The 62,399-nt window shown below is 40.4% G+C and overlaps 9 protein-coding genes and 1 long non-coding RNA gene across 10 annotated transcripts; 5 read left to right on the top strand and 5 right to left on the bottom strand.

The window, feature by feature from the left end:
• Window positions 1–2,966: 2,966 nt before the first annotated feature.
• On the top strand, window positions 2,967–5,016 carry LOC135714588 (zinc finger protein 761-like). The gene is made up of 2 exons (XM_065237973.1): window positions 2,967–3,184; window positions 3,268–5,016. Exons 1-2 carry the CDS (start codon window positions 3,062–3,064, stop codon window positions 4,885–4,887), a joined length of 1,743 nt encoding a protein of 580 aa, XP_065094045.1. The 5' UTR covers window positions 2,967–3,061; the 3' UTR covers window positions 4,888–5,016.
• Window positions 5,017–7,551: 2,535 nt separating this feature from the next.
• Window positions 7,552–9,081, top strand: LOC135714587 (uncharacterized). The gene is made up of 2 exons (XM_065237972.1): window positions 7,552–7,821; window positions 7,988–9,081. Exons 1-2 carry the CDS (start codon window positions 7,699–7,701, stop codon window positions 9,065–9,067), a joined length of 1,203 nt encoding a protein of 400 aa, XP_065094044.1. The 5' UTR covers window positions 7,552–7,698; the 3' UTR covers window positions 9,068–9,081.
• Window positions 9,082–13,464: 4,383 nt separating this feature from the next.
• Window positions 13,465–14,235, bottom strand: LOC135714569 (uncharacterized). The gene has a single exon (XM_065237954.1). It carries the CDS (start codon window positions 14,233–14,235, stop codon window positions 13,465–13,467), a length of 771 nt encoding a protein of 256 aa, XP_065094026.1.
• A 1,259-nt stretch (window positions 14,236–15,494) lies between these two features.
• LOC135714578 (zinc finger protein 62-like) lies at window positions 15,495–17,961 on the top strand. The gene is made up of 4 exons (XM_065237963.1): window positions 15,495–15,824; window positions 15,893–16,876; window positions 16,937–17,044; window positions 17,107–17,961. Exons 1-4 carry the CDS (start codon window positions 15,702–15,704, stop codon window positions 17,839–17,841), a joined length of 1,950 nt encoding a protein of 649 aa, XP_065094035.1. The 5' UTR covers window positions 15,495–15,701; the 3' UTR covers window positions 17,842–17,961.
• Window positions 17,962–18,041: 80 nt separating this feature from the next.
• Window positions 18,042–19,942, bottom strand: SerRS (Seryl-tRNA synthetase). The gene is made up of 2 exons (XM_065237964.1): window positions 18,449–19,942; window positions 18,042–18,382 (listed from the first exon to the last, which is right to left on the bottom strand). Exons 1-2 carry the CDS (start codon window positions 19,802–19,804, stop codon window positions 18,236–18,238), a joined length of 1,503 nt encoding a protein of 500 aa, XP_065094036.1. The 5' UTR covers window positions 19,805–19,942; the 3' UTR covers window positions 18,042–18,235.
• Window positions 19,943–22,592: 2,650 nt separating this feature from the next.
• On the bottom strand, window positions 22,593–25,487 carry Prp40 (pre-mRNA processing factor 40). The gene is made up of 3 exons (XM_065237970.1): window positions 23,365–25,487; window positions 23,050–23,304; window positions 22,593–22,984 (listed from the first exon to the last, which is right to left on the bottom strand). The coding sequence occupies exons 1-3, from the start codon at window positions 25,390–25,392 to the stop codon at window positions 22,781–22,783; spliced, it is 2,487 nt and encodes an 828-aa protein (XP_065094042.1). The 5' UTR covers window positions 25,393–25,487; the 3' UTR covers window positions 22,593–22,780.
• A 3,067-nt stretch (window positions 25,488–28,554) lies between these two features.
• Window positions 28,555–31,238, top strand: LOC135714580 (zinc finger protein 236-like). The gene is made up of 2 exons (XM_065237965.1): window positions 28,555–28,768; window positions 28,833–31,238. The coding sequence occupies exons 1-2, from the start codon at window positions 28,646–28,648 to the stop codon at window positions 31,236–31,238; spliced, it is 2,529 nt and encodes an 842-aa protein (XP_065094037.1). The 5' UTR covers window positions 28,555–28,645.
• LOC135714582 (zinc finger protein 616-like) lies at window positions 31,189–33,482 on the bottom strand. The gene is made up of 3 exons (XM_065237966.1): window positions 33,257–33,482; window positions 32,506–33,193; window positions 31,189–32,438 (listed from the first exon to the last, which is right to left on the bottom strand). Exons 1-3 carry the CDS (start codon window positions 33,377–33,379, stop codon window positions 31,288–31,290), a joined length of 1,962 nt encoding a protein of 653 aa, XP_065094038.1. The 5' UTR covers window positions 33,380–33,482; the 3' UTR covers window positions 31,189–31,287.
• A 4,303-nt stretch (window positions 33,483–37,785) lies between these two features.
• On the bottom strand, window positions 37,786–39,475 carry LOC135714586 (uncharacterized). The gene is made up of 3 exons (XR_010518849.1): window positions 39,294–39,475; window positions 38,516–39,221; window positions 37,786–38,458 (listed from the first exon to the last, which is right to left on the bottom strand). It is a non-coding gene; the product is annotated as an uncharacterized LOC135714586 (long non-coding RNA).
• A 9,914-nt stretch (window positions 39,476–49,389) lies between these two features.
• LOC135714585 (zinc finger protein Xfin-like) lies at window positions 49,390–51,890 on the top strand. The gene is made up of 3 exons (XM_065237971.1): window positions 49,390–49,629; window positions 49,693–50,281; window positions 50,343–51,890. Exons 1-3 carry the CDS (start codon window positions 49,498–49,500, stop codon window positions 51,275–51,277), a joined length of 1,656 nt encoding a protein of 551 aa, XP_065094043.1. The 5' UTR covers window positions 49,390–49,497; the 3' UTR covers window positions 51,278–51,890.
• The last annotated feature ends 10,509 nt before the right edge of the window (window positions 51,891–62,399 follow it).

Below are 62,399 nucleotides of genomic sequence, written 5' to 3'. Positions count from 1 at the left end.
AACTGAAATGGTTATGGAACTTTACATGAACGTTTAATGATAAAGTTTCAACCTTATGTATTATGGTTTTTTGGAAATGGACCTTACAAATAATGGGTTGTTAAGAACCATTACCATTCCAAATTCTTGTTTTCTCCATACATTTTCAGAAAGAGAACTATATAAGAACGTTTTTACTTATGATTTGAGAAACATTAATGGTAATGGTTATGGTAGTCAGTAAGGTCCATTAATGGTTTTGTATTATCGCTCAACTTTACGTGGAATATATCGTGAATTGGTAATCAGTAAATTACAGGCAACCAATTCGCGATATATTCCACATAAAGTTGATCGATGTTACAAAACCATTCGTGGACCTTACTGACTACCATAACCATTACCATTAAAGTTCTCAAACCATAAGTTAAAAGGTTCTAATATAGTTCTCTTTCCGAAAATGTATGGAGAAAACAAGAATTTGGAACGGTAATGGTTCTTAACAACCCATTATTTGTAAGGTCCAGTTCCAAAAAACCATAATACATAAGGTTGAAACTTTATCATTAAACGTTCATGTAAAGTTCCATAACCATTTCAGTTGAAGTTCAGCAGGGATTATAAACAATTTTTAACCATTTTAGGTAAGGTCAATTTATGGTTCGCGTTTATGCGGGAGAGAATGCAAACTTAGTTTAAAAATGGTTTATGCGTGCCGTAGTATAAAATCGAAATATACCTACAATGCATAGATACGGTTTATTCGAGAGAATGTATTTTTCGCTTCTTTATTTTACTTATGGTAAATATTATTGTTTTCATATTAAAATTAAAATTGTAAAGCTTTTTAAATTAGTTTATTTTTTTATGAATATTATTCAAAAAATACTTACAATCTCGATGTTTATTAGGATGAACTCATGCTCACGCAGTCTAGCTGCCCTGCAGATCACAGGCGCAGAAGAAATCCGCCTGGACGAAGCTCTTCACCAGCACGAAGCTCCGAAGGAAATCCAGATGTTCTTTTTCCTGTCATTTTAGTAAACACTGATCGAATTCCACTCCGTTATTCGGACTTAGTATAATCAACAATCAATACGAAACTAACGATTTTAAATTGGCTCACCACTTTAGTAGCCTATTGGTCCCAAGCAAACGATTAACGTAAACTAATCTAGTTGAAATTCTATTACTACACTATGTTTGTTTTGATTCGCTATGAAAGTTTGACAGATAACATCAGGGGTGTGTGGATTCAGGGGTGCAGGGGTGAGTGAAATAGCTTGGGACTGCTTGGGACCGTTGTTCTGGTACTGAGTGAGCCAAAAATAATAATGATTTTCTTCGGGACCCAGTGGTCTTAGAGTTACCTCTATGGTTAAATTGTGTACACCGGAACGATTTTAAATGGTTGATTTCGTATATTTCCATCACATTTTATTAAAAATAGTAGCAAAAAACAATAATGAGGCACGCTTATTTCTTCGTGACTTCAACATGGTGACGCAGATATCGGGGAAATCTTCAGACTTTTGCTGCCAGCTTCCCCTCTTGAACCAACCATTCCGTGACGTAGGCGTGCCAGTTTTGGAACTTTTCCAGTACTCCATATCGCGGAAACATCGACGAAAACTTGCTTCGCATCCTAGGCTAACTCCATCAGAGACACTTCAAATTCGGCCACTTTCGACGTGTCCGGCGACCTTGCCGTTCCATTGCCCGCTGAACTCGATCCAGATCGTGCCACCGTTGGAAGCCCTCTGTAATGTAGATCAAAAGTTACTAAATAATGAAATGTACCTTGTTAGATATACTTACTATTGCATCGGCCATCTCTTTGGCCTGATCCCCCTGATCCCACACATCCTGTCCAACTGTACCGGACAACACTTGTAACAGCTGAATCTGCTGCTCACTAGCTCCTCCAACTTTATCATGGAAGAATATAGGAAACGGAATAGGAAGAAAACTTGGTTTTCGTTCCAGCACTCTATCGCGAAGAAAGCAGTAATTCCTTCCCACTGCTGGCGATGATGACGACTTCTTTTGGGAGTTTAAGGAAAGTTATAAATTACTAATTACTAATTATTACTAAGGAAAGTTATAAATTACTATCAAATTGTCTATTATAATGATACTATAAACAAAGTATCTACCTGTGAAAAAGTTAATCATTGTTAGCCAGCGGCGTTTTCGGAAAATAATTGTTTCCAAGTTTTTTTTCAGCCACTAGAGAATACAATTTAGACACTTTTGTTGAAAGATTGTTTTCTCTGGAAATGTCTAAATTGTATACACTTTTTTGCTATAAAATTCAACCACTCTGACAGCCCGAACAAGCTCTCAAAAGTGGTTGAAAAATAGTCATTAATGCATAGACTCATTTTTCCGTATACTACTCTTAGAGTTACCTCTATGCCTCTATGCTACTAATTGGGTTGTTTAGGGGTATTGAGGTAAATACATATTCGTTATCTGCATTAAAAATGGAACTGAAATCCAAAATGTCATCAATTTTGTTACACTAAAACTATTTTAAATAAGTTTAACTACATTAGCAAAAATCACCATCTTAGCGCCCGTTGGTGGGACTTTGTATGGGAGCGAGCTGTCAACGAATAGATTTAGTGTCAACGATCAAAATTTTAAATCTTGATTTAAAAATCTAGATGAATGTCACGGGATCGAAATAAACATCGTTGTGCTCAGAAAACGAAGCTCTATCAGATGATGTAGAAAAATCGGTATATTTTTCGAAGTTAAACAACCCAATTAACAATACAAATACCCTCTTGTGCCATACCTGTCCAAATTTAATTGATTAATGGGTACTTACAAGTTACAGTGCAAGGACAGAAATAAAAATTAACCCGCAACATAAACAAGCAGTACTAGATTATTTACGATGAGACGTGAGAAGTAAATACATTGTCATTGTACGTCACTCTCGCCTTATTCAATCCTAAGAGGATTCAATCCAAAACCATGATCATTAAAAATTTCTCAAAATATTAGAAATCCTCTGAGGATTCGTATTAAAAACCACATTAAATAGGTGCACAAAAACATACAAACATTCAAAATGGAAAAGTATTGCCGAACTTGTTTCAGACACAATGAATTCAAGAAGTTTGATATTGACACCGTATCACAAATCAGCGACATACGAATCGACGGACTGATCATGTATTGCCTACAGGTGCAGGTATGTTACGATTTCAAATCCGAATATAGACGTCTCTATAAGTCTATTGATCATATTATAATGTTGGAACCTTTTCTTATCAGATTAGTCCTCACGATCGGTTACCTCAGCAGATCTGTGGAGCATGTCTATCTGTACTTAATTCAATGTTTCTATTTCGGAAGCAATTCTACGAAGCCGACACAGAATTCCGAAAACTGCTAGAATATGCGCAACCCACACAACTGGAAGAAACTGCTACAAGCTTGGAACTAGAACTTAACCTACTGGATGCAATAATTCCTAATCAAGACTTTTCAATTGAAACTTTTGAACCGGAACCGGAAGACACAATTGATTCCATTCCTGACGACCAACCACCGGCACCACTGGAAACGCAGGAAATAAAAATCGAAGAAAATTGCATCGAGCAAGAACCAGAAGAACAATCCGTTGTAGTGAAGAAGAAACACTCGAAGATGTTTGAATGCGAACAATGCAAACATAGAGCGTCATTCAAAGGTAACCTTAAGCGGCACCAAAAATGTTGGAACCACACCGGAATCACGGTCATAGACATTGAGGAAGAAGCAGACGAACAATCCGTTGTAGTGAAATACCGTACGAAGATATATGAATGTGAACAATGTAATCATAGAGCATCATTCAAAGACAACCTTTTGCGGCATCAACAATCTTGGAACCACACCGGAATCAGGACCATAGAACCAAAGGATAAGACTCCGCAGAAGGCAATCAGAAAGCTGCATTGTTGCGGAGAGTGTAAATTTCAAACATTTGTCCAAGCCAACTTTTTACGTCATCAGAGGAGGTGGAAACACACGAATTACAACACGCAGGACATCGAGGTGAATCAGGTTCTAGAAAAATGTCCTAACTGTCCCCATTGTGGTGCACTGCGTGCCAATCTGCCACAACATATCGCAAAGTGGTGCCCAGTGTTGCATGTAGAAAGGAAAAAGCCACGGAACTATGTCAAAAAATATACATCTTGGATTTTGAGAAACGAGAAACGAATAATTGAACCAGAAGCGCCTCAGATTACGATTAAGATGGAAACCGAAGAAAACATTCCTATGACCGCTGTAGGTCAGGAAACGGAAGAATCGTCAAATTCCATTATTTCACTGGAAACGCAGGAAAACTCAATCGTAGAAGAAACAGTCAAAGCTAAAACTACAACACGACCCATTGTTGTCAAGCGATACCACTCAAAGGTTTTTGAATGCGGACAGTGTGACTATAGGGCATCATTTAAAGGTAACCTTGTGCGTCACCATAAATCCTTCAAGCACGCCGGAATTAGGGTAATGATTCCAAACGACAGAGCTCCTCAGAAACAAATCAAGAAACTGCTACAATGCGAGGAGTGCAGCTATCATTCGTTAATGCCGTTACACTTTGAACGCCACCAGAGTACCTGGAAACATAAGCAATGCAGCACGCGGGACATAGAGGTGGAACTTGTTCTGGAGAAATGTCCCAAATGTCCCTATTGTGGTGCCCAGCGTGCCAATCTGCAACAACATATCGCACAATGGTGTCCGAAATATCGTGGACGCAGGAAGAACAAACATTGTGTTAAAAAATCAACTAGCCCACCACGTCCGAGAGTTCCGAATGCAGCAGCAGCTTCGATGCAGGCCAATTATGTCAAGGTTGAAACCGAGGAAAACTTTGATGCAGATCCCTTTTATCCATGATTATTAAAATAGGTTATATTTAATAGGTTTAAAACACGTATGAGCGCATCTGAAAATTTGGAATTATAAACTTACAAACATTTGCTTTTGGCTAATATTCTACCAATGAATCAGAGTTAATAAATAAAGCAAAATTATTGATATTTTTAATCAAAAGGGAATTTGGCCATACATTCTCAAGCCGATTTTCCACCAGCTTATACGACTGAAAGCTGCTCGCGACAAACAGACATAACTCTCGCAAGTTGTAGTAAATTTAAATGTATCTTAATTGGTAGTGCCGCCACCTGTGGCGCGCATAGTCAATTCCTTTGCGTATGACATTCACACTACCGCCATCTGTTGAGCTTACTGTTCGTCACAGCCCTAAAAAATACCATACAATAACGATAATCCAAACGATAGAACTATTCCTCAAATGCTTTGGATGATACCCCGAACACGTTGGTAAGCAAAATAACCACAGCAATTGTATTCTTCGCTGCACACAATGTCAAATATTCACGTTTTTTTTTTACAAAACTCAGGTAATCACGAGGGTAACGCATGACATTTGATCTTCAACAATATCGCGAATGAAAAAAGAGACCTGGACCTACTGCGTCATGATTACCTGAGTTTTGTCAAAAATTGTAAATATTTACACTGTGTGCAGCGAAGAATAAGGGAGTGTACTCAACAGATGGCGATGTTTTACAGTGAGGAATATTCAATGTGTTAAATTTTGTCTGTTTGTCTATGATCAAGCCATCAATGACACGCACATACCTTCTGCATATTGATTTATAGATTTATGGTGGTTAGTTCCAACTCGGATTAACTTTTAATCCCGTCCCTGTCTGAATGATCTGCAAAATGTTTGCTTAGAATCATGTTGATTAACTCTGATATCGGCGTCAAAGCAGCCGGACAATCTTGCTCGGGATTTAATCCGAGGAAAATACCAGTTGGAGCTTACCGCCACCGACAAACCGACATGAAAGACCATAGCAAAGCACACTACTGACATCTGACTCCGTGTTCACTTCACTCTTGAGGGAAGAGGGGGTCCTAGAAAATGTGACAGTACGTGTCATGTAGAAAAATGGATTTCTGTTTCAGGGCCTACTGTATTTTGTTATTGATTCAAACATATTGTATCACTATTTCAAAAACATATTTTGGTTTGAATGGTTTTTAGAATCAACAAACAGAATATTTACTCTACAACTGGTTTCCCGCATAGAAAAATACCATTTCTAGAACAGTTCAAACTTCACTGACACCTTACTAGCTATGTTAACTTTTCACAAAATAGTTTTGTTATGGTTTATGGAATGTAATAAACATTAAAGAAACACTACTTTCAACTGTTACAGTTTCTGGTATGTTTCAGCTAAATTTTGTTACGGTTGATCAACTATACTGAACTGTTACAAAACATTACGAATAAAAGTTGTAAACAACTTGTACAACGCTTACGTGTTTCGATTATGGTTGCTTTATGTTTTTACAATTTGTACAAACAGAAGAAAACGCTTTTGATTGAAACGGTGCTCGTGAGTTCATTGTGTTGTTTTGTTCGTTATTTTATTTTTAAAACCCTTGGTAATATTAGCTTAAAGCATAAAATATTTCTTAAAAGCGCATGCATTTTCTACACAAATATTCAGGGCTAACAGCGGTTTACATGTGAAGGAGATTTCGATGCTGGTGGCTCACATCATCCAAAAAGGAAATCGAAGCAGGTACGTTATGCCGGGGCCTTTTTATCTTCCAGAAATGGAATGGAGTTTGTTTTGCAGGGCAAATTCATTTATCTATTCATTTTATATTAGATCAATAAACATGTTACCAAGAGCAAGGGAGGTGTCCACAAAAAGAAATCTTGTAAATCACATTAAAATTAAAGAACAACCCATGATGGCTGTATTCCGGATAAGCTACGACAGTATTTATTATAACGTCAATAAGTATAGTAATTTATACCATTTCATAGTATATCATGAAGTTAACAACAATGGTTGGTTCTAAACCGTACTACCTTATTCGAAAGTTAATGGAAATAGTTTCACATATCCAACTAGAACCTTTTCTGATGTGGTAAGGCTATAGTTGTTTTGCTAAAAATGTATGAGAAAAAGCGAGATTTCGTATGGTGAACGTTCTTAACCACCCATTGTTCATATGTTTGGGTCTTCGAAAACCTTAATCAATATGGTCAAAACTTTATCTAGGTATGGTTTGATTAAAGTTGACTGAACCTTTCTCATTATGGTTTTCAGAGGAAGATAAACCATTTTTAATGTGGTAATCGTATGGTTGTGATTTATGCGGGTTGTTGATTCAAAAATATTTTTCTTTGAATTAACCGAATAATACATTTGAATCTATACCACAAATATATTAGGCCCTGAGCCAAAAATATATCAATTTGAATCTAAAAATATGAGGAAAGGCGTGACACCAGGGGGAGAGGGCGAAACAGTGGAAAAATTATGGATGTCATATTTGAATCGCCAATCAGTTTGGGGTGGCCTAAATGTGGATCTCGTCATTTCGCCGTCGTCTGAGCTCTGGAGTGCGTAATCGCCTCAGAGCTCTAACATGACAGCAAAGCACACTGCTATGTCATTACGAAGAAGAAAAATGTTGTTTTCGTCTAGTACGATTTTGTGGGTTCGTCCATGTTGGTGATACTCGCAAATTAATATTGAACTGAACAGTAATTCTATGTTTGAGTGAACCGTAAACATTGTTCAACATTGTGCTTGTTCCACAATTGCAGCATTCAATTGGGAGAATTCAAATCAAACCATTGGTTGCCACGGAATGGATGACTTCTGTCGAATATGCTCACGTTCCGACGAGTTCCAGAAGTTCGAGCTCTCGACGATTTCGCAGATCAGCAATATCCGAATCGATGATATGCTCGTTTACTGCACCCAGCAGCAGGTAAATACGGTGTAGTTATTGTAGATTCATAAGTTCTTATCATCAAAAGTTTGTATGACCTCAACAAGAAAAAATTGGTTCTACTCTAGTACTTCATTTAAAAAACGTAAACACTTCAAGTAGGGGAAGCGAATGTATGATTGGCACTCGTTCATTTTTTTTACAGATCAGCACCGGAGACAGCCTTCCGCAGCATATCTGTGCCGAGTGTTTCACCGCTCTGAATTCAGCGTTCGTATTCCGAAAGCTCACATATCATTCGGAGAATGGATTTCGACAAATGATCAACAGGAATTTGACCGCCTCGGTTTCAATGCCGAGCAGTATCGCCCTGGTGCCCATTCCGGTGGAAATGACGGATCACATTCTACCGGATGTGGCCATTAAAGAGGAGCTAGAACTGGGAGAACCGCTGGCAGCAGACATAATTCCCGTAGTGTTCACAGAAGCGTTGTCGTTAGAAGAGAACCTCAATAGTACTTCAGATCGAACAGATGGCATCACCCAGCCGGGCAAAAAGCGCGGTAAAGCTACAAGAAGCTTTGCCGGACCAACAACGTACGTTTGTAAGGACTGTGGCTACACCACCCAACATTGTTTCAATTTTAAACGACACCAACAAAATCAGAAGCACTCTGCCTACAGTAAAATAGTCACCAAGCGACCGTTACACATGATTAAACATCTGATTAAACCGTTTATCAAACCAAAAGTGACCAAACCACCCGCCGTCAAACAAAAACCGAAAAAACCCGAAAAGAAAACAACCAGGAAGGGAGGACGTCAGCGGAATCCTATTCGAACCCTCTACAGGTGTGATGATTGTGGCTATCAAAATTATATCACATTCAATTTTCGACGCCACCAAAAGAACTGGAATCATACGAAGGTCAGCACGTTTCACGAGCCGATAACGAGTACCCAGGAAAGCATGCTCAAATGCCGTGACTGTGGCGACGAGTTTCCCTCTAATGCTATTCTGAAGGCTCATCGCAGAAGCGAGTGTCAGACTTTGGCAAGCAATCTCGACTCGGATTATGTCTACAGCGATGAGGCACTGGCAATTTGTAGAAGTTTGGGCACCAAAAGAAGACAAGTCAAACGAGATATGACAGAGCAAATGGTTAAGGTGAAAACGGAACCCAGGGATAACGAACCTCCAAGCGCGCAGGTTGCGGATGGCGAAGAGTTAGAAGATAGGAGGAATCAACTTGATTATGAAGACAGTTTATTGAAAAAAGAGTGAACGATGTAGATGTATTTATAAAATCTGGCAAATAAATTCTGTAAAAAACCATGTTGCTACTAGAGTTTTAGATTTTTAAATTTAAAAATTATGATGCACGATTTTCTGAAAATTCACTCTTCTCCTTCACAATTGCCTGCACAATGGAGCCGGTTGCGTTGCGTTAATTTGACAGTGTTGGGGATTTTTTTTTAACTATCGGATAAAATGGGTTCGAAGGGTCTCAGAATTGTATGACATTTTGTTATTTGGTTGCCGGAAGTTCTCGGATTTTCCTGAATTCATAACCCACCGAGGATAATGCCGGTTAAAGGAAAGATCATAAGTGCATTTTATGGTGACCAGCCATGTAGAAAAATCCGCTAAGGAGGAGGGGGCCCAAAATTGGAGCTTCATCAGATGTAAACGTAATTGTAATCCTCTTTAGCATACCCCCCATGAATTCCTCGAAAACTCCCAAAGGAATTACGAATTCTTTTTCTCCCAGAAACTTCTTGAAATCATCCTCCGAATTCCCCGAGATTTCTCCTTTGAATTGCCTTGGAGTTCTCCTAGGAATTGGGTTGTTTAACTTCGAAAAATATACCAGTTTTTATACATTATCTGATAGAGCTTTATAATTCAACTGACAAATACTGTCTAAATGAATAAAACTTAAACTAAATAGTTACGGTCAACGGTACGGAAAAGGCCAAGTAGCCGATGACGAAACACGTCAGCTGATACATTGAAGTCGAACATATAAAAAAAGTTGTTGAATTGCCGGCTGATTGCTCGAATTGGCTCGTGTTGTGTATAATTCCGGCTCCGTGGTTCCAAAAACAGAAAGTCGCGTTGACGAAGAGACCTCTCAGGGGCATACATATTTAGCTGTGACAGCAGTGTTGGGCAGTCAATGTCACCTGTAAGCAGAGCGACCGTCCGTCTCACCTCTAATGGCTCGATTCCCAGGAGACGGCAACGCTCCTCGTACGGTGGCAAGTTCGTTGGGTCATGCCAGTTGAGGAAACGAAGAGCATATCTCACAAACTTGCGTTGAACGGATTCAATTCTAGTGATCCAGCTAGCATGGAAAGGGCACCAAACAACTGAACTTGACTCCAATAAGGATCGCACAAGCGAGCAGTAAAGTGACCTGAGACATAGCGGGTCACGAAACTCGTCGGCAATTTTGAAAATAAAGCCCAATTGTCGATTAGCTCTGGAGATGATGTCATTGTAGTGGATTCTGAAAGTGAGTCTGCAGTCCAAGGTAACGCCGAGATCCTTTATGTGCTCTACACGAGCAAGACAGCGTCCGTAGAGAACATAGTCAAACATGATTGGTTCAACTTAACGGTGATATGAAATAATGTTAAATTTTTCTATGCTTAGACTCATCAAATTTCTTGAGCACCAGTCAGCAAAAATACCTAACATATTCTGGAGATCCCAGCAGTCCGAGAGGCTTTTAATAATTTTGTAGATTTTCGTATCGTCTGCATAGAAAACGCGGCATCCTAATGGTATCAGCAAGACGACATCATTTAAAAAGATCGAAAATAGTAGCGGTCCTAGGTTACTGCCTTGCGGGACTCCCGAGTTGTTTGAGAAAACATCCGATTCCGACGCGCCAATCTTGACATGTACATAGCGATTCACCAAGTAAGATCTGAACCAATCCACAGCAGTTGACGAGATGCCAAGTATCTCCAGCTTGGCCAGCAAGATATTATGGTCCACCGTGTCAAATGCAGCTTTTAGATCCATATACGCAGTATCGACTTGCCATCCTGAATCCATGCATCGCAGACAGTTAGAAGTGAAGTGCACCAGGTTCGTGGACACGGAGCGCTTCGGGTAGAAACCGTGTTGTTCTGTATCGATATAATTTTTGCAGCGTGCGAACAGAGCACCATTTATGATAATCTCAAACAGTTTTGAGCAGGCACACAGGAAGGTGATTCCACGATAATTTATGACATTCCGTTTATCTCCTTTTTTGTGCACTGGGAACAGATAAGAAAGTTTCCAGCGGCAGGGGAACTCACATTGCTGTGCCGAGAGATTGAATAGCCTCGCAAGTGGAAGGCAGAGATTGGCTACACAACGTTTTAGAACTGATGACGGAATGCCATCAGGTCCGGAGGCGAACGATAGCTTCAGTCTGCGTGTTGCGGCTATCACCATGTCTTCTGAAATGCGCGGAATAACGAAACTAAACACATCACGTGGCATCCCAACAGCAGCATCCAGCACTTGTGTTGGCGAAGCGGAGAAATCGTTGAACACTTGCTTGAAATGACGAGCAAACAAGTCGCATTTTTCTCTTTCACTATTAGCCGAGTCATTCCCGAGAAACATGGAACAACAACAACATGGAACAACATGCAACCCGGATTCCTTCCGTTTTGAGTTGACAAACGACCAAAAACTTTTCGGATTCGTGCAAAGGTTCGCTTCCGTGCGTCTCACGTGTCGATTATAGAGAAAACGATTGTAATTTCGATAACTACGACTCGCAAAATTGAACAGTCGTTTGTAGTACGGCGAGCGAGAGTTACAATACTTTCGGAGGGCGGCAGAGCGTTGACGTTTTAGCACGTGTAGGCGTGGGTTAGACCATGCAGGCTTTGGCGGTGGTCGTCGAGCTGGGACGATGCGGAAAATAACATCTTCCAGTGCAGCACTGAAAAAATCCACTGCATCATTCACGCTAGCGGCAGTTTCGATAAATTGCCAATCAATTTCCGCAAGCGCATTGTTCAATGCAACATAATCGGCCCGGCGAAAGTCCAAAGAGTAGCACTCAGATGACGGCGTAAAAAGAATCGGCGCAGGTAAACTAAATGACACGACGAGAGCGGGATGATCGGCATCTAGATCAATCAGTGGCTCGACGGGCAAGGAAACAGAAGTGCCTGGTAGTGCGGAATCATTTGCCAGGACAAGATCTAGCAAACGTCCATTTCGGTTCGGAAAAGTATTCACTTGTGTGAAACCGTAAAAGTTAAAACCGTCCAAAAGAGCACAGCAAGCAACCGGCATATGCGAAAGCAGTGGATCAATTAATGGTGTGCCACTGTCTGTAAAGCGCCACTGTAGACCAGCTTGATTGTAGTCACCAAATACAAAAGCGGGAGAGCAGGGACTTAATTGTGACGAAATTGACCCTAACGATTCCACATGCTCACGGATGATCGTGCAGTCGTTTTTGCGGTCGGGAGGCAGGTAGATTGCGCCTACACTAAGCTTGCTTTGTGGAAGTTCTACGACAATCCACAGCTGTTCCAGTTGACTGGAAATGGGTGACGTACTTACGTAGCTGGCTAGTCTAGTAGATACTGCAATCAGGACTCCGCCACCGCGCGATTTTTGGCTGTTTAGGGCAGACCGGTCAGTTCTGAAGACGGAATAGAGTGACCCGAAAAGTTGCGATGAGTAAATTCGGTCGTCCAGCCACGTTTCCGTCAGCACAATCAAATCATATTCGGCCTCCGCAACAGCCAGGAAAAACGAGTCGATTTTAGTCCTCAGCCCACGCACGTTTTGGTAGTAGATGCGGAGACCATTCGAGGAACAATCACGGGCACTAGAAATCGAAAGGACATCAGGTACCGAAAGCTCGGAATCACTAACATACTCGCCTGAGGTTGCAGGCCGGAAGCCCCCGATACCATCACCGACCACAGGACCGGGACGATGACGATGGCGGATGTCTGCAGCTAGCGCGACTGGGTCGGGAGGTTCGGAAGCTTCCTCAGTGCCTGTTTTAGGGTGTCCCGGATCCGAGGAAGAGCAGGTGGCGGCATAAACCTGCTGGTAGTTGGCAGGACGGATGCATGGACATGATGTGGCTAGTGTGGAGATCGCAGAACCGGAAACACAGCTAAAAGTTGAAGCGGTATCAGGCAAAGGAGAAGCTGAATCGTCAATATACTTGCCAGTAATAGCTGGTTGGAAGACCCCCGACCTACATCTACACTCAGGGCCGAGACGACTATGCAGAGCGCTGGCTGGAATAAGCGCGACTGAGGCAGAGAAATCAGGGGCTTCCACAGTGCTATCCACGATGCGTCTCGGTGGTGATGGTGGTGGTCCAGAAGCAATAAAGGTAGCAGCATTATTCTTGGAAATCGTGTAAACATCATGAAGTGTTGCACTGGAACACGGAAACTGATCAGGCAAATGACTGTAACTAATGTATGCATACTTGCCTGACGACGATGCTCGGGAGACCTCACCACCGAACTCGACCGCAGGGCCAGAACGACTCTGATGGCAGGAAATAGAACGGCTTTGATGGCGGGAAACAGCTAGCGCGACTGGATCGAGTGGTTCGAGGTCTCCCATAATGCGACAGGCAATGCGTTCTGATCTATAGCGCTCCAATTCACAACGCAAAATCCAATTCTGAATCAGCAGACTGGGTCTAGTCCGGAAATGGGAGTTGAGAACTCGGAAGGTCCCGGAATAGGAGAGATCGTGATGGTAGGCGTGTTCAGACGAGGCAACCACATGTTTTTTGAGCCGTCTTCAAATTCACGGAACAAAATTCCTTTCGGCCATGTATCCGATCTAAGAGCAGCTTCGCGTAGATTGGGATCCATTCCGACTTTGTACGAGATGAAGCTCATACGGCTGATGTCGGATCCTTTTTTGACTAGTGGCACAACCTTAATCGGATCTTCACACTGTACACAACCTTTGACCAGCTTCTCGATTGATTCAGATTTCACGCTAGGATGAATACGAGAAAGGTACAGCCAAAACAGCTCGGTGGGTTCAGGGACAGTAAGAACCTCGGTAAAGGCATTGTCGCCTGTTACTGCTTTAGAACCACCAACAAGTGGTTTGCTAGTGAGCGAGCCTTCATCGCGGCGCCGTTTTAATGGCGGTTGACGCATGAAATCGGAGTTTGTCGGAGTTGTCAATGCGATTCGTTTCGATAGCTGAGCGATCTGCTGTTCTTGCTTAACCATTTCCTTCCTAAGCTCAGCGTGTGCGATTTCCTGTCTCTCGGTGATAGAATTAATCACACTGCCAAACGACGAGACGGCAGTTTTGAACCGAGCACGTTTCATCAGCTTGGCGCACTCGTTACACATCCAAAACAGGTTCGGGCTAGTGTGGACAATATTCAAAAAAGCCTTATTTAGCTTTGTGCCGCCGCACTTTAGGTGAATCATCCTGTCGCAAAAAGCCATGCAGGAGATGGATTCTTCATCGCCTTTAACTGGTTTAGCGCATTGGTCACAGGCGGAAGTCATGCTGACTCAGTTTCCAAAAGTGATTTAGAAACAGCGGTGGAGATGCTCTAATACGCAAAGAGGAATTGGATTCTGAAGATCGCCCAATGCTAGTCTGATATCGACAATAACACAACAGTATACACTACAATATGTCCGATAGAATAACTTTTTCACTGTTTTCACAACACAAAATATGCTCTAATTAGACGATTATTGCAACGAACTGCACTTTCCACTAACAACCAGTACAATATTACAGGTATACCGAACGGAAAAAAACGAATAACGATAGCCCGTGTGATAAAAAATCGACAAATTTAACAGTGCACAATCACGACGATGTGAATAACAACAACTGTCATTACGAGCTTTGTTTTCTGAGTACAACGATATTTTTGTCAATCCCGTAGACATTCATCTCGATTTTTAAATTAAGATTTAAATTTTTGATCGTTGACACTAAATCTATTCGTTGACAGCTACCCAAATTTGAGTTTAGTTCACTCATAATCGCCAAAAGTGCAGGAACTCAGCGATGAGTAAAATTTGTCTCATGGTTTCCTGAGGAAAACCTAAAAAATCTGCCGGAAAATGAGGAAATTGACGAAAATTTTATTCATTCTCGGAGTAGTACCAATAGACTGAGTGAATCCAATCTTTACTTTTCTCAAATTCGGGAATTTTTCCCTGGAAAATCCTGGAAAAACCTGGGAAAACATGAGAAAAATTTACTCATCGCTGAATTCCTGCACTTTTGGCGATTATGAGTGAACTAAACTCAAATTTGGTTCGCTCTCATTCGCCGTGCTTAGTAGGACGAAAATTAGATCAAAAACCCTATTATCATCAAATCTTGACTAAATACTCATTTTATATGATAGTCCAAACACATTTCAACGTTAAAAAGTTGGAAAATAAATTATGACCGACTTTTGTATGGAGCCACCCCACTGTGGACCTGCATTATCCTCGTATTTAATCCCGGTCACGAATGTCTGGCTGCTTTGACGTCGACATCGGTGTTAATCAATACGATCCCAAGTAAACATTTGGCAGTCTATCAAGGCCAGTATTAAAAGTTAATCCGAGTTTGAGCTTACTGACATTGATAAATAGTTCGATTAGTATAGATTGTCATTTCGGAGTAAATAAAAACATTAAAACAAATGTAATGGTGCAGACTAGGAACAAAAACAAAGCAACTCATTCATCAAAAGGATCATTCTTATTTAACTGTGGGTGCTAGATAGAACTGAGCGTGAAAATGCTTGTAAAAAGTGTATAGCATCTTAGGACTGCCAACTAGCCGAACATTGCAAATCGTTCATTCAAGTTGTTTCAATTTTAATTTCGGCTAATCTGGCTAATCTAACTGGCATGCAATATCTAGTGCCTAATTCAGGATGGATGCATATTGTCGCACTTGTTCTGGAGTGGGTGACACTCGAGTGTTCAACCTGAGCACCGTGTCACAGATCAGCAGTGTGCGAATTGAAGACATGCTAATATATTGTACACAACTGGAGGTACGTAAGCCCATGGTAAAGTATTAACATTGTTTACAAGTCATAACATTTGCATCGACCATTTCCAGGTAACCCCAGAAGATAATTTGCCGCAGCAGATTTGTTTCAACTGCTTCATGTCACTGAACTCGGCATTTGAGTTTCGCAAACTTTGCTACAAGTCAGATAATGCTTTTCGGGAAACACTTCAAACCACTCTACAGGAAATGGAAATTGTTCCGAAATTAGATGTAAATCAAATAACGGATCAATGCCCAGCAGGTGTAATGATCAAACAAGAATGCCTGGAACTGGATGAGTTTACCATATCCATTATAGGCGACATTGAAAACTGTTCGGACTCGAATGATTTTCCCACACACGATCAGATGCAAAATGAAGCTAGGAAAAAATACTCGTGCGAAAAATGTGACTTTACCACTGATTCAGCAAATATATTTAAAAGGCATAAAAATCGAAAGCACCCTGTTCAGATCAGGAAGACTGACAATGTTGGTCCGGATAGCTTAAAAGCATGCTCTCAAGTAAAAAGAATGCGTACTATATACAAATGTGGAGAATGCTTCTTCCAGAACTACTCCGTCACTAAACTTAGAATCCACCAGGCCAGTAAAGGCCACACAAAGTTAACAACATATCGAGGAGTTTTGCCTTTGAGAAGATTTGATGAAAGAAAGGCTTACACATGTCCCCATTGTGGAGCCCGATTCGGCTATAAGGAAAATGTGAACAAACATATCCAGGTAGCATGTCGAGCATTTCACAACAATGCGCTCAAAATTGAAGAATCCGCAATAAGAAATGATCAACTTGCGTCCTCGATCAAAACTCCTGATGAGATAAAGTTTCGCATCGAATATCGCTGCTCAAAGTGCAAACAATCATTCGTCGCTAGATCGGCTTATGTTCGTCACAAGAAGCAGAATGAATGTCCCTCAGCATCATCCAAGAAGCAGGACAATTTATTGCCTTATAGGTGTGATTTTTGCAACTATAAAAGTTCTAGAAGGTTAAACCTGTACAGACATCAGATCGCACGGTGCAAAGAAGGGGTACGTCGTCGTGAGAATCTTCTATGAAGTCAAATGATGTTTTTTTTTGCTTCATTACAGGTCTACCTGGATGAAACATTGGAACCGCAGAATATCTTAGGTGATACCTTAACGAAGGTGTACAGCGATTCGAAAGCCATTGAGGGGTTGAAATTAGAATCTGGTGAGGTTAGTTTTATCCATCTAGTTGTAATTAAAATAGGTAGCAATTAAACGTTGTTTCTTTACAGCCAATCTTTCCCACCGAATACCTAACGGATGAGTACGACAATATCGGTACCTATCGTCCGCCGATCAAGCTGATAGACTCCGTTGAAGAGTTTCAATACTTTCTCGTAATTAAAATGCGAGGTTTACGTTGCTGTGCTTGTAGCGTGTTCTTCCTAGATAAAGCGTCTCTCGACGAACATCGGCGGACAGTGCATCTTTCGTCGGTCTGCAAAACTTTTAACGAAACAACTCAAATTTGTGAAAATTGCCGTTTACCCTTCTACCGATCGGATGGTTTCAACTATCACAGACAGTTGGAGCTGATTAATCGATTACTATTTTGCACCACTTGTGAAGTGATGGTGATCGGAAACACCGCATGGCTGGCCCACTGCAACACTCACCACGGCAAGAGAAACCTCGATGACAGCTACGAGAAAGTGTTCATCGGGGAGAAATTTCGATGCTGTAACTGTTACGTCCTGAAGGCTACTTTGGAAGCACTGGAGTCGCACCAAATGGAGGAGCATTTCCCGGAACGACTGAAAGATCAAGGAGCAGTCGAATACGAGTGCGACAAGTGTTTTAGACCGTTCGCTACAATTGACCAATGGGAGCGGCATATGGAAGTTAGGACGGCAAAGAAATTTTACCGGTGCGGAATATGTCATATGGAGTTTTTACTGGAAAAAGATGCCATCGCTCATCAGGACTCAAATGATAAATGTAAGGTGGTATCTAAAAAAAACTTGTAGGATATGCTTGTTCGCTCATATTGCACGAGTTCTGAAATGTGTGCCTACCTACTCCTACTAGGTATTGAAAATCTTAGAAACTATCGCGTCTGAGTTGAAAATAAATACATGGCTTTTAAAACCTACTATTGGTATCACATGACCCAAATAATAAGATATGTGTTTCATGCTCATACGCACAGAAAGAGACGAACCCCCTCCATTATAGGAAGCAGCCTTTATAAGCTTACGCATCGTTTATTAACTGATTTTAAAAGGTAAATCTTAGCTTGCAATAATGAGAGATAAATTAATGTCTGCGCCAATGTGATAGGAGGCAAATTCTCCGCTAATTGTAGCCATGATGCCGTAAATGCCTTTTTCGTTTTATATCGATAATGTTCATTGGCAGACTCTAAGCACCGGCGCCCTCCTTCTTGCCTCCCTTCTTATCCTTCTTAGCTGTGGCAGCCGCGGCTTCCAGTTCGATCGGGGCTGGCTTCACGAACGGAATCTCATCTCGGTACTGCTCCGGCATGTACTTTTTCAGTGGTTCCGGAACCTGCAATTCAAAAGGTTGCACATTTTAGCATCCAACATTTTGGACACACTATTCAAAACACCCTACCTTGATGCCGGTTTCCGTTTGGTGCGTCTCCAGGATGGCGCAAATCACACGCGTCGCAGCACACATGGTGGCATTCAGCATGTGCACATAATCCACAGCAGCGTTCATCTTCTTCGTTTGTCCGTAGCGCACCAGTAATCGTCTCGCCTGGTAGTCCAAACAATTACTACAGGAAACCAGCTCTCTGAACGCACCCGAACCAGCGAACCACGCTTCCAAATCCAGCTTCTTCGAGGCAGCATGATTCAATGCTCCGGAAACGATGTTGACCACACGATACGGAATGCCCAACGATTGACAGAACTGCTCGGCGTTGGCAATCATTTCGTCCATCATCTCCCACGATTTGTTGTCATGGGGGGAAGTCAGAACAAATTGCTCCACCTTCTCAAACTGGTGCACTCTGAAAATGCCACGCGTATCACGTCCATGAGATCCCACTTCCTGACGGAAACAAGTGGACAATCCGGCATATTTTATAGGAAGTGACGCTTCCGGAATCCACTCGTCCCGATGATAAGCAGCAATCGGTTGTTCCGATGTAGCAATCAGGTACTTCTCATCGGTACCACCTTCTTCTGACCTTTCACCTCCCTTGCCAACCACCTTATAAAGCTCCTCATCGAACTGAGACAGCTGAGCCACTTCTTGCATCACTTCCTTTCGCATAAAGAATGGAGTGTACAATGGAGTGTATCCCTTACCGTATAAACTGTGCAGTGAATGCTGAATCAGTGCTTGCTCGAGGAACACGGCTGGCCCGGTCAGAAAATATCCTCGACCACCGGATACAACCGCTCCCTTCTCCCCATTCATGCCATCGATCATCACAATCAGATCAACGTGAGAATACTTCAATCGCTTCTCGCAATCTCCAAATGTCCGCTCGACCTTATTCTCATCCTCATCGTTGCTAACCGGCACACTTTCGTGCAGGTGGTTTCCAACTTCCCGCAGGGCCGAATTTCTCTTCGCTTCCGCCTCATTTAGCTTCTTTTCGTTCTCCACTACTGCAGCATCGATTAATCCTCGCACTTGCTTGATTTGATTCACCGTCAACTTTTTCAGGTCCTCACTCTTCAGCGCCAGCAAATCACTCGCCACTTCCTCCGGTACCGCTTGATCTTCCGCTCCTTGTGGTTCCTTCTTTTTCATCTTCTCTCCGATTTCCTTGCTGCACAGGTTTTTCAGCTTGTTGAAATTGTCCGCATTGAAGCGACATTTTCGCCACTCACCGTCCTGTCCGATCACCGTTTCTACCAGCACCACATCCTTGAAGCGAAGCTCCTGGTTCTTTTTTACTTTGGCCGGATCGTGGCCCTTGTCGCTGCGGAACAGATCCAAATCGAGAACCATGGTGACTATTCGAGTAAAATCACTGATTCAAACTCGGCAACTGGCTGATGAAATAATAATCCTTTTGCGGATTAAATGCACCGAACAGTGGGGAAAGGATCGTGACTCCCGTTCTAAACGTGGCGAATGATTGGTTTGCAGAATTTGACAGTTAACACGCCAGTGAAGCAACTTCGGGTTCACCTTCGGGAATGATGGTGTAATGACGAGGGGAGCGTCGATGGCGATGTGGTGTAACACTTTTGGTCCATGCAAATATTACGTCCACGCCAAGACGAATCGGAAAAATTTGACCTTCTCCGATTTGTATGAAGGATTGCGTAATTGGGTTTTTAAATGGTATTGAGGTAAATTGCATATTCGTTAACGATTGAACCGAAATCCAAAATTCATCAATTTTGGTACAATGGAACTATTTTAAATAAATGCGATTACATTAGCAAAAAATACCAACTCAGCACACCTGCGTGGGACTTTGTATGAGAGCGACCTGTCAATTTATTACTTTAGTGTCAAAAAACAGTGAAGATATTATTTTGATTTAAATATCGAGATGAACGAAGCTCGTTCAGATGATATATGAGGGGGCTAGAAGGAAAGGGCTGTAAGTGACTTCGATCGATTCACTTCATCGACTTTCTCTTTTGATAGCCACAGCTTTATAAACAGATTTTGCGCTATTTCTGCCACATAGTTTGATAAAGGAGATTCTCATCTAGCATCCAGAATGGCACACGAATCAAGGAATGTGTTTGCAGCTGAATTATTAACGAAAGAGAAAGTCGATGAAGAGAATCGATCAAGGTCACTTACACCGCTTTCCTTCTAACCCCCTCATATGAAAATCGCTATATTATTTCAAGAGCAAATTTTCATTACGTCGAATGGTAGACAAAGGTAAACAAAGTCGAGCTATCAGTGTCAATCGATTCTCCTGCTATTACACTATATACTGTCCGAATATAGGATCAAATCCCATTTTTAAATTTATTTGCCAGTCAAATTGCTTTTTGACGTAATCACCTTCCTATCAAAATAGTTTTCGATGTTACTTAAGTCATCCAATTTCTATGGAGATGCCGTTTGACTTAAGTAACAGCGCTGAGAAACCCGTGAAAAGTGTACGTTCGTCGTTTCGCTTTCTCATTATTAAAGAGAATAAATCGAACTGTTTGTTGCTAAGATGATTTCGGTGGTCCTAAAATGATGAATGGGCTGCACGTAAGGAGACGTAATTGATAATTCTCCCGAATATCCTGGTAAATACACTTTGACTTAAGTAACAATAGGGGCCACCAAACGACGTATAATAACTTTTGACTCAAAAACCAGTATTTTTTAGCATGAAAGCTAGCAATTTGCATTTGTATGATTAAAACCCTGCTGAATATGTTAGACATTGCTATCACTATGAGAATGGAAATAGGAATAACTTTTCGGTCATCAAAACAAAACTTTATTTTTCTCGGATTGGTGCGCATGTTACTTACGACATAATGAAAATTTGCTCTTGATATATGATTCACACTTCTGCAAACATTCGGCCATTGTAGATCTGGAATTATCAAAATGGCTTCTTTGAAATTAAAAACAAAATTGTACGGAAACCTCGACGCAAACGGCAAACAATAACCACAATACACGCCTAGCTCACACCATCTATGATACTTATAAAAATGCAAACCTTTGGAATGTTCAAAACCACAAAACAGCTCAAAAATTTTATCAAAAGTTCTTGTTTTACGATTTCTGTCAATTTTTAAGTGTCCATAATTCCAAACATTCCAAAAATTTGCATTTTTCACGAGTTTTTTTTTAAATAAAATTAAAATCGAAAAGGACATTTTTTAAATATTTAGGTTTTTAACATATTTTAAAATTTTTACTAGAAATTACTAAAAACATTATTGGTATACTTTAACAGAAAAATAAATCTCTACAACTTTGTCTCAGACGTTATTTCGATCGGAAGTGCCGTTTTCGTGCTACAATTTTTGGAAACATTTAACAGGATCCAAAATGATCAAATTTTATCAAAAATGTGAATCATTGCCCATAACAAACAATTGTGCAAAGTTCCATTCGATGCAAATAGGAGAAGGATGAGTTTTTTTTTCGATTTGTTAATTGGCATGGAACTGCTCAATGAGGAAATACTCAAACCTCTCTGAAAATTCGCTCGGAGCAATTACATTTTAGCGGCACAGATGACGCTATTTTGCCTGTCCTAAAGCGGTCGTATGGGAAAACGAGAGGGTTGCCAATCTTCTTGATATGTCGTCTTCGGCCTTGCTTTATTTCCCACACCTTTTTAGTGAGAAGAGCAGTTCCACGCAAAATGACACACGATCTGATGCGACCTTCTCCGATTTGCATGAAACTTTGCATAATTGTTTGTTATGGCCAAATATACACCTTTAAGGTAAAATTCAGCCATGTTGAATTTCGCAAAAAACTTTTAAATTACGTATTTGATATTTTAAAACCAATAATAACTCTAAAACGACACTTCCAATCGAAATGACGCATTAGACAAAGTTTTAGTTGAAAATAATGGCTTTTCTGGAAAAAACATACATGGTGAACAAATTCAAGCCATTTAAAATAACAAAAAAAATACACTCTTTTTGGACAAAAAAGTAATCTTCTTAGAAATTTTTAAGATGGAAACTAAAAATTAACACAATTCATTTAATAACATATAAAGAGAGAGAGAGAGAGAGAGAGAAGAATCCCCTAGTCTATGGAGCGTTCGGATAGTTTTACGCAAAATCCAAACGTCTCTGGCTTCCTTATCGATAAAATATCCTTCTAATCGCAATTCCCTTCTATTGGCTAGGATCAAAGAGACACACTTACTTGTTACTGTTTGCTACAGCAGCACATTCTGAACTCCACACGAATGATACAATTAAATTATTACTTTCGTCCTCTGCCACTTCCGGCCAGCTGCACACCGACCGGATTCAACAGGGATCACTCGTCCATCTGTTCGTTCAGCTGTGCGAGCAGGGCAGCCCGTTGCGATTCCAGCTCCGACTCGGACAGGGCAGCATCGTCGGAAATTTTGGGTGAGCCACCCCCATTGCGACCGGAACCACCATTCTCCGGCGATCGATGCTTACCGCTGCTAACCGAGCGGGAACGACGCTTGTCCTTCTTCTTTTTGTCTTTCTTTTTCTGCGAAGGAAATTTTGCCATTCAGCTCGGCAATGATGGATAGGAGAAATTCAAAATTAGCATACCTTCTTCCGCTCGACTTCCGGCGAAGGAGATCGCGAAGGAGAGCCACCACCACCGTTCTTCGTCTCCAGAGCGGCATTCTCGTCGTACGACGGAGACCGCGAATGCTTCCGGTGCTTCTTTTTCTTCTTGCGCTTCCGTTCGCGTTCGCTTTGTTCGTCGCTTTCGGATTCCGAGGACTTGGAGCGTGACCGGGATCGGGACTTGCGCTTCTTCTTAGAGGGTTTCTCGTACTCCGGTTCCGATGCTTCGGATTCCTGTAAATTAAACAGATTGTTTTACAAATTGAAACTACCTTCATATGATGATGATCTTACCGATTTCGATGACGAGCGGGACTTCTTTTTGTGCTTCCGGTTCTTCTTGGATTTTTTCGAACGCGAATGGTGATGACTGCAAGAGTCTTCCGCCTCCTTAATGAACTCCTCCCACAATCGTTCTACCTTGTCTTCCTTCTCGTACAAATCGAATACCTCTAGATCGATGACCAACTTCTGAGCCGTCTCCCAGCTGTCGACCGCTGAGAGGCCAGCTTCAATCCAAACTCCCTTTAGCTCGTTCTCCATCTTCCGAATGCGACGAGTTTCTTCCTTCAGCCGCTCCTTCTCGGCTGCTTCCGCTTTCTCCAGCAGGGAGTTGTAGGTCAGCTTGACGTTACCGGCATCTAAAGTGGCAGATCGCTTGTCCTCGCATACCACCGTAGCGAAATCCTCGAAAGTCGTTATCGACTGAACCACAAATTCTTTCTCCTTAAGAATTTCTTTGATTATTTTCTTCTCATCGTGGAAGCGTGCTTTCAGATTTTCCACGTAAAATTTGAAAAGATCCAACGGAGTAGAACCTATCTGTCCGAGCATGGCGGAGAAACGCAAATCTGCTGAGATGATGGGGTAAAGCTCGACCCAAAGCGACATCGATGTAAGTTTGCCTTCTTCGTGCAAAGTGTCCAACAGAGCAAGGAATTGATCCCGATTCTTACGCTGTTGCCGTTTCATGCGCTTCTTTTCACGCTCCTTCTCTTCGTCCTCCTCACGTTCCAAGGTACGAATGTGCTCTTCAAATACTATCAACGCGTCTTCCTTGTCCATGCCCAGCAAATTCACATCGTTCTTAAACGAGCTATTCTCTAGAAGCATCACTTGCGCCTCGGACCATGTCGTTTGATAAGTGACCGTGGTCATCGCTTCCAAAAGTTCCCCAAGAACACGCATGTTTCGTTTCTTGAGAACTCTCGCCTCTTCCTTTTCCCGTTTCGACAGGTTGAATATACAATCCTCGTAAATGTCCCGACGATCCTGCTCCGGAACCGTCTTCCAAACATCCAAATTGGCGAACATTTCGTCACAACGATAGTACTTCAAGGTGGAGTTCATTTTATCCGACGACATGAGGAACTTCTCCAGTTCCTCTTTGGACTTTTTAACCTTTAGGCGTTGCTCCTCCTTTTCGTCCTTCTGTTTTTGCGTTTTGTACGCATTAAATGCTTGTTTCTTTTCCTGCAGCTTCTTGAACACGTTAAACTTGGGATCCTTCTGAACAATCTTCACACACTGTTCCCAGTTCGCACTGGATGGGATGTTCTTTTCCTTCAGGAATTCCTTGAACGCTTCAATGGCCTCTTTCTTATCTTTAAACTCGATTACGGGTTCCTCCTCCACTGGTGGTTTTTCTTCCTCCTCTTCCTCCTTCTTCGGTTCCGGATCTTCGGGAACTTCGATAGCTGCTAACGTTGCAGCCATCGCCTGATCCAAAGCGGACGATGAATTTTCCGCCGAACCGGGAGTGACTCCGGCTAGCGATGTTATTGAAGTAAGTGATTCACTGGCCGCTATCGCAGGGGACATGACCGGCATCACTACCGGAGGTATCATCATCGGTATTCCACCCGCCGCGGCAACAGTCTTCAGGGCAGCTGCTTTCGCCGCATCAGCTGCCACCTTCTCCGCGTCAACTTTTTCCTTCAATTCCAAATACTCCGGCGGTGCTACCCATTGGGATTCCTTGGTGTTGATGTTGTGATAGTACACTTTACCTTGATCCGACCGGTACTCCTTCCAGGGACACTGTGAAAGTAGTTTCTCATTCGGAGATTTCAGCTCGTCCGGCTTCTCCCACAGGCTCTGCTTGGTGACACTGTTGTAGTAGTAAATTCGCCCGTCGGGTGCCTTGTGTTCGGTCCACTCACTCATCAGCGACCCACCAACCAGCGGGATCATCGGAATGGTTGAAGGATCTGCTGCAGTAGCAGTCGTGGCACCAACAGGAGCACCGAATCCGGGAGGTGGAACACTAAAGGGTACCATCGCCGGAAAGGGCTGCATGCCGGCAACCGGCGGAACCGACATTATGGATCAAACTAAGCCAATTTTGGCCGAAATTTTCCGAAAAATCGCGTCGCTCTGAAACCGCGTCGATTTTTTTTCACTATTTCACCGCAAGCGACACCGCTGCGTGACGTTTGACGTTTTTGACGTTTCGCCTCTAACGCTTCCTTTCACGGCCAGCCAGATCAGCTCAAAATTGAGCCGAATCGACTCATAATTTACAGAGTTAATCATTTTGTTCGACCATTTTCCACAGAGATGGCGCTGTTCCGCTGGTAGGAAGTGATAAAAATCCCCATATAGAAATTGAGAGAAGTGGGAATAATTCACTTTCGGTGCATATTCAGGTCAAAAAAAAGTGAACAACAACCTAAAAAAATTAGTCAGGGGCTGTGTCATTCAGTGTTTTTCCCGGAAATTAATGCTAAACAAGCTACAATTAAATAAAAATGATTTTCCCCATACAATTTTACCTGCTTTACTACCAGTCCCCAGAGAGCCAAAAAAATTCAAATTTGAGAGAGAAATTCTCTCTCACGAGCTCAATCTCTTAACATGCCATGTATTTTGATGACACTCGATTAGTGATTTCCCTTTCACAGATTACAAAATAGAGTACCTTTCACTACAAAACATGTCTGGTACCTCTATATATGCATTTGCTTTAACATTTGAAGTCCCTCCTTTTTTACATATTCTGTGCAAAAGATACTTTATCGCCCCATGCATAAAATTCGGCAGGAAATTCTGTGAAGGGGGAGGTACTTTGTGTGCAGAATGTGTAAAAAGGAGGGACTTAATAATAATAATCTAAATGGGTATATATAGGTACCAGACATGTTTTGCACTGCAGTGTCCTCTGTGAACAATTAACGGAAAACAGATTGTGTCTAGTTGCCGATAGATGTCACCGCAAACAACAGCAGTGACATCTTATGGAACATGAATGCAGAAGCTTGACAAAATGATTAGTTGGGAGAAAATTCTACACGGAGAAAAAATACTACCCAAAATGTTAGTTCTTTTTACTTAATTTTGAGTTAAGTCTCTCACTTGCACTCCTTGGCGATATAGATCAGCCCAATAAGTTACTTTTGAGTAAATTGCAGATTCTCAAATTTACGTGAATTAAACTTAATTTTGGGTAGAATAAACTTAAGTATAAGTATTTTTTTGTTGCTGGTGTTAAATTGAAATTACTCAATTTTGGGTTATTGGCCAGAACCCCGGAATTGAGGGAAAAGTAATTAACTTTGGGCATAAATTTTATTAATTTTTGTACTAGAAATTACTCATAAATGTGTAAAATTTTAGTCTTTGTATGGATAGTCCCGCTTTCTTTCAAAAATGCGTACTTTATAGTAATTAAAGAGTTTTTTGTAATAACAGTGTATATACTATATATTCCATAGATAAGCGGAGGCACAAAAAGCTGTTTTGGCAATCATGAAAAATAAATGATCTTACTGGCATCCGTGAAAAAAATTCATACCGTCATAGATCATGATCATAGAGCTCTTCGTTGTGCAATTTTATTTTGTTTCGTACGTAAAAGTTCAAAATGAAGTGCAAAGCAAGTCTTTTCAACAATGTATCGAGGAATGGTTTGCTTTATCTTTCCTTCTTCCGTTGTCCGCGAAATAAATCGGAATGTGGAGTGTGGAAAGCGTTTTGTGCTCATAATATTACAATACTTCTCCCTCAAACAACACCATGATGATGTCATGCTCGTTTGGCTACACTAGCTGACAGTTCGTTTGGCTACATTATACCATAGAGGTAACTCTAAGACTAGAAGGTCCCGAAATAACGTCACAAACGAAGTTACAGACGACTAACTGGCGAAGAAATCAATTAAAATAATGTGGTTCGCTGTAATAGAATTTTCTTAGAAGCTTGTGCCATCAGCCACCAGATGGGCTAGTATTTTTGTTTTGATTTGAACATAGTTGATTTTGTGTGCAATATGATCTTTGACAGTGTGCAAAGAGTGTATCATTTTGTCATTTTTTAATGCATTTCAGTTTAGAGTAGAGTGAAAGAGATAGAACCAAAACATTCCAGTACATTTAGTGTTGCCATGTGGTACAATCCATTAGTAGTGTTGCCATGTGGTACAATCCAGTAGTAGTGGTGTTGCCATGTGGTACACTGAAAAATTGCAATAGCAGGAGCGTCACCAAAGTTTTCGAGCCGCTCCGTCTGTCACTTCGTTTGTGATATAACGTTGTACGATGTACATCGATATTGCGAACAAAATTACATCCATTGATGTATTATCATAGAGGCAACTCTAAGACTAGAAGGTTCCGAAATAACGTGCCTAACTTTTTGGCTCAGCTCTGGTACTCTCTTCGGTCCCAAGCTAATCGATTCACCCCTCGAAACATAGGAAAAACCAATAACCCCTCATTTTATCTATATCAAACTTTCATAGCGAATCAAAACAAACATTGCGTAGTACTAGAATTTCGACTAGAATGGGGTACGTTAATCGTTTGCTTGGGACCAATAGGCTAGTCAAGTAGTGAGCCAATTTAAAATCGTTAGTTTCGTATTGATTGTTGGTAATATCATAGAGGTAACTCTAAGACTAGTAGGTCCCGAAGAAATGTGCTCATCTTTTTGGCTCAGCTCTGGTACTATCTTCGGTCCCAAGCTAATCGATTCACCCCTCGAAACATAGGAAAATCTAATAACCCCTCATTTTATCTGTCAAACTTTCATAGCGAATCAAAACAAACATTGTGTAGTACTAGAATTTTGACTAGAATGGGGTGCGTTAATCGATTTGCTTGGGACCAATAGGCTAGTCAAGTAGTGAGCCAATTTAAAATCGTTAGTTTCGTATTGATTGTTGGTAATATTGTATCTGCTTTTTGCTATTACATCATTATTTCATACATCAGCTTGAATTACGTTGATCGATATTACATTTTTTTTGCTATGTGTGCCATTCCCAACTTAGTTTACCCATTTTTGGTTCCATTTTGACCGATCTGGGTTGATTCTTCCCAAAATTGGGTAGTTTTGAAATAACGAACAACTAACGGTTCAGTTTAGTACTACAGTTTTGGACAAATTTTATATCAGGCGCCACTGTTCAAAGATTGAGTACCAGATTCAATGTGTATAATCTAATACTACACTACACTGATCGTCCTAATTTGACTGGTTTGTTTATTGTTTTCTTCTGTAAATTTGAATTATTGTAAATTTGATGTATGCATTACCATATAATATTCGTAAAATACAGTGTTTGCTGTAACAGACCATGGAAGTTCGCTGTCGAATCTGCTCACGAACGGAGCCGTTTGCGTCTGTTCCGCTAAGTTCCCGACCTGAAGCTTCCCAGGAAACAATTTTCGACATGTTGGCATACTGCACTCAGTTGGAGGTATTGAAATACATTAAATTTTGCCATGAAAGTTCAACTAAAATTGAACAGTGTTTTCGAACAGGTTTCACCCGACGATTCGTTACCCCAGAGAATCTGCAGCGACTGTCTCAGGAATCTGACGGGGGCATTCGAATTCAAGCGACTTTGCCATCAATCGGATGCGTCGTTTCGACAAATGCTCCGGCAGGAATCCCGTGATGGAGAACCTCCACCCACGCCAACGAAAACCGATTCGGATACCTGTCCTACTCTGGTTGATGGGACCTCCACTAAAGGTCCTCAGCGAACGATCACTTATCAGTGCTGCTTCAAACGGTGCGACCGAAAAACCACCGATTACGTTAAATTGCGGGAGCACGCGAAAAAGAACCACCAAACCAGACGGCGTGGCAATGCGCTGAGAAGACGTCAGGATCATCACTTTGTTTGCGCCATCTGCATGGGTGGATTTAGTAGCAGGCTAGAGTGGAACATTCATCGTGCTTTGCTCCGAGGAGTGCAACGAGTTTATCAATGTTTTCGATGCAGCGAATCATTTCGTACCGAGGAAAAGCTAGCGACGCATATGGTTGCGGGAGGATGTGGACAACAGGAGAAAAAAGATGAGGATAAAGACGAAGCAACAGATGCTCAACTAGTGTCACTGCAGCAGCATTTGATTCGGCAAATTTTAAAAGCCAAAGCCACGAATGGCCTAGTGAGGATCAACGAAAAAGAGTATGACACCGTACTGAAGAATAAGGCAGCTTTCCTGGGGAGCTGGCACAGGAACGAGTTGAAAAACACAAGTAAACGGGTGAAACTATTTTACGTCTGTGAAGCATGCAACTTCCGGACAGAAATTCGTGACGAAGTGGTGAGACATTTAGAGATTGGAACCTGCACGCAAGGTTTCTACATGGCACTTGGCTTCCGTGCGGTAAAGTTGCACTATGTACAATCATTGGAATGCAAAACGTGTGGCTACCGGACTGAAAGTACCGGCAACTTGAAAAGACACCAGCTGATCCACAATCATTCCGGGATACGTAGAAACAAGATAACTAAACAAGTTGCCGAAAGAGAATATCCATGCGAGTACTGTGTAAGAGTTTTCACCACTTGTAATAACCGTAAACGACATCGGAAGACATGTGCACAAGTGGCAGGGATAACGATCTCAAAAGAACCGCTAAGCATTGAAGATGTGACCCTGTGTGATCAGTTGCGGGCCTCTAAAGACAATGCTTCAAAGGAGGAGTGCGAGGAGCAGCAAGAACTTCTGTTAACAGAATTAAAGATTGAAGAGTATGATCCCCTGGAAGCGATGAATCAAAGTGCACACGAACAGGAACAGACACCAGAACCACCCACAAAGAAAGTAAAACGATCGTCTATTGGTAAAACTGTGCCAACTTGTGAGATTTGCGGCTACACCACCGATAAACGGGGCAATTTTAATCGCCATTTGAAAACGTGTCGGAAGAAACTTCCACTCAAACTGTCGACTGTACGTCATGAAACATTTAGTACCGAGGGAACATTGGCCACGCGAAAGGCTTCAGAAAGATGTCGGCAACAAAAGGAAGACGAAAAACCAATCGATAATTCGCTAGCATTACCGTGGCAGGATTTGATTAGGCGAATTCTGAAAGCCAAAGCAACGAACGGTCTAGTGAGGCTCGATGAAAAAGAGTATGACACCGTACTGGAAAACAATGCATCCTTCCTGAAACGGCTCCATCGGGTCGAGTGGAAGCATTCAAGCAAACAGGTGAAACTGTTCTACGTCTGTGAGGCATGCAACTTCCGGACGGAAATTCGTGACGAAGTGCTGACCCATTTAGATAGTGGAACCTGTGTGGAAGGTTTCTACATGGCACTTGGATTCCGCGTGGTAAATGTGCGTTGCGTGCAAATATTCGAATGTAAAAAGTGTGACTTTCGGACCGAGAATACCGGCAATTTGAGAAAACACCAGCGGAGGCGCAATCATTTCGAAATACGCACGATTAAGACAACCAAACAGGTGGCCGAAAGGGAGTATCCATGCGAGTACTGTGGAAGAGTTTTCACCACTTCTAGCAACCGTAAACGACATCGGAGCACGTGTTCACGGGTGCCAAGGAGCACGATTTCAAATGTACCAATAGGACCGCTAACCACAACATTTGAGGACACCACTTCAAAGGAGGAGTGCGAAGAACATCAAGAATCTCTGTTAACAGAATTGAAGGTCGAAGAGTATGATCTGCAGGAAGCGATAAGTCAAAGGACTAACGATCAGCAACGGGTAGCAGAACCACCCACAAAGAAAGTAAAAGGACGTAGAAAACGATCGCCTAATGGTAAAACTACTGCGTTGATTTGTAAGATTTGCGGCTACACCACCGATAAACGGGGCAATCTGAATCGTCATTTGAAAACGTGTTTGCTGAAAGTTCCTCCCATACAGTCAACCTATTTCGGTTCGACTGACTCGGAGTAATACGTAATTTATTATGACAAACGTTCTAACAATTGTTATTATGGTAGTATTAAATTATATCGACCTTATTCAACGTATCCTGTGTCGCTTCATCGCGCTTTCTACTATGCACTATCATATGTCTATTCAGGCAAAACTTTCGCCGAAACCGAAATCCACAGGTGGTGCAAATGTACTTGCGAGTCGGATCCAATTCCCGCTGGTTCCAGTCGATTCGATGGTCCATGGTGACGTGTCTCTCAAGGACACTGGGATGGTAGAACCGTCTCTCACAGTACGGACAGTTATAGTTGAGTAGCTTGGTCTTGGTCGGCAGAGCGCGGCAGCCCCGCATGTAGTGAAGTTCTAATCTCCTCTTGGAAAAGAACTTCAGGTAGCACTTTTTGCAACGCAATTTTTCCTTCTTGTTCGCCATACATTGAATAAGATGGGTGAGGTTGTTGGTAGGCTCATTGCACCATTTGCAGTTGTACATTTTGCCTGGAATTCCGTCCACCTCTCTACCAGAGTCAAAGGAAAGTTGCTGGCGGAGAGTTCGCATCTTTTCCAGTCGCTGGTGATTTCTCAAACTTATCTCGCTTTTTCTTGATGCACCGCAGTGTTTACAAATGTAACGCTTGACATCGCTTTGCTGTTCCGTTGTTGACAGGTTGCTGACTTCCTCTTGATCTGCATTAGAAACCGGAAGCACTTTTATTGTGTCCTCTTTCTTCATCTCTTCTAGCAAGCCAAAGCCACGATTGCACATTCCAGAGTTGAAGTGTATAGTCAACGATGACGGCTCGTCCGTTAAGAATCCGCACGGACAGGTGAATCTGTTCACTGTGCAAGCCCTCTCTGAGTGCCCCAACGCGGTCTCCCTCGTGAAGCCATCGTTTCCACAGGTGTTACACTGGAACAAAGGTTGAAACGAATCTTCCCGGTGAATTTGCAAGTCTTTCACAGTTTGGAAAACCTTCCGACAGATTTTACATTTTACCCCTTCTTTTTCATTCGATTCGTCTGTGGTTGACTGCTGCAGTTCTTCCGTATGTGTCTTTTCGTAATGCTGAACGCACTGCAATTCGGAGTCTTGTACCACTTCACACTTACTGATGCAGCAGTAAAACTTACTCGGATCTCTAGTTGCCATCACAGAAAAGCCCATTGAGATCAATTCACTGCGCGTTATGTCGCATTTTTCCCTCCGTGCTGGCAATGCTGAAAAGTGCAAATAAATTAGCTTATTTTTTATTTCAACTGCATAAATGACTGAAACACTGCTCACCTTGTTTCACGCGACGCGAGCGTTGTTTTTTAACCGGTACAAAGCTGGCATTTTTCCCGTAAATCTCTTCACAGCATAAGGACACCAAATGTCGCTGGAGACTGAACTTCCTGTTTGTCGTAAATCCGCAAACACAGCGGAATAACTTCGAATGTGACCTACTGTGAAATTTGTGCTCCGCTTGATCATAAGTGATGAAATAGCAAACATCGCATTTAAAAGCCTTCCTCTTCACTTGCATACTATGCTGAAGTAGTTCTTTTTCATCGTTGAAACCACGAGCGCAAATAATACATACGAACTCATCGTTCGCCCTTACAACTTCATTCAATTCTTTAGCTTGCTTATGAAGAATCATAAAGTGTTCGACCAATTGATCCTCGCTTTTAAAGTTCTCCGTGCATGATTCATTCCAACAGCAAAAGAACATTACCTCGCCCTCATCATCATCATCCCTTACCATCCCTTCCTCCAAGGCAACATCTCTTGATTCCAAGGTTTCCCGTTCAACGGTGGCCTCTAGTTTCACATCACATGCTGGATACGCCTGCAAATTGTCTGGTGGCAGTAATAACTTTTGGAAATACGACTGGGACACGATACTGGTTCGCTTCAACTCGTAGCTGATCAGAAGTTGTCCGAGACAAATCCGACAAATTTGCTGGGGTAAGCCGTCTCCTTGGTTCACCTCAAAACAGAAACAAGAAACTTAACACACAATTTGATATTTTATGATGGGTCAAAATCTTACCTTCAATCCGGTGACAAACGCCATCATATTCAATACCGTTTCGGAGGAAATTTCAGAGCGATGGTACAGCGGAAGAGAACTGTCCAAATCATCCCGACAACAGATGCGGCAGTAGGAGCGCATATTTCAAGCTGTAACAATTTATTAAAAACAGCTCGGAACACAAAATTTTAATAGTAATTATTCTCAATTATTATTGAGACATTTTGCAAGCTGGCTTCCAAATTTAAACGACACTGGCGACGAAAATGTTCACGGCCAATGAGATCAACCCAAACTTGAGTTCAGTTTACTCATAACTCGCAGAAAGTGCCGCAGGAACTCAGCAATTAGTATATTGGCGTTGACGGCGACTCTGGTAGCTATTTACTCCTATATGGTAAAATCCATAAGCAAACGTCAGACTGTGCGTGAAACATGGCGGACTACGTACTAATATCCCTTCACTCCATCGAATATTCCCATTAGGTGCCGTCAAAATCGGCCAGAAAATGAGGAAAATTTATGAAGATTTTACTCAGTATTGGAGTACCCTAATAAAAAATAACCATAAACGAACGACAACCCAAATAATTGAACTTTTCCACTAATGGTTTGGAAGATACCCAGAACACGTCGTTAAGCAAAATAACCATAACAATTTTATTAGGGTAGTACCAATAGACTAAAGGCCCACGCACATTAGATCCGGATCGGACGCGTTGCGCCAAAGTGATAGCTAAATCTATTGTCTAACTGTCAAATTTACGTCAACGCAACGCAAACGGATCTAAAGGCCGGCGCACAATGAATACGTTTTCAGGTTTTTTAACAGTTAACCCATACATTATCTGTCAAAAAACCCGAAAACGCATGCATTGTGCGCCGGCCTTAATATGGGTGGCCCTTAAGAGAATCCAATCTTTACTTTTCTAGACCAACAATTGAAATAGGCGGAACAACCAAATGTAAACAATGGCTTTAAACGCAAATTCCTCGATAATCAAAACACAATCTAACACCACCATCTGATAGAGCAAACTTCCTTTATCGAATGACATGGTTAGCTTGCGTGGAAGTGGTAAGCGTGATTGCCTCTCACCCCAGCAGGCCTGGGTTCAATCCCAGACGGCGCCGCCGGGATGTTCTGAGGTATAACATCTCTGATCACGAGGGGAAGTAAAGCCGTTGGTCCCCGATTCATGAGTTGATGAGTCGATAGGTAGGGTCCATTGACAAAAACAAATCAAGGAAAAAAACAAGAAATTTTTTCTTGGAGAAACCTGGAAAACAGATGAGGCAAATTTACTCATCGCTGAGTTCCTATACTTTGTGCGATTTATGAGTAAACTGAACTCAAATATGGGTTGATATCATTGGCCGTGTTCCAATCCAAACAAAACATTTCACATCCTCTTTGTTTTGGCTTTTTTGACACTCGCTTGCCGTCTAACCTACACGCTAACTTGAAAGTACTCATTAATGAGTAAAAAAAGACCCATTTTGAAGAAAAGTGGCTTAACTCATTAATGATTAAACAATTTTACCCATTAATGAGTATCTGTTACCCATTAATGATTAACAATTACTCATTAATGGGTAACAGATGCTCATTAATGAGTAAAAAATTTACTCATTTAATGAGTTAAGCCACTTTTCTTCAAAATGGGTCTTTTTCAACCATTAATGGGTACTTTCAAGTTAGCGTGTAAGAGGAAGAGGAGACAACCCCTAATCAAAATAATCATAAAAGAGAGCTTAACGACGTGTTCGGGGTATCATCCAAACCATTTGTGTGATAGTTTACCCAACAGGAATACAGTTCAGTTATGGTATTTGTTTATTAGGGACTAGCTTCTTATTCTTTTATCTCTATCTATATCTATCTCTATCTCTATTTTACGCACTAATAATTAGCCAATCACGAGCTGGTTCGCGTTTGACAGAAAAGTTGTTCGTTTTCACCCCCGTATTGTCTCCTCTTCTCTTAGCGTCTAATAGTACGTTCAGACTACAGAGTTATAACATGTTATAGCGCTATCTTGATGGCGGTTTCTGTGTTGCAATTAGTTGACAACCGTTATAACATGTTATAACGGTTGTCAAATAATTGCAACACAGAAACCACCATCAAGATAGCACTATAACATGTTATAACTCTGTAGTCTGAACGTACTATAAGTTTGCGTATGAAAAGTTAAATTGGATAGGTAATATTATTGTCACAGACAAACAGACATAACACATTGAATATTTCTCACTGTAAAATATTGACGCTAAAACATTACCGCCATCTGTTGAGTACACTGTGGTGGGCACTACACTGAACAGATGGCGGTAGTGTGTAAACGTCAAACGCAAGGGAATTGACTATGCGTGCCACAGGTGGTGGTACTACCAACTACGATACTTTTAAATTGTCCGTTAAATGCTTGTTCGATGAACAACGTGCGAGAGTTATGTCTGTTTGTCTGTGTTATTGTTATTCAACAGCTGTATTCTCGTTATGTTCTCACGAAATATTCGCTCGAGCACAATGAAATACAGCTACACAGGCTCTGTAACAAAGTTCAAGGCGTTTCCGGTGTAATATATCAAGATTGTGAAGTACTTCAAAAGAGAGATTTCACTCATACATTGTGCAACGCTCTGTAGAATATGCCCTAAAATGTGGTATATTTGGTTTCACTCAGAGTTGTTCAAAATTGAGCCTTCAAATTCTTTAATTGAATAGCGATACTACCGATACGATTAAAAAAGTATTCATTTTACCGTGACGCTTACGACAGTCGCTCAAATTAAAAGTCACTCGAAGTAAACACAAAATTGCAGGTTGCCAAACCTTGGAGAAAAATATGTTAGTTGGCCGTGCAACTAGAATTACTTTTATTCTCTCCGCGCGTCTCTTAAAATATAACATCGTCTCTGGTTCACTATAGTCGCTATTGGCGTTGACGGCGCCGTCGAAAAATTTGCTCCTCCAGCTAATATAGACAGTTTCTTAGGGGAATTTTCGGTGGAGTGAAAGGATAGTACAAAGTCCGCCATGTTTCACGCACAGTCTGACGTTTGCTTATGGATTTTCTCATAGGACTAAATAGAGTCGGTGTATAATGAGTCACGCCAAGAGTGAAGCCAAGTCTACCTATTGGCCTGTCAAACTGGCTACCTATCGTGCAAAGTAAACAAACATTACGATGCTATGAAAGGTCCACGAAAGGTATCGCAATAAAATATAAAATATAATCGAAGAAATGATCATAAACCCGCAGTGAGCATTAAATTGTCATGGTATACGTTTGGTAACGATCAGTAATGAGAATTTCTACTATTTTTTGTTAAGATGATTGGACAAAATCACTAATAGAATGATTTACAACAGCCGCTATTTTTTTTGCTCGCTAGAAGTCATTTGAAGTTGATGTAGCAGTCCTCTGTTGCCAAGTGAAAAGAAAGGTAATCTTTCGAAAACCGTGATGCGAGTTCAACTGTTTTTCTCTTGGCGTGACTCATTATAGAGATTGCTAAAGTATGATTGTGTAAGTGATTTGTTTTCATCGGGAAAATTTTCCGCTATGAAGTTTTTTTTTCCCGATGAAAACATTTTGCGTATACGTATACGTGACGCACACTACGTACGATAAACGTCAGCAATCTCTATATACCGACTCTAGGACACTAGGACTAAAGAGCTACAGAGTCGCCGTCAACACCAATATGAATATAGCGACTATATTGTTATTGTTGACGTGCTATATTGTTTTCTTTAGTTTAAAAAAGGTGTAAAATCAAAAATTTATTATTTTTTTTGCCAGTTTTGTGACTTCTAGTAAATTTGATAGAGTTATCCGTGGCTAACTATGGAAGCCCGCTGTCGAATTTGTTCACGAACCGGACCGTTTGAGTCAGTGCTTCTGAGTTCCTGACTCGAAGCCCTTCTTCAAACTCATCTTCGAGCATCACTGGATTATTCATCTGCCTTCTTTACAAGGGAAAGTGTTCTCTTTAGGCTTATGAAAGTTGATAGAACTGTACTGGATAATTGCAGTCTATATTCATATTTACTTTTCAAACAAAAGAGGATAAATGTTTTCGAATAATAAAGTCATTTCGATAGATGCATGCAACGTTTTCTTCCTTCTCAGTTCTTGACCTTTTTTGATGTCTCCTTATTATCCTCAACCGCATTGTGTATATTCTTGCGATGCCTGTTAAGCGAAAACAAAGTACCAAAACGCTGTAAACAATCTTCGCACTCGTGCCGTTTAGCTTTGTCAAATCGATCGGATGTAAGATGCAATTCCGCCACATGCTTCACCAGCGTGTTCTTATTTGGAAACTTTATACCGCAGTGTTTGCACGACAACCAACTCTCAACTGAGCAGACCTGATTGGTAGTATGTTCCACATATTGATTATACATTTTAAAACTTTCGTTACACTTGGTGCATTTGTATTCCTGATCTTGGCCCGCGATCATTTCGCTATTTACCATGCACTGGACCAGATGAGTGACGTCATTAACGATCGCGTTACACCAATGGCAAGTGTATTCCTTTTGCTCAGATCCTTCAATTTGCTTTCCTGCGTCGTGCGCTTCTTGTTTTGCCAACGCAAGGGATAGTTCTGAGTCCATGTGTCTTCGTAGATTCTCGAGTGTCGTGAAAGATTTCTCACAATATTTACATTTAGGGAGTTGCTTTCTCGGACCAATGTGATTATTTGATTTGTTTCTTTTGGTTCTCACGTATTTTAGCGTACTACCTTCCTGCGGACAACCCGAAGCCTGTATGTGACGCTTGATAGTACCTAGGTAGGATGTCGAATAGCCACAGCTGCATCGATGCATTTTCGCCACGCAAGACGTAGAAGCATGTAAAATAGCAGATTTTCTCGAGGTGCAATTATAGCGGCATGTATTGCAACGAAATGTGGGAGCATAAGCATCTTCCAGATGAATCTGAAGCGCCTTTTTTGTAGGCAGTCCATGAAAACAAATCGGGCATCGCACCACATTCCTGCTACCCGAATCACTATTCATGTTTTCCACACGCACTTCAGGATGTGCTGTCTGGAAGTGGTCACTCAATTGCTGCTGAGTTTCGCAGACGGTGGCACAATGAGAAATGCAACAATAAAACATGCTTGTGTGGCGACTCAAAATGAATCCCATAGCCATCATTTCATCGTTCGTTTTATCATCAGCGATGTGCTCTTCAAGTGCTGAAAAAGAAAATAATTATTAACTTAGACTTCCATCCATCCACCCGTACCTCATACCGTTCCATTTCTGTTGCCTTACTGGACGTTTGCGTTTGGATGGTACACATTTCGCCTGGTGTCGTTTAAAGCTAAATGTGAGGGTCGTTTTGAAGCCACATTCACATACTTTCTCTTTCTTGTTATGCGCTCGAGTATGTTCCCCGTACAAGGCTTTGGATTCCGTTTGATATCCACAGTACAAACAGTGGAACATTGCTGTTTTCTTCCGATTTCGGTGCTCCACCAGGTTGATCTCATCCGTGAAAGATCTGGCACACACGATGCAATAGAATTCGGATTCATTGCACTTAGCTGCATTTGATTTCTTTTCCAATTGATGATCGGATGCAGCGTGCTCTATCAGTAGTTCTTTGAACTGATAATTGACACCGCAGTTCGGAAAACAGCAGTAAAATTTGTCTTCAGTTCCGTTTTCTTTGTATCCCACATTGTCCGTTTCTACCAAATCGGTAACCATTTCTTCAGCGTCAACGAAAGGTTCAAACTTGATCTGTCCTAGCGTTAAGCAGGACTCAAGATCATTGTTATCAAATTCATCGCAGGGCAATGTTTCTTCCCTGGGTAGTTTCTGGTTATCGGTTTGAATTGTCTTTTGGAAATAGGTATACGATTCGATGCAGAGTTGCCTCAACTCGTACCCAGCTACCAAGCTTCCCATACATATGCGACATATCTGTTGTGGTAACTTATCTCCAAGTGCACCCTGAAAAGGACATTAAAATCTGTTAATATTATAAATTTCTTTTCATTCCGGGTAAATCCAGGTGACACCTACCTCAAGTCCTGTCATAGACTGCATCATGCTCAGAACCGTGTCACTATAATCACTTTGATAATTCAAGGGAAAGAAATGCTTCAACTCTTTACGACGGCATATTCTGCAGCAAATATCCATTTCCGTAAGAATTTGTTTTAAATAACTAAAAGAAAAGATTCCACTTCAAAACAACCGTTTCAATGCACTAATCATCCTCGAAGCGAACCTAAATCCAGGAAATAAACAACAAAGCAAAGATAGTTGACAATTTCACGCTTAATTTAAATTCTCCATTTCTAGAGTAACATTTGAAATGGGCCTATGTCCAAAACGTAAACAAAATCGGGTTTTGATTAAAGCCCTACAGTACTGTTAAGGGCCACCCACATTAGATCCGTTTGCGTTGCATTGACGTAAATTTAACAGTTAGACAATAGATTTAGCTGTCACTTTGCCGCAACGCGTCCGATCCGGATCTAATGTGCGTGGGCCTTTACTGTAGGGCTTTAGTTTTGATACCATTTTTTAGCACCGCTTGATAGCTACCCGAAAAAAAAATTAAGTGAAATTTTCAGTGGAAACAATGCACTAACATTAATATTTATTGTCGACAATAAAAATGATTGTTATAATGTTGTACTCTTCTAAAAACGGCAAAACTGCTACCTAAGCTGAACAATGAATGTACATAATAAAATGTTGTTACAATGATTTTTATCGTATTTTTCATTTATTTTATTGTTAACATGATTCGATCATCAACAATAATGAACAACTCTATTACAATAAAAATTGTTGTTACATTAAATATTGGTGTGTTTTCATTGTGGGTTACTTCACGAACAATAAAAATAAATCTGATTGAAGCATGCAGACTATGAGAGGGTCAGCAACACTGCCAATGCAATCAAGATAGGTGCAGCTCGTATGGCTCTGGCTTTCCCTAATAAAATTGTTATGGTTATTTTGCTTAACGACGTGTTCCGGGTATCATCCAAACCATTTGTGGAATAGTTCTATTATTTGGGTTGTCGTTCGTTTATGGTTATTTTTTATTAGGGTTGACACACACAAAAAACAAAAATTGTTTTAATAAGAATAATGCCATTTCAAATTAAAAGTTTCCTAAATTTCATAATTTTAACAACGAAAATATTCAAAATAAAAGTTATTTTTTTGGTTTGAAAGTTTTTCTTTCAGTTTCGACTTGTAATTTTAAAAGTGCATTTTTTAAAATGAAAGTTGTTCAACTGTCAAAAATACATTTTCTAGGCAAAGTTTTTGGCAGCACTGGACCTCGTTTTGCCGCTTAATTTGGCTTGACGTCAGATGTGTCACGAAGAGCGAGGAAAAGTTGGGAAGGACAATAATTTTCCTCCGTGGAAAATAATTATCGCATCAGGTAAGCGATCAAATTTAAGAACAATAGTAGAGTTTAATTAGAGATTTTTATAAATTTCAGATAAACCGAAACAATAGTCATCTGCGAGCGGACGAGATGGCTAGGAATGAACAGAAACCCTCACCGAAAACGGTCTAATTTGACACCTTCCTTCCACTATCTGCTGCCGTAAAATCTCCACCGGTAAACAATCACGCTGCTGACAATGCTGGAGGTTGTCTTCTGTCCTTAACCCTGCATCTGTGACATCACCATGTACCTGTTCCTGTAGCAGGTTTACTCAAAGCGAGAATAACTCCAAGACGCAATAACGTAAACATCAACAAAGATAACAATAACAATGTAAAAAAAAAAAATTGGCTCTTATCCAATTGAAAAATAATAATAAAGAAGATTGAAAATTTATCCACTAAAATTAAAAACAATTTTTTTTTGCAAAATAAATATTTTTTGAAAATATTTTAGTTTAAATTCAAAATGCCCATTTAATTTTAACTATGCCACATTTTCAAGTCAAAAATAATCCACCATTAATTTAAACACTAATACATTTTTCATTTGACAGTTCTACAATTCATTTTGAAAATATGAACTTTTAAAAGTATCGAGCGGACAACTTTTGAATTGACGGGTGGTTGACTTTTATTTTGAAAGCTAACCGCTTTCTACCAAAAAGAACCAATGCAAACTTTTAAATCTACCAATGGATTTTTTAATTTTATAAACGACTTTTCTTTGTGTGCAGTTCGTTTGGTTCAAAACCAGCCAGTCCGCGTCCGCTCATCTCTTATCCTAGACTCTCTCTAAAGCTGGGTTAAGATGGTTCAATTCAGCGTTCAACTCTCTTGAACTGCGAAATGAACGTCCAGAAATCTGACCGATATCGGACTTGCTCTATTCGTTGCCAAGTCAATTGAACGCCTACGACCAGATCGGTTTGAGTTGAATTCAACTCACCTACCTCATCTAAATCCCGCTTAATGCAGACCTTTTCCGTGCAGTCAATAATCATACAATATAATAATAAAAAATTCCACCACTTGAAGATGTCAGGAAAGAACTCTCAGGTGGAAGCATATTTCATGGGCGATTCTCTCCAGTAGAATGCATTAACTTACTTATCAATGACGCTCAACCACCAAGGAGACGTGACCTAGAGAGATCGAGTGCAGGGGAGTTGGCCTCCATTTCTCACAAGTTCCGGATCGAATCTCAATCCATGACCAGTAAAAAAAAGGACTCACCCGTAACAGACATACCACCCCCTTCCTTTCCCGGGGCGTGTTATTTTTTTCAATCAATAAATTCGCCAACCAACAGTAAAATAACAATAATATATAAAGATATTGAAAAAAAAAATATATGGGAAAATCAAGAAAATTTCATTGTTAAGATACTTAACAAACCCCCCTTTTTATTGTACATTTTCCATTTACCATGAAATTTACTGTTTTGTACAACATAAATCAAGGTAAATTTATTGTAGACGTAACAATATAAATCATTGTTAAGACAATAATTTTCGTCTTACTGTTACATTGTTTTTTAATGTATTTTTGTTGTTATTTTTTTTCGGGTACTAATCGTGTAGGAAAGTTCCACATAATCGAGAAAAATCATTAAAAATAACTCGATTTTCGAAACGGCCGATCAACGAAATTTTTCGATTCATTAATATGCCCGCTTACTGAAACGGCCAACCATTCATTTATTTGGTTTGTTTTGAATTTATTTGACGTTGCGAAAAGGCTTAGCAAAGGGCCTACCATTTCTGATGACAAGCACAACGGCTTAACAAAAAGGACCTATCCATTGAAAAATTCACAAAAAAGGCTTATTAATTTATGAAATTATATTGTTATCGATTTTCATATATTTTTGAAAGCTTTTCGTATATTTTGGATGTTGTATACTGAGATACAGTTACTATTGTTATTGTGAACAATATAAATGCCTAAAATACTTCAATTTTCTTAAATATGAATTGAATAGTGGAGGTCAAAATTTAAAATTCATTTTCTGGTTTGTTTACGTTTTGGACATAGGCCCATTTCAAATGTTACTCTAGATTTATAAGTATGAATACTCGCGTCACTTTTCAAATAGACCAATGTAACATATCCACCATTTTGAGAATATCGAAGTTGAAGTTCGACAGACTGTTAACTGTTTAGAAACAATACATTTTGCAATACTATTTTCAATGTAGTCAGTGAATTACGTTGAAAATTCAGTAGAAACGGTAAAATTACAATTTTACTTTGAATTTCATGCTAGTCAATTGGGCTCTTTAATTCTTAAAAATATATCGGTTTTTATATATCATCTGAAAGAACTTCGTTTTCTGAGCACAGTGATATTTATTCCGAACCCACACACTTTCATCTTGATTTTTAAATCAAGATTTAAAGCAAAATAATAACTTCACTGTTTGACACTAAACAGACAAACTGACAGCTCGCTCCCATACAAAGTGGCACGTAGGAGCGCTAATGAGGTGATTTTTGCAAATGTAATCGTTCTTATTTAAAATAGTTCCAGTGTACCAAGATTGATGAAATTTTGGGATTGGGTTCCATTTTTAATGCAGATTACGAATATGCATTTACCTCAATACCCTTAAAGAACCCAATTTGTGCATCGGACATGTTACATTGAACGATTTTTCTCAATGACATAATCAATGAGTGTTTATGCCTTGTTCAGACTGGAGAGTTATAACATGTTATAACGGTTGTCAAATAATTGCAACACAGAAACCACCATCAAGATAGCGCTATAACATGTTATAACTCTGTAGTCTGAACAAGGCATTACTTTGGACATTGTTTCTACATGATACTAGATTCCCTTTAACAGATTTTAGAGTAGAGTGCCTAAATTTAGATTGGCCCCGCCCCACCTTTATAAAATGAGCACCAATCATGTTCTTCTTCTTCCTCACATTTCAAGCTTATTGCGTATCGAATATTAGCTTATTGCGTGCTCTCAACTTAGTGTTCTGGATGCCCTTCCACAGTTATTAATTGAGAGCTTTCGATGCCTGTACCATTTTTGCACTAGTATAATTGTGTGGCAAGTACAATCATACTCTATGCCCAGGTAAGTCGAGAAAATTTCCCGTTTATGCGGGAATGGAAATGGTAGTCAGGAAGGTACTGTACCACCTTGTGATTTAAAACAAAATTGTATGGACTAGATAGAGCTGGAATTAGGGCCTAACAGCTTTTGTAAACAATGACTTCAATCGATGATTTCTAGAAATTTAAGGCTCGCCCACGCAAACCAACCTCCTCATCGGGTAGGGAAAGTTTTTCCCTATCCGGTGGTTATTTTGGTCTGCGTGGGCGTGCCTTTAGTTCCTAGAAGTCATCGATAGAAGTCATTGTTTACAAAAGTTGTTACGCCCTAATTCCAGCTCTATCTAGAATTGTCTACGCAAGGGGAAGGGGGGAGTCAAGAATCCCATAAAACTGTCAACGTAGTTGTCGGAAGGTGTTTCTGGGTGTTTGTTCATGTCGACCGAGATGTCAAAAAAGTTCAGTGGTACTGTTTACGTGAACTTAGTCAATTTTTTCTTGAGCATATTTTCTCGATAATTTTTCAGACCGCGGTGAGCTGTAAATCACACTTCTGCAATGTCCAGAAGCAACATCCTTTCACCGCGCATTTCTTCGACAATTTTCAAGCTTAAATTAGGAAATTAAAAAAAAATTAGAAAACAAATAAGTGCTGAACTGTCAAAAAGGTTCAGCCAATAAACACTGAGTTCATTCATGACGTCACTCTGCAGAACCTAATTGGCAACCATCCCGACCAACCATTTCGTTAATTTTCTTTAATTTTCTATACATCGATCTTCAAAGCCATTCCCCGACCAACCATTCTTGAAACTTCTTCAAAGTTCTTTATACAGAAATAAAGATTTATTTCGGCAATTCTTTACTTTAAATTTTCTATGATTTCGATGTACACATTTAAAAATCTTTATTGCTCGATACTTACATTTAAGATTATTTCTTCATCGGTCATATGACAGTAATCTATAAAGGTGCCATACTAAATTTCTTTTAATTTCGATATGTCACATGGACTTTAGTATTCTTTACAAATATTCATCAATAAATATTTAAATACTGATATCATCGTAACTTTGATTTTTGACAAAGAACAACAAAGATTGCCATCGATGCACATTTATAATCTCCTTGTTATCGATTTGCATCGCTGGTTAAAGAGAGTTCGAGACACACCAGGTGACAGATGGCAATATTTATATTATGTATCGACATATTCGGCATTTCATCGGAAGAAGCAATCTGCCGGTAAATGAACGAGAAGACCGATGGCCACGATGCACCATTGTAGTTCTTCAAGTTTACGTCTATATATTTAATAACCCGTGATAGCATGCGTGGTGGGATTCTCGGCATTTGGAACCCAATGAGGAAAATTGATACCTTTTTGACCTCTGTTACACCTACATGGCTGACTGGTTGATGGTTATGACAAATAAATATTGAATTCATGTATGAAAAGATTTACAGAAATTTCAATACACCACATACTAGAGTGTGTTTGCCTGTCGCTGATAAGCTCATCAACAGCAGCCGTGGACCCGAGGATTAACAACCAACAACGAAATCAGTACACCCCAGATGGCATGGGATCGAAACTAGAAATTATGCAGATAAAAAATCACAAATAAAATCAGCAGTTGTGTGTCGATATTTTGATTTTACAACAGAAATGGATATTTTGATCTGGCAACACAATCGATATTTTAACATTGGTAACGATTAGTAGCAATATTTTGAGAAAGATCTTTATAAACGATTCACGATTAGACTTTTAGCATCTTTACAATTATTCATGAAATGGTGACGATCGCTATCGATGTTTCTTATGACCCGACCAACCATTTCGTTAATTTTCTTTAATTTTCTATACATCGATCTTCAAAGCCATTCATAAGAAACATCGATAGCGATCGTCACCATTTCATGAATAATTGTAAAGATGCTAAAAGTCTAATCGTGAATCGTTTATAAAGATCTTTCTCAAAATATTGCTACTAATCGTTACCAATGTTAAAATATCGATTGTGTTGCCAGATCAAAATATCGATTTCTGTTGTAAAATCAAAATATCGACACACAACTGCTGATTTTATTTGTGATTTTTTATCTGCATAATTTCTAGTTTCGATCCCATGCCATCTGGGGTGTACTGATTTCGTTGTTGGTTGTTAATCCTCGGGTCCACGGCTGCTGTTGATGAGCTTATGGGTACTTTCAAGATAGCGTGTATACACGGCTAATTATACCAACTTAGCGACTGAGAATAATTGACTCAGAGAATTTTCTTTCCATACGAAATGTACTCAGATTTGGAAGAAACTGCAGTTACTCATAAGCTATCACGCTAACGTGAAAGTACCCATTAATGGTTGAAAAAGACCCATTTTGAAGAAAAGTGGCTTAACTCATTAAATGAGTAATTTTTTTACCCATTAATGAGTATCTGTTACCCATTAATGAGTAATTGTTTATCATTAATGAGTAACAGATACTCATTAATGGGTAAAATTGTTTAATCATTAATGAGTTAAGCCACTTTTCTTCAAAATGGGTTTTTTTACTCATTAATGAGTACTTTCAAGTTAGCGTGATGAGTAACTGCAGTTTCTTCCAAATCTGAGTAAATTTCGTATGGAAAGAAATTTCTCTGAGTCAATTCTAGACAAACATTTCAAAAGGTCCTATCTGTCATTGAAGCTGATTGGAAAAAAATTGATTTGAACTTTTGCAATATATTTTTAAATGCCATTTTTAATTACGACATAAAACGATAATCTTTTGTATTCTCAAATGCATAGGAAACACATAGAATCCGACTGAAGTGTATGTTTCTTCGTTTTATTCATAATTTTCAGGTTTAATTCGTGGTTTTGTTACATAGGATCTTTGGCTTTTTTCAGTATCAGTTAGGACCTGTCAAATTGGCCTGATTGCAAAGTTAATGTTACTTAGGACCTTGGTGAGAATACGGTTTAGAGGTCAGATAATTACAACTACATCATTATTTGTAATTGTTGATGGGCTTAAAACTACTATTCTGCCAATTCATTAAGTAAACAACGTTTATAATAAGAACTTGTCCATTATTTTTTTTCTGATGTATGCAGGAAAAATGTAAGTGTATGGAAAATTTGCATATTTTTTAATATTCGGTACATAAAAATAAACAAACTCTTTTTTTTTCATTCTACATCATTCGTTTTACATTTATTAGCTCAAGCTGTTCATCAATAATTTACATTCATTCATGTTATTCGATCAAATCTACATCGCTGTCCTCCAATGGATCGAGATCCCGAGCGAGATCCACATCAAAGTGGTCTACAACCGTATTATTGTTCTTCTTCCTGTTTTTTTTTCTGTTGCAATGTTGCAAAATAATCTTTTTGCTTGACATATGGCATCAGTTTGCGTAAATCGTCCAATTTAGCACTTGGCAATTCAAGTGGTTGATCCGCAATTGGATCGAAATCCTCGTCCAAATTCACGCTTGTAATATCGCATGTCGAATTTGACAGAATTTTGAATAAGCTTTTGCCTTGGTGTACTCCTGGAATTGCAATTAATTCGTCAACTCAATACCAGAAGCAGGGCGATTGATTACAGGCATCGTAAATGAAACTTTCTCATATCCCACTTCCCAGTTAGATGTTGGATCCATAGGAATTTCTAAAGCTTCATGTTCATATTAGTATAGCATTTCCAACTAACTATTATGAGTTTTAGTTTTTCTATTCCACGTGAAACACGAGATGAAACAAAGGTCCTATTAGCATTTGTATTTTGACGTAGGACTACGTCTTTGATTTCTATATGGGGGTACACTTTGTGAAAACCGAAAATGGAACATGTAACAAATTAAGAAAGATTTTGAACGTTAATAACTCAGCTGCCCCGGGTCCAATTTCAATAACTGTATCACCAATCGATCAGAAATATGGCTACGCATCGATCAGAATGCTTTCGAATGTTGATTTTCAACAATAATCTATTGAAATACTGGTAAATGTCCAGCATTGTCCAAAAGCGTCGAATTAACTAACAAATCCACCAATTACCTACATGCATATGCTGCTTCCCCAGCACAGTCGTCAGAGAGTAGTAAGTAGACGAAACAAGTCGAACTGGCATTCGCCTCCGATCCTCGGGCGCGTGCGAATAGGGAGGATGGAATTGCGTAATAGTTTGCACACTCATCGCCATATTCAGAACCAAACGCAAAGTTCTTCGAGATAACCGCCATCGGTCGTCTGGCTCGCCGTGGTGGTGTCAAACGTATCTCCGGTCTGATCTACGAGGTGTGCTGAAGGTGTTCCTGGAAAATGAGGTCCGCCAAGCGTAAGTGGTCATGGATGTCCTCTTCAATAAAACGGCCATCAAGCTTACATTAGTAAAGAGTTGGAATATAATTTATCTGTGCTTGTTTGTCCATATTCAGAACCACAAGCCCCCAACGACCACACAAAATGCTCTCCAGAGTTGTAATCTTGTAACCAAACTTGGAAGCAGGGGTGCAAGTGACTTTGATTGATTCTCTTAGTCAACTTTCTCTTTGAAAAAAAATTACTACAAATTTGGTACGCCTTCAATTCAAAATCGGAAAGAGTTGAGATAATAGATAACACACTTAGAAATTTTACAGAAATCTGTAAACTTTCACCAAAATCTCAACAGCTGAACGTTCGGTAAATAGTTTCACAGATTTCCTGTAATTTTTCACAAATATCTGTGAATTTTTCACAGATATCTGTAAATAATTACAGGAAAACTGTAAAATTGTTTACCGAACGTTCAGCTGTTGAGATTTCGGTAAAATTTTAAAGAAATCTGTAAAATAATCTTAGTGTAAATTGATCAATTAAAAGAACTAAATCAGTGCCAACATTTCAAAGGGGCGTAATTGCATTTGTAAACAATGGCTTTAGCCGTCGATTTTTCGCGAATAAAAGCTCACTCATGAAAAATAATGACACCAGCAGGTAGAGGAATGTTTCCTCTACCAGCTAGCATTGTTATTTTGGAGAGGTAAGATTTCATTCGCGAGAAATTGACGGCTAAAGTCATTGTTTACAAAAGCAATTACGCCCCTTTGAAACGTTGGCACTGAAATGCTCTTCACATTTATTCCGTACACTAGCGGTCCTACGTCAAGCTTCCGTTCGTGCCCCTAGGCACAGACCCTGCTACTTTTTTTTTTGGTTGAATGACAGATTGGACTGTAAACATGTTTAAGGTCCAATCAGAGAGCTGTGCGATATTATAAAAACTTTCAAATTGGACGTTTTTTTCACATATTTTTATAATTTTCTGAATATTGATAATTAAAATTTCTAGAACAATACTTAGAGAAGGTGAGCTCTGCAGTACAGAGAAGCATTAAACTCGATTTGTTTACAAATGTCAGATAGGACCTTTTGAAATGTTTATCTAGAATTATTCTCAGTCGCTGAGTTGGTATGATTGGCCGTGTAACAATTATCATGACATGCATGTAATTATTTAAGCAGACCCCTTGAACGTCAGCAAATTTTCGATTTCGCTTTTGTTGTTTATTTCGGTTGGGTTAACGACCCAAATTTTTAGAAATTTTATCAATTTCCTCTATCAGCTGAGTAGGAAGTGACTCGGGAAGTGAGTCTTTGATTCAATTCGTTTCACTTGCAGTGAAATTTTGATTATTTAGATTTTTAGAGTAGGCATAGTTCAATAATTTTAAGTTTAATCAAAGATTCGAACAAAAATGGATAACTACTGCAGAATTTGCCGTCGTACTGAGCTGAAGGATTTCTTCTCATTGAATTATCAAAGTGATTTTCACAATCAAACCGGTGAGACAGTTCTGGACATGTTAAAGTCCATGATGGGATTGAATGTAGGTATCATAATGTTTTTCATTTCTTGTAATTATTAATACGTGAAGCTGCCCTCCTTGTAGGTGGCGTTAGGTGATAAGCTACCCCAACAGTTATGCCGTGTTTGCACGGGAGCGCTAGTGGCTGGATATGAATTAAGGAATCTTTGTATCGAATCGGATACCTTTTTCCGACAGACCCTCCGAACCGACGACCAGAAGCAACCTAGTGACCAAACCGATCACAATGATCTTGAATCCTGTCTAACGTTGGGACAGATTAAGCTTGAGCCTTCCCTTCAGGTCGAAGATACGGGAATCGATTATCTAGAAATGGATTTGGGATATAATGTCGAATTATCTGTAAATAGATTCTACTGTTGTTTGCCGAACTGTAACGTGAATTATCAATTCGAAGAACTATTGACGGAACACGCTGAATCGGACCATCAGTTAGAAAAGGAAGCAAACGCTAGGAATTGTAACGATTCCGAGTTTCGTTGCATCGTTTGTGCTAGGACTTTCGCTGATGAAGTCGACCTGTTGCAACATCGGAATCACACAAATTCTACATTGCAGACGGACTCCAACTTCTTGATCGAGAAGGCCGCCTATGTGCACAAGGAAAAATGTACCCAAAACAGCCCTCAGTTTAGACGACCGAAACTCTACGGTTAGATGCAATACATATCGACCAAGATGTTTCATTCATATATGCATATCTTTCTTTTCAGTAAGTCTTCAGGACAGCATTCCTGATCTTGATAAGACGAATGATGAAATCATTGCCATGGGTTTCAGTTTCAATCGAAAGACAACAATGTTCTATTGCTGTATTTCTCAGTGCGCTACTGTTTGCGAAACTCAGCAACAATTGTGTGATCATTTTCAGCAACTCCACCCAAGAATGCGTGAGGAAAATATGCAAAGAAACTCCAACTTAACGAATATATTTCGATGTCCGATTTGCTTTTCTGGCTTTCCCACGGAGAAGACACTTCAAATTCACATGGAAGATGCTTATGATCCCGCATTTCGGTGCAATACCTGTCGCTATAGTTGCCTATCCAGGAAGAATGCCGTTAAACATGCTATGGTGCCATGCGGGGCCAAACTGCATAGATGCAGCTGTGGCTTCTCAACACCATACACATATGCTATTAAGCGCCATATGAATACTCTAGGATGTCCAATAGAGGGCAGTTCGCTAAGAAATTATAGAATCAGACCAACTAAATCCAGCGAAAAGGGTGCTACTGGCAGCGAAACTCGTAAAAGTGAAATATATAAATGCCAAAATTGCGAGAAATTTTTCAGGACTATAGCGAGCCTTCGAAGGCACACAGAATCAGAACTTTCACGTGCGTTGGCAAAACAGGAGGCAAGAGACCCGGGGAAGAAAGTTGTCGGATCCTTGCAAAAGCAGTACACATGCTGTTGGTGTAAAGCGATCACCGATGATAGTAGCCATCTGGTGCAGTGCATGGTCAAAGCCGAAAAGGACACCGGAGAAGATATCGGACACAAATGTTCCAACTGCGATAGAAAGTTTATATATTACAACAAGTATTTAGAACACAGGAACCGTAAAGTCTGCCTACATAAGAGTTGGATTAGAAAAACGCATAGTAAGAGATCAGGGGAGAAAATATCATCTTCTTCTTCTTAGTTCCAACGTCGGTCTCTGTTCCGCAAGCTAGTGCCAATCATCGACGGACATCGATTCCCATCCATTGACGACAATCGAATGTGGAGGGAGGCCGCATCCACACTTGCGTAGGATATCGCACCCATCAATAAAAACATGGACAGCTACCAAGGGCTATACTTCTCTTCCGAAGGAAGACGTGACCAGAGGTTTTTTTTTTGCCCACCGACCTCGGCTGGGATTGAACCCAGACCCATTGGGGTAAGAAGCAGTCACGCTTACCACGCTAACCAGTCACGAGATGATCATGAAAGTAGTCCTGGCAACACTTACATTTGTAATGCACGGCGAATGAGAACAACCCAAATTTGAGTTTGGTTTACTCATAAAGTACATTTCTAGATTTGTCCAGGAACCAATTTTCGAATATGAGAAAAGTAAAGATTGCGTTCACTTAGTACTACGGTACTATAGAGTAAAATTTTCGTCAAATTTCCTCGTTTTCTGGCAGATTTTTAGGTTTTCCACAGAAAAACAAGGCAAATTTACTCATCGCTGAGTTCCTGCACTTTTGGGGATTATGAGTAAACTAAACTCAAATTTGGGTCGTTCTCATTAGCCTCTCCGTGTGCCTGCGTGCGATGCTATACACTCAAAAATATGTATAATTATTTTATAATTGAGACGTGTTTAAACATTGTTTGGATTGAACTATGATTAAAAAATATACTATGTTCGAATAACAGCGTTGAATTCGTTCAGTATATTTCAAATTACATCTGACAAGCGGACGTAATATCAATCGCAATGGCAACCATAGTCGTTACAGTTAATTTCATTTTCGTTTCATCGTACATTAAATTCAAATTTTGTTCGTCTAGTGGATCGCTGAACATTACCATCTAGACTGCACTTCTAGTGGCAGTTAAGAAACGATAGGGACCCGGTAGTAATAGTTAAATATTCCTAAGGAGCTGTGAGTCGGGTTGAAAAAGATCGAGGAGCTAACTTCAAAGGAGAAATTAATATTTTCTGCAAGGATTTGATAAAGCTGCACTTCTATGATAATCAGTCCCGCCGAATTGTGTTCGAGGAGCTACAACTGAACGCCTTCCCAATGGCAAATAACGAACAACTTTTTACATTTAAATTATAAGAATTAGACAAGATTTCCGAGATGCAACTGAAACGTTTACGAACCAGTAGCTGAGCTTCGTCGGATGGATGACAACAATGAAACCAGGTGGATTACGAGAATCAATGAGATGTACGTTATCTGTGTGGGTCAAATATCTTCACTATTTGAGAACACTTTGTTTATTTTTTCCAAAATCAGTTATTTACTTGACAGAAAACAAAAACACGCATCCACACCAATAAACAGCTTGTATACATCCTATCAATATCACGACTTTAAACATTGCACTGTATAAACCATTTTTATACTAAGTTCGTATTCTTTCGTTTTATACCATTATACTTTTTAAATTTGAATATTTTCTGAGTGTAAAGTTCTCCAGATGCACAACAGTGTGCGTGAGACCGCGCACTACCTTTTTCATTTTTATATATAGATGTTGGATTTTGGTGTTCGTGAGATTGCGCTTGGAGATCTCTATATTTATGTTTTTCTTTTTAACTGTTGTACTGAATGTTAATTTTAATTTGCATGTTCTAAAATTATGATTAGTACACACGATCAAAAATAGAAGTAAAAAAAATCGCATAAAAATTTAATGAATTTTGGGTTGACACTAAAGAGAAAATACTTCCGTACATGGAGGGTGGTTTCATAGTGATACAACTTTGTCACTGTATGGGTGAGGAGATTGCGGGGGGAAAGTCTCTAAATCGCTTAGAGCAAATTGTAAACTAACTCGGTCGCTTCAGATTTTTTTTTTTTTTTTTTTTTTTTTTTTTGTCTTTATTTTAGAGATTTTTAGCCTGAGGCTAGTTCATCTCTTGGGTCGCTTCAGAGCCTTTAGAGTCAATGTTATAATAAGAGTCCCGCGAAGAGTGAAGCCAGAAGTACCAATCGAACTGTTAAGTGGGGTACCAAACATGCAAAGATACTATAGATTCCATATATATATAGCGGAGGCACAAAACGTTATTTTAGCGACCATGAAAAATAAATGATCTTACTGGCATCCGTGAAAAAAGTTCTTGCCATCATAGAGCTCTTCGTTGTGCATAGTTTTGTTTTGTTTCGTGCGTAAAAGTTCAAAATGAAGTGCAAAGCAAATCTTTGCAACAATGTATCGAGGAATGGTTTGCTTTATCATTCCTTCTTTCGTTGTCCGCGAAATAAATCGGAATGTGGAGTGTGGAAAGCATTTTGTGTTCATAATATTACAATACTTCTCCCTCAAACAACACCATGATGACGTCATGCTCGTTTGGATACACTAACTGACAGTTCGTTTGGCTATATTATACTTTTCCCACTTTCCCTCCGCTCACGGCGAATGAGAACGACCCAAATTTGAGTTTAGTTCACTCATAATCGCCAAAAGTGCAGGAACTCAGCGATGAGTAAATTTACCTCATGTTTTCCCAGGTTTTGCCAGGGAAAAATTCCCGAATTTGAGAAAAGTAAAGGTTGGATTCACTCAGTCTATTGGTATTACTCCGAGACTGAATAAAATTTTCGTCAATTTCCTCATTTTCCGGCAGATTTGTTAGGTTTTCCACAAGAAACCATGAGACAAATTTAACTCATCGCTGCGTTCCTGCACTTTTGGCGATTATGAGTGAACTAAACTCAAATTTGGGTCGTTCTCATTCGCCGTGCTTATTTATGGAATCTATACACAGCAAAAAAAAATGTAATATCGATCAATGTAATTCAAGCTGATGTATGAAATAATGTTGTAATAGCAAAAAGCAGATACAATATTACCATATTACATCAATGGATGTAATTTTGTTCGCAAAATCGATGTACATCGTACAACGTTATATTACACAACCGATGGATTGACCTGCTTGCAGCAGTTTGGATGTAATATTCAACAACTTTTTTTCTGTGTAGGGGCACGCAATAACCTTTAATTTAAACGCAGGCAACGGCTGATATTAAATTAATTCGATTAACTACTGCTTTAATTACATTAATTACACAATGTAGAACATTAACTACTTCTTAACTCCATTAATTACAGTCGAAATTTCGTAATTAAAGCACATTAATTACATTTTCAATACTTTTAATTACATTAATTACGGATAGATAATTTTAATTACCGTCAATACTACTTCAAAACGCATTAATGACTTTAAGTACTTTTGATTGCATTTTAACTTCAACGCACCGGTTCTTTGTATTGCGTGCCCCTCGTGAAAATCTCTATTGAGGTAAATGCATATTCGTAATCTGCATTGAAAGTGTAACCTAAACCCCTCTTAGCCTAAACCCAAAATTTCATCAATTTTGGTACACTGAAACTATTTTAAATAAGTGCAAAAATCACCTTATTACCGCCCCTCGGTGTCACTTTATATGGGAGCGAGCTGTCAGTTTGTTAGTTTAGTGTCAAACAGTGAAGTTATTATTTTGTTTTCAATCTTGATTTAAAAATCTAGATGAAAGTGGGGATGCGAAGACAGCCATTGCAGAACGATGCTCGAATCTGTCCATGCCCAGTGTTCGATCTGCTGGTGTGGCAAGGCTTCAGTAATCCGACGCATCAACTCCGTGAGTAGCAGCGCTCCGTTCAACTCTAGACGAGGTAGTGACACTTGCTTGATTGGCGCCACCCGAGATTTAGCCGCAATGAGTACCACCGAAACGTTGCCTTGATCATCGACTGTTCTCGCGTACACCACCGCAGCGTATGCCTGTTCGGAGGCGTCCGAAAAACCATGAAACTGCACACGGTCCCGGCTTGGAAAAATACACCGTGGAATTCGGATGGACTCGAGTAGATAAAGATTTTGCTTCACTGCTTGCCATTCTTGCTCGACGGCTGACGGCAACGGGTCGTCCCAGGCGATGTCGAAAAGCCAGAGGTGTTGATAGAGAATTTTGATTTTGACTATTACAGGAGCCAACCATCCGAACGGGTCGAATAATCTGGACGAATCTGATATCATCTGGCGCTTAGTGTTGACACTGTGCGGGGAAAAACTAACCTTGAATCCATATTCATCTCGAGACGGATACCACAGGATGCCCAGTGCCTTCACTGCCTCGTTGTAATCCGAAAGCTTCATATGTACGGGTTGTGCTTCGTCCGAAGAGTGGTTGGATAAAAGATTCTCACAATTAGACGACCACTTCCTTAGTTCAAACCCGGCTGAAGATAAGATTTCGACCACCTGCTGCTTCAGGCGGATTGCTTGTTCCTCGTTGTCTGCTCCGGACAGGAAGTCGTCGACGTAAAAGTCAAGCTTGATCCGCTTCACTGCTTCCGGATAAACGGCTTAGCTGATTCTCTCATGGCCTCGATTGCCAAATACGGGTCTGTTTTCGTTCCGTACGTCACTGTACAAAGGCGAGAGTGCTTCAACGGCTGATCGGGTTCTTCACGGAAGACGATACGAAGATAGTCACGGTCCGCTGGATGTACCACACACCAAAATTCTTAAATCTTGTTCGGTACTTTTTTTGCTGGATTTGTTCGGTGAAATATACTTTTTACCGAATGCTTTGTAATCAATATTATTTTACCAATTTTCCGCAATCATAAGTGCTGAATACCCGTAATTTGCAGAAATTTACCGAAAACTGCAAATCAAATTTGCTGATTGAAACTGTAAATGGTTGCGATTCCGCAATTCTGTAAAAATTGTAACGAATGTACTGTAAAAATAATCTTTTACAAAAACAAACTGTAATAAAGTACAGCATTTCCGTAAAACTTTCTGAACAGATTTGTAAACTTTGTACAGTCAAACACAACCTTTGCTGCCATTTCGGTGTTGAGTGTTCTTCGGTTTTATGTTGGGGAATGTAAGTACTTTACTTTTTTTTGCTAGATTGTGTTAAATTTACACCGAAAATTTAATTAGTTTTCATTTTTGGGTCAATTTATTTCAGACGCCATGGACGTTAGGCAACTCAATATCCTTCTCAAAAGTGCTCAAAAGTCCACTGTTTGCTGAATCCGGCTTCATTACTGTTTTTTTATTATGTTTGTACGAACGCAATATGGAAATGCCTAATAAAAATATATATGGTAAATAGACTATATAACGTAAATAGTCGTATGAATTTTTGGGTTGGTGAATGAAAGAAACAAATCATTAATCAATAAAAATTCTAATTATTATGATTTATTCTGAAAAAAAAAGTACAGTAGATTCGGTAAAACATATACTGAACGCTATGGTAAACTTTACTGATCGTTAAGTAAAATTTACAGTCCGCAGGTCAGTAAATTTTGACAGCCCATAAGCGAAGAAAATTTACCGAACGGATTGTAAGTTGAAAAATTACCGAATGGATTACCGAAAGTTCAGCTGTTCCATATTCGGTAAAAATTTACAGTATACTGTAAAAAAATCTTAATGTGCAGTACTTGACGGTAATATTTGGCAACATCCGCACGGAAAGCCACACGATGTGAACGAAACCGCAACGCAACTGTGAAGATATCAGCGTTATTGTTTGGTCCGGCCAACAATCTGTCATTGAGCGAAACTCCAGATGATGACACACAAGACGCGTCAAAAACAACGCGCAGTTTTGTTGTTGAGCTATCTTCCTTGATTACGGCGTGGTGCGGCAAATAGTAGCACTCACAACTAACCTTCTGAACTTCGGCTACCGGAACCTCCTCCATATGTCCGAGCTCCCAATATTCACGCATGAAGTTAGTGTATTGATTCTTGAACTCCGCATCCAGATGAAATCGTCTTTCGATACATGTGAGTCGTTTCGTGGCCACAGCGAGAGAATCGCCAAGCGCTGGCTTCGAATTATCAAAGGGTAGTCTGACAATGAAGCGTCCAGTATCATCTCGTGTCAGGGTTGAACTGAAATAATCAGTAACCAGTTGCTCAGAAGGAGTAAGCGATGGTGGCTTGAACATTTCCTCCTGTTCCCAAAATTGCTGCAAGGTGCGGTTCAAATCCATTTCGACGTGCAGGCTGAGAATTGCGTGGTTGCATTGAATGACAGCTGCAGCGTCGTAGCGGCCTGCTACGATCCATCCGAAAATCGTCCGTTGGGCCACTGTTTGGCCGCTCTCGTTTTTGACTTGATCTCCCTCCAAGAGTGCAAGAAAAACGTCTGCTCCCAGAATGATGTCTATCACGCCTGGTTGATTGAATTCCGGATCCGCCAACCCGTCCAGTTGATTTAGAAGCTTCATGTTATCCACATCGAACGGCTGAGACGGTATTGTGGTAGTCAGTTTGCCAAGAACGTAGGCATCAATGTTCAAGACTAGGGTGTCCTTGAACCGAGATGCAAGGCGCAATGTCACCACACCGCGTGTCGTTCCGACCTCTTGTTGACCCAGACCGTTGACTACTAGCTTGCCGTTCCGTCGTGGTAGTTGCAATTTCCGGACACAGGATTCTGTCACCAACGACGCTTGAGAACCGGAATCGATGAGAACTCTCGCTGTCATAAAATCGCCATCCACCTTTTGCACCTTGACAACAGCCGTTGGCAGCAACGGGATAGATTTTTGCTTGTTCTCCGAAACTTCCGCTGCCAGTGAGACAATGGCACTTTCTTCCTTTGCAGGGGCCACCGCCGAATCTTCTTGTTGTTTTGCTTCCGGTTGTTCAGCCTTCTTCACCACAGGACACAGCAGCGTATGGTGCCGTTGCTTGCAGTCGGAGTTGTGGCACACAGACTTCGACGTACACGACTTCACCGAATGGAATGGCCGTAAGCAATTGAAACACAGTTTGGCCTTTTGCACTAGTTCACGTCTGTCCTTCACACTCATATTTTTGAATTCTTCACACTGATACGTATTGTGCTCACTGGAGCACTTTGCGCACTTTTTGTCCGTTGTTGACGTATACAGCGTCTTCAGCTTCGTCGAGATTGGCACCGATCTTTGTACTTCCTTCTTCGGTTCATTCACTGGTTTCTTCACGTACGCAGAACAAGTTTCGATCACCTCACAGCGCTTTTTGAGAAACGCCAGCAGTTCCTCGAATGTTGGGTTCTCAATCTCCACTACTTCTTGAGACCAACTGGCTCGTGTGTCCTTGTCCAGCTTCTCCAGGATGAGATGGATTAGCCACGGATCTCGGCTTTTGAACTCCTGCCCCAAAGCATCCAGCTGTTGCACAATCTCGTCCGATGTTGTAACTAGTCTGCTCAACGACTGCGGCGATGCTGGAGTTACGGCCGGTTGGGCCATGAATTCGTGAACCAACGAGAACACTGTGAAACGCTTTTTATCGTAGTGGTTGACCAGTGTCTCCCACGCTTTATCGTAATTCACACCCGAGATAGGGAACTTGTTGACTAAGCGTTTGGCGTCTCCATCCAGACCGAATGCACCGATGCGGTGGCTACTGGGTCCTCCTGTTTCTCCTCGATGGAGCTCTGCGTTTCCCGAAAACTAGCAGCAAGCTCGTTTAGCTGATTCAGTCGGTCCCTAACCTCACTTTGGGACGGATTCCGCTCTTTGATGTTGTCCGCGACTGAAAGCTCTACATTGATTTGAGCCATGATGGCGTTCCTCCGGCTAATCAGCTTTTGCAGGTCCGACATTATCCGGTTAGAAGGACCAATGTTTGGGTATTAGCGAACTGTACTTTTGCGGATTTAAAGCTTGGACTGCCTTTCGGAAATCGAAAATATACTTATTTTTTGTACTACGATTTCAAAACACGTTTATTATTCTGGACGAATGAAACAAAACTAAACTCACTTGACATTTCAAATTCTTTTTTCCGGAAATAGAAAATTGGTTCAACCCGAAGGTAAAAATACGGCGCTCGCAAAATCGGGGGGTGCTTCGATACTGGAACACAATTCGTTTCGCTTGCAGTGAAATTTTGAGCATCTGATTATTTAGATTTTTAGAGTAGACATAGTTCAATACTGTTATGTTAAATCAAAGATTCGAACAAAAATGGATAACTACTGCAGAATTTGCCGTCGTACTGAGCTGAAGGATTTCTTCTCATTGAATTATCAAAGTGATTTTCACAATCAAACCGGTGAGACAGTTCTGGACATGTTAAAGTCCATGATGGGATTGAATGTAGGTATCGTAATGTTTTTCATTTCTTGTAATTATTAATACGTGAAGTTGCCCTCCTTTTAGCTACCGCAACAATAATGCCGTGTTTGCACGGGAATGCTAGTGGCTGGATATGAATTAAGGAATCTTTGTATCGAATCGGATACCTTCTTCCGACAGACCCTCCAGACGACAGACGACCAGAAGCAACCTAGTGACCAAACCGATCACAATGATCTTGAATCCTGTCTATCGTTGGGACAGATCAAGCTTGAGCCTTCCCTTGAGGTCGAAGATACGGGAACCGATTTTCTAGACAAGGATTTGGAATACAGTGTTGAAGGATCTGCAGATAGATTCTATTGCTGTTTTCCGAACTGCAACGTGAATTATCAGTTCGAAGAATTGTTGACTGAACACGCTGAATCGGACCATCCGTTGGAAAAGAAAGCAAACGCTAGCAACTGTAATGATTCCGAGTTCTGTTGCATCGTTTGTGCTAGGACTTTCTCTGATGAAGTCGACCTGCTGCAACATCGGAATCACAAAATTGCTACATTGCAGACGGATTTCAACTTCTTGCTCGAGAAATCCGCTTATGTGCCCAATAGTAAAAATAATGTGTGTGCTTGTGGCTTCAGAACGAATCAAACGTTTTCCTTCAAACGACACCAGGCAAAATGTACGCAAAAGAGACCTCAATTTAAACGACTCTACGGTGAGATGCAATAATTTTTAACCAAAATGTTTCATTCATATATGCATATCTTTCTTTTCAGTAAGACATCAGGACAACTATCCTGGTCCTGATAAGACGAATGATGAAATCATAGCTATGGGTTTCAGTTTCAGTCGCAACACATCAATGTTCTATTGCTGTATTTCGCAGTGTGCTACTGTTTGCGAAACTCATCAACAGTTGCGTGATCATTTTCAGCAACTTCACCCAAGAATACGTGAGAAAAATATGCAAAGAAACTCCCACGTCAAGGATGTATTTCGATGCCCAATTTGCTTTATTGGCTTTCCCACGGAGAAGACACTTAAAATTCACCTGGAAGATGCATATGGTCCCACATTTCGGTGCAATATCTGTCGCTATAATTGCCTCTCCAGGAAGAATGCCGTTATACATGCTCAGGTACCTTGCGGGGCCAAACTGCATCGATGCAGCTGTGGCTACTCAACACCGTACACATATATGTGTATGTATGTTGCATTGTTGCAAGGCACAGCCATTAGACAGTGGATCATCCTCCAAGTATGACTTGATCAAGTACGATACCTGGTTGTATTCAATTTACCATTGTAAGAAGGGCCAAAAACGGAGGGGCGGACCCGTAAGCAGATACACTTACGCGCAATCCGCGGGATCAGGAGAATCGCCTTCCAATGATAAAATCCTACAACCCGATGTAGAACAAGCCATCATACGAGGGAACGTCCCAATGAGTGGGGAGAAGAGCCCGCCGTCAATTCACGAAATGTTAATGACAGGGAGTTGGCAATTCCACTCTCCCCATCCAAATCGCTTCAATCCGGTGCCCTGGTGGTCCCATCTCTCCCCTTTGCATTTAATGTCTGTATATATATATATATATATATATATATATAGTTATATCGGCATTACCCGTTAGATTTTGTCAACACAATTTTGACTTCTTAGCCTGTCAAAATCTTTAATAAATGCAAATCTTATCATCTGACCTATTCCGCGAGTCGTGCGAATCTCCACCACCAATGAGTCAACAAAAGTCACGCACTAGTGGGGTGACTCTCCGTGCAATCAAATGAAGAGTCACCTCACACGAGGCGACCACCGTCACCCCACTAGCGACAGAGAGCCATACTACTCGCAGAACAGGCCTGCAGGTGACGTTTAAAGCTCCACAATTTTACTGAAAATCTAAGAAAATTATTAAACAGGATTTAATAATATAACTGTAGAGCACAAGCAGTTTAAATATACTGAGGACGTGTTGCCAAAATCGAACGGATACTTCATATGTTTATTAATTTATCTTACCTTGATGGACCAACTACTTACCTGTCCTTAATGGTCATCAGCTCCAATCGGTATTTCCCGGTAAATCCGATCACGATCCTTTACAACATTTGGCCGACCTAGTTGGAGGTTACCACCCTACACCAACGCGCATCATCGCAACCACTCAGCACTTTCTTCCTTTTCTCTAAATTGAAGGGATTCTAGGGAAACTATTTTCTTGCGGACCGCGTTGCGGTCGGACTTCACTGTTCTTCTCCTTCTTTTTCTCTTTTAACCCCTACTACGAGAAGATGAAACACCTATGTGGCACTCACTCTCCTACTATCGGTTGTCGCTGCATTAAAACCGCTGCCTCTCTCTTTCACCGTTTTCTTTTTGCTTCTCTTTCTACTCTCTTCGTCTCACTGAATTTCACCGCCGCTTTACTCTGTATTCCTTTAGGGTGCTCACTCACACACTACTGCCCGCATAAATCACAACCATACGGTTACCACATTGAAAATGGTTTATCTTCCTGTGAAAACCATAATGAGAATGGTTTAGTCAACTTTAATCGAACCATACCTAGGTAAAGTTTTGACCATATTGATTAAGGTTTTCGAAGACCTAACCATACGAATAATGGGTGGTTAAGAACGTTCACCATACGAAATCTCACTTTTTGCCATACATTTTTTGCAAAGAAACTATAGCCTAACCACATCAGAAAACGTTCAAGTTGGAAATATGAAACCTATTTCCATTAACGTTCGAATAAGGCAGTACCAACAATCAATACGAAACTAACGATTTTAAATTGGCTCACTACTTGACTAGCCTATTGGTCCCAAGCAAACGATTAACGTCCCCATTCTAGTCGAAATTCTAGTACTACGCAATGTTTGTTTTGATTCGCTATGAAAATTTGACAGATAAAATGAGGGGTTATCTAGGGGGTTATTGGTTTTTCCTATGTTTCGAGGGGTGAATCGATTAG

The sequence above is a fragment of the Ochlerotatus camptorhynchus genome, unplaced genomic scaffold (assembly GCF_037179485.1).
Source record: "Ochlerotatus camptorhynchus isolate MF236.1 unplaced genomic scaffold, CSIRO-AGI_Acam_v1.1 ptg000667l, whole genome shotgun sequence".
NCBI classification, from domain to species: domain Eukaryota; kingdom Metazoa; phylum Arthropoda; class Insecta; order Diptera; family Culicidae; genus Ochlerotatus; species Ochlerotatus camptorhynchus.
The sequence above is the reverse complement of the archived record's forward strand: the minus strand, read 5'-3'. Positions and strand labels throughout refer to the sequence as shown.

Coding starts and splice junctions, on each gene's coding strand:
- SerRS (XM_065237964.1), bottom strand. CDS start 19,804: ATGGTTCTCGATTTGGATCTGTTCCGCAGCGACAAGGGCCACGATCCG. Junction 18,383..18,448: donor AAACGGAAACCGGCATCAAG/GTAGGGTGTTTT, acceptor TTTGAATTGCAG/GTTCCGGAACCACTGAAAAA.
- LOC135714580 (XM_065237965.1), top strand. CDS start 28,646: ATGGAAGTTCGCTGTCGAATCTGCTCACGAACGGAGCCGTTTGCGTCT. Junction 28,769..28,832: donor CATACTGCACTCAGTTGGAG/GTATTGAAATAC, acceptor GTTTTCGAACAG/GTTTCACCCGACGATTCGTT.
- LOC135714585 (XM_065237971.1), top strand. CDS start 49,498: ATGGATAACTACTGCAGAATTTGCCGTCGTACTGAGCTGAAGGATTTC. Junction 49,630..49,692: donor AGTCCATGATGGGATTGAAT/GTAGGTATCATA, acceptor CCCTCCTTGTAG/GTGGCGTTAGGTGATAAGCT. Junction 50,282..50,342: donor TAGACGACCGAAACTCTACG/GTTAGATGCAAT, acceptor CTTTCTTTTCAG/TAAGTCTTCAGGACAGCATT.
- LOC135714578 (XM_065237963.1), top strand. CDS start 15,702: ATGGATGCATATTGTCGCACTTGTTCTGGAGTGGGTGACACTCGAGTG. Junction 16,877..16,936: donor TCGCACGGTGCAAAGAAGGG/GTACGTCGTCGT, acceptor GCTTCATTACAG/GTCTACCTGGATGAAACATT. Junction 17,045..17,106: donor TGAAATTAGAATCTGGTGAG/GTTAGTTTTATC, acceptor GTTTCTTTACAG/CCAATCTTTCCCACCGAATA.
- LOC135714587 (XM_065237972.1), top strand. CDS start 7,699: ATGGATGACTTCTGTCGAATATGCTCACGTTCCGACGAGTTCCAGAAG. Junction 7,822..7,987: donor TTTACTGCACCCAGCAGCAG/GTAAATACGGTG, acceptor TTTTTTTTACAG/ATCAGCACCGGAGACAGCCT.
- Prp40 (XM_065237970.1), bottom strand. CDS start 25,392: ATGTCGGTTCCGCCGGTTGCCGGCATGCAGCCCTTTCCGGCGATGGTA. Junction 23,305..23,364: donor CCCGCTCGTCATCGAAATCG/GTAAGATCATCA, acceptor TTTAATTTACAG/GAATCCGAAGCATCGGAACC. Junction 22,985..23,049: donor CGGAAGTCGAGCGGAAGAAG/GTATGCTAATTT, acceptor TTTCCTTCGCAG/AAAAAGAAAGACAAAAAGAA.
- LOC135714582 (XM_065237966.1), bottom strand. CDS start 33,379: ATGCGCTCCTACTGCCGCATCTGTTGTCGGGATGATTTGGACAGTTCT. Junction 33,194..33,256: donor CGTTTGTCACCGGATTGAAG/GTAAGATTTTGA, acceptor TTCTGTTTTGAG/GTGAACCAAGGAGACGGCTT. Junction 32,439..32,505: donor CTCGCGTCGCGTGAAACAAG/GTGAGCAGTGTT, acceptor TGCACTTTTCAG/CATTGCCAGCACGGAGGGAA.
- LOC135714569 (XM_065237954.1), bottom strand. CDS start 14,235: ATGATTCACCTAAAGTGCGGCGGCACAAAGCTAAATAAGGCTTTTTTG.
- LOC135714588 (XM_065237973.1), top strand. CDS start 3,062: ATGGAAAAGTATTGCCGAACTTGTTTCAGACACAATGAATTCAAGAAG. Junction 3,185..3,267: donor TGTATTGCCTACAGGTGCAG/GTATGTTACGAT, acceptor TTTTCTTATCAG/ATTAGTCCTCACGATCGGTT.